The sequence below is a fragment of the Lycium barbarum genome, chromosome 4, assembly GCF_019175385.1.
Source record: "Lycium barbarum isolate Lr01 chromosome 4, ASM1917538v2, whole genome shotgun sequence".
Taxonomy (NCBI): domain Eukaryota; kingdom Viridiplantae; phylum Streptophyta; class Magnoliopsida; order Solanales; family Solanaceae; genus Lycium; species Lycium barbarum.
This window is the reverse complement of record NC_083340.1, coordinates 7,464,606-7,536,694: the sequence shown is the minus strand read 5'-3', so window position 1 is coordinate 7,536,694 and position 72,089 is coordinate 7,464,606. Positions and strand designations below refer to the sequence as shown.

The 72,089-nt window shown below is 36.9% G+C and overlaps 2 protein-coding genes and 3 pseudogenes across 3 annotated transcripts; all 5 read left to right on the top strand.

Annotated features, from left to right (window-relative positions):
- LOC132637114 (sugiol synthase-like) overlaps positions 1-5,700 on the top strand; it is a 5,897-nt pseudogene extending 197 nt beyond the window's left edge.
- Positions 5,701-14,971: 9,271 nt separating this feature from the next.
- On the top strand, positions 14,972-17,964 carry LOC132635055 (geraniol 8-hydroxylase-like). Its single transcript, XM_060351273.1, has 2 exons — positions 14,972-16,135; positions 17,177-17,964. The coding sequence occupies exons 1-2, from the start codon at positions 15,185-15,187 to the stop codon at positions 17,795-17,797; spliced, it is 1,572 nt and encodes a 523-aa protein (XP_060207256.1). The 5' UTR covers positions 14,972-15,184; the 3' UTR covers positions 17,798-17,964.
- Positions 17,965-22,832: 4,868 nt separating this feature from the next.
- LOC132635056 (ferruginol synthase-like) lies at positions 22,833-27,217 on the top strand (annotated as a pseudogene).
- A 5,785-nt stretch (positions 27,218-33,002) lies between these two features.
- LOC132635054 (uncharacterized) lies at positions 33,003-43,784 on the top strand. Of its 2 annotated transcripts, XM_060351271.1 has the most exons (6): positions 33,003-33,624; positions 34,651-34,701; positions 35,778-35,863; positions 36,509-38,725; positions 39,752-39,802; positions 40,879-43,784. In XM_060351271.1, exon 4 carries the CDS (start codon positions 36,511-36,513, stop codon positions 38,038-38,040), a length of 1,530 nt encoding a protein of 509 aa, XP_060207254.1. In that variant the 5' UTR covers positions 33,003-33,624; positions 34,651-34,701; positions 35,778-35,863; positions 36,509-36,510; the 3' UTR covers positions 38,041-38,725; positions 39,752-39,802; positions 40,879-43,784. The 2 variants fall into 2 exon arrangements, with proteins under 2 accessions (XP_060207254.1, XP_060207255.1); XM_060351272.1 differs by lacking the exons at positions 33,003-33,624; positions 34,651-34,701 and adding an exon at positions 34,780-35,594.
- Positions 43,785-45,715: 1,931 nt separating this feature from the next.
- On the top strand, positions 45,716-53,913 carry LOC132635053 (labd-13Z-ene-9,15,16-triol synthase, chloroplastic-like; annotated as a pseudogene).
- The last annotated feature ends 18,176 nt before the right edge of the window (positions 53,914-72,089 follow it).

Here is a 72,089-nt window from a genome sequence, read left to right as displayed (position 1 = left end):
ATTGTCACAAAAGTATGGTCCAATATACAAGTTGTGGCTAGGGAGTAGACTCTGCATTGTGTTGAATTCACCATCTTTAGCCAAACAAGTGGTTTGTGATCTTTAGCCAAACAAGTGGTTTGTGATCAAGACTCCGTTTTTGCAAACCATGACCCTCCAATTGCAGGATTGGCAGCCACTTATGGTGGACTAGACATTTTATTTTCTCCCTATGGCTCCTACTGGCGCGACATACGCAAATTGTTTGTGAGAGAGATGATGAGCAATAAGAACCTTGAGGCTTGCTATAGTCACAGGTAAGGGTGTCAAATGAGCGAGAAGGGCAAATTAAACGAGTCAAACTAGTTAAATTTAACAAATAGATGTGTCATTAACCCGCGAAAAGATTATTTGGGCTGAAATGAGTTGGGTCAATATGGGCTAAATAATGGGTCATAATCGGAGCGGAGCCAAACTTTAGAGTTTATGGGTTCTGGACTTGCCACCAAACCTATAGTCATCGTAGTTTTAAGGTTCACAGTTAAATATTGGATTTCCTCCAAATACAAAGTCTAAACAAAAGTTTCTAGGTTCGTTTGAACCCATAACTAATACTCTCCCTCTGATCCTATTATAGCCCAACCAATCCAACTTTTACCAAATCTTAATTTCTTTGTTTGGGTTCTTCTAATTTGTTGATTACCTAATTATTATTTTTTCATGAATATATACTCCCTCCGTCTTAATTTCTGTGGTTGTGATAGACTTTCGAGAGCCAACTCAGTTTTTCTTTGACCGCGGTTTTTTTATATGCTTTTAAAATATTTTGAATTATTAATTGTGACTTATAGTACTTTTTACATAGTTACCAAATATGTAAATTTATTTTTTGAAAAAAAAAACTGAAATTAGGAAGTTTGACTCTCGAAATTCGAATTTTGATACGTAAATTGAGACGAGGAAGTAAAACAAATCAAGCAAAAAAAGGTATTTTTTAAAATATAAAAAAATTCATGGGTCAGAATTGAATCCAAAATGAACTGAGTTAATAAATAGATGGGTAATTACCTATCCAAACTTGAGCAGGTCCTATTTTCATCGGCTGATTTTGCGACCTCTAATCACAGGAAACATGCGGTCAGAAAGGCAATCAGAAATGTGCATACGATGATTGGCAGCCCCATTGACATTGGTGAATTTGCATTCGTGACTGAAATAAATGTAATTATGAGTATGATCTTTGGCAGGAAATTTGTGGATGAGATGGAGAAGCATGGAAAAATTGGGGCAGAGTTTAGAGATTTGGTGACAAAAATTCCTCAACTGATAGGAGAGTTAAATATATCTGATTTTTTTCCTATGCTTGCAAGGTTTGATTTACAAGGAATACAACATGAGATGGAGGTTCTCTTGAAGTCATTTCAAAGTATATTGGAGCCTGTTGTAAATGAACGTATGAAGATGATTTTAAAGGGTAAAATACAAGGGAATGGAAAGAAGGATTTCATGCAGATTTTGTTAGAGCTAATGGAGCAAAAGGACACTGGGATATCAGTGGACCTGGTGAAAATAAAGGCCATATTGGCGGTAAGTTATAAGAGTCCATATATTTAGTTTATTTTATTTTTAGTATATCATTGCTTGTCTCTTTATTCCTTGAACTAATCAGCGGAGGATTTAATATGTTTACTGAATGCAGAATCAATGTGATAAAAACAACAAACAACAACAACCAGTGCAAAATAAATTGGAGTCGGCTACATGAATCTTCAATAATCATCGACCATGTTTCTCCCATTTAAGTTTAACTTATGTAATCATCATACGAAAAAAATAAAAGTAAATATAAATTACATAATAATAATAATAACAACAATAACAATGAGAATAAAAAGTTCTCTATATTTGACAACTTAACGGAAAAATTGCCCCTTTTATTTAGAGGAACTGAGTAAAGATAATATTTTTTAGCTTGCAAAAGGCTTGTTCTGTGCTTCTGAAAACTGAAGTTATTAGCCAAGATATTTAACACTAAAAAAACATTCACCTGTTTAAACTTCAGTTGGCATAATTAAATTAACAAAAATTTGCTGTTGATCCGAGGGGTATAGTTAGAGATAAACTTCCCTAAAAAAATAACTCAAAATTCTGAACTAATGAAAATAGTCTAAATTAACAAACTCTTTAAGACGTCGCTTCAAAATCTCCTGAACTCTAAATCCATTATCTCTAAACTACCCCGTAAGATTAATTACCTGAACTGAAGTAGTCTTAACTTAACTATGCCTATGAAAGGAAATAAAAATATGCTAGCAAGTCAAGAAATGTGTAAGAAATATATAAAGCGATTGACACGGGGATATCCGCTGTTTCTCCCCTCTCTTTTATATTTTGTTCGGATGCATTTTCGAGAGGATGAAAGGCGTTACTGGAGATGTAAGTGCAAGTCTTGGGCTTAGCGGCAGCCATGTTGGGTCTCAAAACGAGACTCTTTGTTGCTCTGGGTACATTACATGCAAAGATAAAAAAAAAGGTGAAGATTAACGAGACAACTTATGCAAAATATATTCACAATAAATTTCTAGATAGAAGGACTAGATAAAAAGAAAAATACATGAAGAAATACAACAATGAAATTGATGTACATCCAGTAGAGAAAGGTTTTCCATTTTGTATCCAAGTCTCATCTTAAATGATTATAAATTAATCAAAGTATGCATTCTACATTACAGTGAAGCAATGAAACCACAGTAATGCTCTTAATCGGGGTAACTAGCTGGGGGATTTTGGGTTGAAGATGCAAGGCCTTTTCCTTCTTACTCCAATTTCCTTGGGCTTCTACTTAGAATCAAGTACACCGTCTTTCACTATATAGTATATTAAGTAAAATATTACTATTACGTAGATATTAAGTCTTTCACTATTTCTCATTTTTGCATTGTTTTGATTTGCTTGTCCGTATCTGACTCTTTTCCTTTGTTTTCTTTTGAGCCGAGGGTCTTTCGGAAACAGCCTCTCTACCTTCCAAGGTGAAGGTAAGGTCTGCGTACACTTTACCCTCCCTGACCCCATATTGTGGGATTCAACTGGGTATGTTGTTGTTGTTGTATTAATATTATGTAGATAATTACAATATAATTAATAAACTCCGCCTGTGTGAGCTCGCTCACATTGCCGGTCCCAAGCCCGGATAAAGGAGGAGGGTTGCCGAGGGTCAATCGGAAACAGCCTCCCTACCCAGGTAGGGGTAAGGCTGCGTACATCTTACCCTCCCCAGACCCCACTATTGTGGGATTACACTGGGTAGTGACCAAGACCAAGACCAATTACAATATAATTAATAGTAGTAGCAGTAGTAATAATATTAATAGTAATTGTTGTACTGGTAACAAAGCAATAATAATTGTGAAAATAGTAGTGACGATGAAGAATTTGATTTATCAATAACTTAGAAGCTTGAGGGATAAATTCGAAGAGCAGAGGGTCAAAATTGGGTGTCAACAGGAGGCGCCGTCAAGTATAGAGTATAGACACTTCCGGACTAATGGAAACCCTATAACCCGGTTTTCTTAGGTTATAGTCGTTGCATCGAAGAAGTGGAGAGTAGCGATGATAGAGAATGAAGACGTGTTATATGTAGGCGATGATGAGAGCTCCAAAACTACTGGTAGAAAAATTCTCCATACTCATGGTTTCAAGTGAGTACTAAAGCACTATTGTCCAATTCAAAAGAAAGTTATATACATGCTTAATTTGTGGCTAGAAGTTTGTTACTGCTTCTCCGTGACCCGCCCGCCTCGCCCTTTGTGTCATGGGCATCACGTTTTTTTATTTTTTGGGCCGAAGTCAGATATCATTTTGGTTACAATTATCTCAACTTTTAAGCTCTGATTACAGTTTTAGTTAACACTAAGACATTATTATCACCATCAATACTAAAAAAGTCACGAAAACATTATCTTTGAAAATGTTTATCACTCTCCAACTAAACAACAAACATATCTTCCAGTTAAATATTTTTCATAAATGGAAAAATTTACCCAAGGGCGGTTCAATAAAATTGGTGGCCTAAAGCCAAATCTTAACAAGAGTTCTCAAGTATATTCAATAAAAATAGCTCACAAACATGCATCTCGTGCGCCACACGTGCATCTCGTGCAACTCTATGTGGAGAGCATTCAAGCATGGAGATTGGTCTATTCTACATCTCCATATACTAGCTAATATTAAAATATTCTGGCTTCAAAAAGAAGTGTTTATTTATCTTATCAATAATCAATCTATTTCATGTCTTCCACCAATGGTTTGTGAAAGCTTCTCATGAACTACAATTCCATTTCTGGTGTTATCCACTCCACCAAAGAGAGTGTGATAGTGAATGATAGCTGACCCAAATACCAAGCTAAAATTCAAGAAAATCCCTTTTTTTAACCATCTGGTATCTGGTACCCACTGATCGACTAATTTAAATTCACGCCGCTTGCTCGTTAAAGAGGAAAATGCTCTCTACTAGCAATTTTTCTAATTTCAGTATTCCAATCCAAAATCTTTGATTAAGAATTATGCAGGAATTTTATCCGTCCTACCACAGGTCTGTGGCAATATTCGTCTTTCTCTATAACCCTTTTGCCCATACTCCTAAAGTTTTTTTTTTTGTTCTTGTTTTTGTTTCTCTTTCACTTTTTTTTTCTTCCCATTTCAAACAATATCTTCTCACTGTGATTGCACGCTTACTCAACCATTTCTTCATCACCATGTTTACGAGACCTTTCAAACATGGGGAAGTAATCTCGTACTATGTTTACCATCATATCTTAATTGTCGGCTTAATTAATCCAATCGTTTGATTAGTTACTTTGATGAGTTTGCCAAATCATGGGTATTAAAATGTATGGCCATCTTATTTAAAAGGTTAAACTGTTAGATTAATTGATCAAACAATTTAACATATTATTAAAACAAAATAAATAGAAAAGGCCCTGGATTCATTTTATTTTGCTTCAATTAAAATAGTTTTCTAAACAAAATCACATCTTTGATTTATGAAAAATAATCAGATTCACATGTGAGAGTGTGAATTGAGATATAATATACTCAAATACGAGATGCATAGAGTTGCACGAGCATCTCATGCGCCACACGTGCATCTCGTGCAACTCTATGTGGAGAGCATTCAAGCATGGAGATCGATTAGTCTATCCTACATCTCCGTGTACTAGCTAATATTAAAATATTTATGGCTTCTGAAAGAATTGTTTATTTATCTTATCAATGATCAATATATTTCATGTCTTCTTAAATTGGACTTAAAATAGTTAAATTAGTAATTCTTTTTCCCTTATCTTGCTTGAGTTTGTCTCCATTTTGTTTTTCAAACTTTTTGTAACAATAATTGTATGGTAATATAGCATATTTATTAATTTATTTTAATCAAGTGGTCCAAGATTGTTGCAAGATTACCAGGAAGGACTGACATTGAGATAAAATCATTGGAACACACATATTAAGAAAAAGCTTCTTAAAATAGGTACTGATCCTGTTACACATGAACCACTCAACAAAGAAGAAAATCCAACTGATCAACCAATCCCAGAATCTGATCAAAACAAAAATAATGGTCATCAGCTAGTAGTGATTGTACCGGAGAGTACAAGTGTCACTGCAACTGCCACCTCGTCAGAATTAGATAACTCTTGTACCTCATCTTCTTTTGCTTCTTAGTCCGAAATTCTTGTTATGAATCCAAGCTTGTTCTCGACGTGTTTAATGAAAATTATCCATTGCTGAGCTGCCTACAGAACTAGCTTATTGAAGCTTGTGCGCATTCGTTTATAAGCTACTTTTGTCATGGTAAAAGTAGTAAATCGAGCCCTACGCATCATCTCCCTACTCGTCTTGTTGAACTACTGACTCTAATACTAGTTGTTGGACTATTCTAGTCAAAAGATACTTTTAACATGGGGTGAAGTTGTTCGTTCTGGGCCAATCTCTTACGACTATTCCCAAAAGACCTCATATCACTAAAAATATCCTTAGTTACCTAGTTACACCTTTTATGTAACTTTCTAATCTTTTCAACTATTAATATGAGATTTTGATTGCACACTCAATAATAGCTTTGGTTCTCAAAGACATTTATCTGGAATTTCTTGAAGTTCATCTAAATGCAGTCAATCTTTAATTCAATGACTTAAAAGTTATTCATATCCTTTCCTTACCAATGCCGTTTTAGAGTCCTTAGATTTTAATGGACAGTCATGCACTCATGCTTATTGCCGGTATCAATTTCATGGGTGAACGAATTATTTGATTTCTGCCATAAACCATTTAATTTTATATACATATATTCATCCTTTATGATGCAACTGATAATATGCTAAGGCCTCATTTGTTTGCACTTAATGAAGATTTGAATCTGAATGATTCAAACATTAGACCATTAAGTGAATTTGTTTACATTAAGATTTAAACACTTATTTAGGAGCCGTTTAGACATGATTTGAAACCATGAGATGAAACCATGTTTGGACATGCAATTTGAATTTCTTAAGTTGTATTTTTTCTTATAGACATAAAAATCCCATAAGTTGGTGAAAACTATCAAAACTTTCTCAATTCTTATACGATCTTACCAAATGAGCAAGTTATAGTTCATAGCAAAAATAATACGCTACTAGAAGACCTTCCTAAAAAAATACAATATTAATTAATCAAAGTTTAGTTCAATAGTCCAAATGTCTTTTACTGAGTAGGCATTTGGACATGCGATTTCATGTCATGAGATGAAATCAGCGTTTGGACATGTGATTTCATCTCATGGGATGAAATCCCAAATCATCCAAAAAGGCATTAGTTGGGATTTCCAATTATGATTTCAAAATTTTTAAATGTAAAACTTGACTCATAAGTTTATATTTTGTAAAAATAGATCCATAAGTTGGTAAATATATTTACCAATCAAGTTTACTAACCATTTATATCAAATATTAAAAGATCTACAAGTTGTTAGTATATTTATAACAAATTTAATTTTTTACCAACCATGTGGGAGAATCATATTAACGAGTAGTTACACTACATTCACGTTCAATTTTCCATTTTATTGAACTAGAGTTTGATCAATTGATATTGTATTTTTTAGAAAGGCCTTCTAGTAGCATATTAATTTTGTTATGAACTATAACTTGCTTATTTGGTAAGATTGTATAAGAATTGAGAAAGTTTTGATGGTTTTCACAACTTCTGGGGTACAACTTAAGAAATCCAAATTGCATGTCCAAACAAAACTTCAATTTCAAATTATCGTGATTTCATGTCATGATTTCAAATCATGAGATGAAATCTCATGTCCAAACGCCTACTTAGTTTGAATAGGTCTTTATCATTATGATTTTCAAAAAAAAAAAAATCCTAATATCATTAAGAGATATTTTTGTATGGATAATTTTTACCACCACTTTGTCCACAACAGCTCCACCCCACCCTACCTCACCACAAACCACCGGACTCCATCTCTACCTTCCACTACTCCAGCACTAACAACCACCGCCATCACAACTACCACTACTCCCATCCTGCCAACCATCACCACCCCACCACCATTAACCACCTCTGTCATCACAATCACCACCAGCACCCGCACCCTCCCAACCCCCACCGCACACCCACCAGCACCCCACCACTCACTTAGCTACCCCTACCCACGCACCGCCCACCCACTCTCCACCCCTGAGCCTGAGATAATGTTAGATTTTAACATGCCAATATAAGCTTGTTTCGAGGCATTCAAAATCACCAGCACGATTAATCCAAATTCCCATTTGCTTATGACCTATTTAAGGGAGAAACCTTCCCTACTGGTGATTTCTCCATTCTCAGAGCTCAAACCTGAGACCTCTGGTTAATATTTTGTTAATAACAACATAAGTAAATTACGAAATAAGGAAAAGATCTAACAACGACAAAGAGGAATGCCCTGATTGCCGGTACAAAGTACCACTGGTGATGAAATTAGCCTATGAAACTATGACCCATCTAACTCACTCAAGTCTCATTTATTCACTCAGCAACTGACCCGCACCATTCATCTCATCTAAATGTTGGATTGATTGGTGACCCAAATTAACTCATGAAAAATCTTATCAAAATATTTTAATTTTTAGTTTTGTTTTATATGTTAGATAGGGCCATAATAAAAGGCAAAAAAGTTTTATTTGGTGATTAAATAAATTATAAGAAAAGGAACAGTGAAATTACAAAAAAAAATTAGAAAACTTATATGATATAACAACTTAAGTCCCACTAATTACGTGTTTTTAGCAACACTTTTAAATTAGTACAAAAAATGGCTAGATTTTCATTTTCTAGCAAATTTTTTACTGTATGTATGACGGCGACATACATATGTATGCCTATATGTATGTATGACAGCTGATGTATATATGCATGTGCACGTATAACTATATGTATGTGTGCCGCTGGTGTATGTGTGCATGTATGATATGTTTTGAAAGAAAAAAAAAACTATGGCTATATTTTGGAAACTCAATAATATAATCATAACTTCTTATTAGAGACATAAATAGTGCTATTTATGAAATTTTTCCTATTGAATAAGTCAACTTTTTCAATTTCTTAATTAGTTTTTATTTTATAAAATTTAAAACCAAATTAAACATATTCAAAGTTCATTCATCCAAATCAAATCAAAGTCGAGATACAAAAGGAATTCGTATTCGATTTAATCCTAATAATGCTCGCCCCTATTAACTGTCTGTGGTGGATTATTATAACAAACAAGTGAAACAGGGAAAAAAAAAAAAAAGACAAATAGCAGGTTAAATAGAAAAATACAACTCACTTCTTGTTCAAGAAATCGTTGGCCTGCATCTTGTTCAATGGTGCACCCCTGGATCACGTACATCTCATATCTTTTATTTTTAGAGATTTTTTTTTAGAAAGATGTTTATTAAAATAATCAAACAAAATAGTGTATTAGAAAGAATAAATTAATCAAAGTATAATTTCCTACCTTAATGGTATAAGTTAAAAGAATTGTTATAAAGAAATCAAAACAATAGTATTTCATTCATCTATTTTTACTTGTCATGTATTGACTTAACACTATCTATATATAATATATAATATAAAACTAGACATAGGTAAAGTGACGTGACACCTCTCTATAACTAACATTCGTATTTATCTTTTATCTTTTTTTTTTTTTTTGTTGCATTTTTTTCTTTCTCCTTCAATCCATAATCCATACAAGACAAATGGAGTATTAAAAAAAAAATTGATCTATGTGCTTTGACTTATGCCCAAATGGCCAACAAAGACTGATAAAGTACCGTTTAAAAAGGTTATTAAACGGAGCCCACGTAGCTAAACCACTTAAATACCATTTGCAGTTATTTTTTTCTCCTTCATTTGTTTTTTTTTCCTCCTTTATGAGGTCATCAACGCCTAAACTGAGGGATAACCTTTTCGGACAAAGGCATGGCCTCAAATTAAATTTTTTTCATCGGCCCTAGTGTTGTATCATATTCAATCAGTGAGCCTTTATCAAGTGTAGCAATCTGTTCGTTTTTCAGCAAACTTTAAGCTGTTGTTTGCTGCTATATTCCGACTCATCTCTGCGGTATTTCGGGTCAACTCGTGGCCTCATATTGATGAAAATAGTGGCTGTCCTCTCAAAGTTTTAATGCTATCCTTGGTGCCACTTGTGACTGCCTACAGTTTCTTTTATTACCGCATTTTGCTGCTATCTAGCAGCTGCATGACTTGGGGAAAATTTCCCAATCCCAAATGATCATGAGTTGCTGTTGAACTGTAGACCACTGCTGCTACAAAGAGTTGCTTGTTTTAAGGCAAGCTGTTGATATAAATAGCTGCTGCTTTGGGAAGTGTTGCCACAAATTTTTGCTATTATGTTTCCCCCCTGAGCTGCCTAATTTGGGTAAAGTTGTTACTACCCATTGAGACTCTCAAAAGTGCTGCACATTGGCTGGCTGCTGTTGTGATTTTGAGCCAAGTTTTGGGTAGCTTTGGGGTCTAGTGCTACTGTTATTTAATGCAAATAGTTGCTATATTTTTTCCAAAGTTCGGAGTGCTGTATTTTGATGTAAGGAGCTGCTATAATTGGGGACAATTATCTACTGTTGTCGTTGCAAGTATTGAGGAAGATTGTCGTCATTTTCTTGAGCTAAAAGTGTCATATTCCATCACGAACAGTTGTTTCATTTGGCGAGAATGGCTGCTGTGTGTTTGCTGCATTTTATGAGGCAAAACAGATGCTATAATTGATGTCCCAATGCTACAGTTAAGATGAAACAACTGCTGCATATCAAGATGGTTGGGTAGTTGTTTATGAACCAATTTTCTGGTAAACATTTTGAGGGAATGTGCTGAACTTTAAGCTGTTGTTTGCTGCTATATTCCGACTCATCTCTGCGGTATTTCGGGTCAACTCGTGGCCTCATATTGATGAAAATAGTGGCTGTCCTCTCAAAGTTTTAATGCTATCCTTGGTGCCACTTGTGACTGCCTACAGTTTCTTTTATTACCGCATTTTGCTGCTATCTAGCAGCTGCTGTCTGTGGCTGCCTATTGTTACTGCTTTTTGCTGAAAAACGAACAGATTGCTACACTTGATAAAGGCTCACTGATTGAATATGATACTACACTAGGGCCGATGAAAAAAATTTAATTTGAGGCCATGCCTTTGTCCGAAAAGGTTATCCCTCAGTTTAGGCGTTGATGACCTCATAGTGGTATCACAAGGTAGGAACGAACATGCGTTTGGCGAGGCAACTAGAACGGCCACTAGTCTGCAGCCAAGACATGTTTCGGATTCCTTTGCCATATTCGGAACCGTGAGTCTGAGCCTCCGTAATCGAAGCTCTCAAAGTTTGATACGAGTCCGCGGGATATTATTTATGTTCCTAAACGTCACCCTACGGGGTGGCGTAGTCATTTTTTCTAACATTTTCCTTTCATATTTTTTGCGAGGTACAAATAACGCGAGGCAGTAGAACAAAGATGTACCAAAAGTTGAAACGAAGAAATTTGGATGCACGACATGTTTGGCCGAAGAACTAGAAACGGGGAAAATATGGCTTAAACCTTATTTATTTCTTAAACCTTATTTATTTCTATCTAAATTTTACGTATCCAAGTATTACATGTATATTTGGATCTATAACAAATTGCTAACTTATTTTAAAAAAAAAATAAAAAAATGTCCACCTTCATAACACATACCTATTCAACTCCTACTCTTAATAATATTATAACTCTCATGCTTTAGGTTTTTACATTCATAACCCCCGGCCATTAATTTAAAAGTTTAAGACACCTTATGGTATCTCTTCATTTCTGTCTATATACGTTCAATTTTTGTTCATGAAATTCATACCCAGGATTGTCCTTTTCATTTTATATATTAGTAGTGATGCCCTTATATCATTATTATAGTATTAGATTCATGCTTTAGTTTGGCTTGATGAAGAAGGCTCTTGAATGTTGATTAGTTTGTGAGATGGGGTGTCGGCAAGAGCTCGGAAAATTGTCCACTGATTCTGTACTTTTCCCCCGTTTATTTTCTTATGATTAAGGTCCTAAGGAGGATGTGTCTGTTATTTTTCTTCTTCTTTATTTACTTTTTCTTTTGTTTTAGCTATGAGATTACTGTACATATGGCATCTTTTTTACAAAAGGAAACGAGTAGCAGCACCGGTTAGAAGAGATTTTAATAAACTTAGATTTATTCGAGGAAAAATATTTTTATATGCCGATGTGAAGGTTACGGAAAAAGCTTCAAGTTGAACATTTGAACAAAAAATATCCAAATTCAAAGGACGTTTTGAAAATCTGATTCTACTTTATAATTACCTTTGCAGCACCTTCAAAGTTAGTTTACTCGAAAAAAGGTTTTGATTTTAAGAATGAACCAAGGCCAAGAAAAGAGATTGATTTTCAGCTTTCATTTTATGCGGGAAACAATTCTTTAACAACAACAACAACAACCAAAAAAAAAAAATTGCCGCAACATGCATGTTTTTTCAGATGAACAACTATATATTACTCTTTCAAAAGGGATATCAAGGTTGACAAAATCATGCCGAAGCATCAAAGCGTCAAAAGAAAACATATATAAAAAATATCGTCTACAATAAAGTCTTATGTAAGATATATCGCTTCCATAGGAAGAACCTTTTGCATTTAACTTAAATATTTGTTTATTTCTTCTACTTTCTCTCTTAATTTGAAAAATGATGTATTTATGTTCTTTAAAATCGGCGCAAGTTTCATGAATGAATAGCATCCTTATCTAATGTTAAGTATTATGGGTGTCGTCTCCATAAAATATGATAAAGTTCAAACGACATCCTTATCGAATAGCTCTAGAAAAAGTCTTTAAGGAATCTGCCAATCACTCAACAAAAGTACACTGCCAAACATAATTAAAACTTGATAGTTGATTTCCCCTAAGGGTGGTAACCGGTTTGGTCTTACCGGTTTTAACCGGTAACCGGACCGGTTAAACCGGAACCGGAACCGGAACCGGTAGCACCGGTTAACCGGTTCCGGTTAACCGTTTAATGGTTTACCGGTCCGGTTCCAATATTTTGGAAACCGGAACCGGTTAAACCGGTAAAATCGGAACCGGAACCGGTTAAACCGGTAAAAAATTTAAAAAAAAAAAAAAAACTAAAGTATATAAGTAAGTATATATTAAGTATATATAGTATATATATATAAGTATATAGAGTATATAGTACATATATATTAAGTATATATAGTAGATATGTATATATATATAGTATATATATTAAGTTATACATATATATAAGTATATAGAGTATATAGTACATATATATTAAGTATATATAGTATATATAGTAGATATATATATGTAAGTTATACATATATATGTATACGAAAAACACTATTCTGTATTGCTGACTTGCTGTTAGGCTGTTAGTCAGTAAATATTTAAACTTTAATTATAAAGTTGTATAACATATGAAAATATAGCTACAATATACAAATAAATACTATAGTATATATATATAATACAAAAAACAAAAAAAAAATAGATTTTAATCACTCCAAACCGGACCGGTTCCGGTTTGAGGTTTAAAACCGGTAAACCGGAACCGGCCGGTTTCCTAACCGGTTCCATAACCGGTTCCGGTTCCAACCGGTTAACACCTTTAATTTCCCCTAAAGGAAGTGATGAAAACAAGACAGTAAAAAAAGAAAACATGAAGGAATTCACATTTTGCGATATGTATAATTAGATTTTTCTTTTTTCTTTTTAGTTTTCACTCCTAAAGAAGATTAATACAAGTGACTCTAACAACCTGAATTTTTCCCTTTCTTGTATGGAATGTTTTCGTTTTTCAAGATAAAAATAACCAAGTGGGTGCAATCCTTTTTGTTTTATATTTTAATTTTACATTCTTATTTATGTAAACCTTCCAAAAAAATATTTAAAAAATAAAGTGCATATACTAAATTGGTATTTCTATTATATAGAGACGTGAAGTTGGGCAGCAGTTTCGACATGTCTGCTTGGTGTAATATAAATTCAAATGGGGATAATGAAAGAGACGGCGTGAAGCGTGGATACGTACACTAGTTATTAAAAAGTCTAAACTAAAATGACAATTTACTATATCAACCCTAATTATTGATAAGTCATCTAATGATTAAAATTAATAAAACATATTTTAAAAGTTGTGCAACCCAATAATTAATAATAACGGTAAAATAGATATAAAATGATAAATTATCTCTTGATTTTTTAAACTGAAAAAGTACAAAAAAAAAAAAAAAGTACAACTATTTTTAATAGGTTTAATATACAGAACCAGTAAAAACGGATTTTGTAATACTTTGAGTAAGGTGTGTGAAATTATCCCAAAAGCTACGATATCCTGAAATTTCCCCGAAAAGAAAGTAAATAAAAAGGACTTAAAAGAGCATATTTATGCTGGCATTGAAGACAATGCTTATAACCTAATTTAATAGTATTATCTGTCTTGAGCTGGATGGTATCAAAAGTTACGAAGATTCATGTGCGCTACCCAACAAAGGTCATTGACTTCTTCGGAATAGCTTGGTATTCCGTAGTTATCCATTTTTATCATCCCGATGTTTATACTCTAAGGAGTCGTTAGGTGCATGGTATAGGTTGGATATTCTAGTATTAATTTTTTGTATCGTGTTTGATAGAAGATATAAATTTATCTTGAGATGAATTTATACCTCCTAACAAACACGGTAAAAAATGAAGTCTTATCCTAAGGAGTTTCATTTGGATTCTCAAACTTATTCAAAACATGTATTTTAAATCCCTTCCACTGTGCGTGTTCCTCACTTGCTTGAGGTGGATGATACATCAGATCCATGCCATTGGCCACGTCCTTTTTTTAATTCATCCATAAACAAAATGACAAAGAGATTTTATTATTAGTATATAAAAATAGTATTATATGTAATACAATCATTGCCCTTGACAGCAGTGATGTATCTGTTTAAGTTAGTAATCACTATTAGAGCCTATTTGGATGAGCTTAAAAAAAACAGCTTATAAGATATTTTAAATGGATTTAATTATTTTAAGCATAAAATGACTTATAAGCTGGCCAGCCAAACACTCAAAAAAGCTGAAAATAGTTTATAAATTGTTTTTAGCAACTTATAAGCCAATCCAAACGGGCTCTTAGTAGAAGGAATAAAATCAATCACTTTAATTAATTAAAGGCTAAATGGGAGTCCGGAACCAAAATGACTCAATAAAAAAAGACATGAACCAAAATACCAAAAAAAAAAAGTGGCACAAAAGTACCTTTAACACAGTATTTTACTGTGTTAAAGATACTTTTGTGCCACTTTTTGTTTTTTGGGAGTATTTTGGTTTAACTCTATTTTTATTGGGTCATTTTGATTCCGGACTCGTTAAATGGGTGGAATCAAATATCACATGGACCAAAATCATAATAAAGCAATAACACAGGAACGAAAACAGTTATTTTCCCTATTTCCGGCATAAGAAACTAGTGTATCATGTAAGGTCTGCCGGATACTTTTTGTCCTGATCCAAGATATTTCATTCCTTCAGCACAAGTCTTTTTTTTTTAATTGGTGATAAAGCATTGTTTCTCTTCCAATCTCATTTCCCTCTAAGGCTAAAATCATGTCTCTCAAAGTCTTGAAACCTCTGTTTGATTGTTTCCCATGGCCCTGGAAAGAACCCAATATTGAGCAAACTGGTGTATTTTTCTCTTATGTTCTTGGTATTTTAGCTTTACTATGGTTTCTTTGGTTTTTCATCAGTAAGTCAGATAAGGGACTGCCACCAGGGCCTAAAGCTTTGCCCTTGATAGGTAATCTCCACTCTCTTGATCCTGAACTTCACACCTATTTTGCATCTCTTTCCCAAACTTATGGCCCCATTTGTAGACTCTGGCTTGGTAAAAAAATTGGTATTATTATTACTTCTCCTGCGTTAGCTCGCGAGGTGCTTAAGGATCAAGATACCATTTTTGCTAACAGAGATGTGCCTGCTGCTGGTAGAGAAGCTACATATGGTGGCAAAGACATAGTATGGACTCCTTATGGACCAAAATGGCGCATGTTAAGGAAGGTTTGTGTTCGCGATATGCTTAGTGGTTCGACTTTGGATTCTGTTTATGAACTAAGGCGACGGGAGCTTAGACAAACTATCAATTACTTTTATAGTCAGGCGGGATCGCCTGTGAATATTGGTGAGCAGATGTTCTTGACTGTGCTTAATGTGATTACAAGCATGTTATGGGGTGGCACTGTGAAGGGTGAGGAAAGGGCTAGTCTTGGAGCAGAGTTTAGGCATGTTGTGACTGAGATGACTGAGCTGTTAGGTACTCCTAATATTTCCGATTTTTATCCGGGCTTGGAAAGGTTTGATTTGCAGGGTGTCACAAAGAAAATGAAAGTGTTGGCAAAGAGATTTGATAGGATATTTGAGAGCATGATTGATCAAAGACAGAAGATGGATAGAAATGGTGGCCAGGAAAGCAAGGATTTTTTGCATGTTTTACTGAAGTTGAAAGATGATGCAGATGCCAAAATGCCTCTGACCATGACTGAACTCAAAGCTTTACTCATGGTATGCTTTCTCATTTTATACCTACTACAGGAAAAGTACTTTCATTAGATGTGATGTTTGTTGTTTCCTTCTAAATGTTTTTTTCCAAATAAAGCAAAAGGAGTTCTTCCTTTGTTGAGTTTTCCACATCGGTTGTGGATGGGGGACTGGTCTCTTTAGGTCTTGGACAGTCCTCACCTCGTGAGCTAGCTTTTGGGGTTAACTAAGGTCCAAGGTTCATTTCTTATCATGGTATTAGAGCCACACACATCCCAGTTCTTGATTTACCTGATGTTGGACCCCCATATTATATTGTTCATGCTCCAGTTGCAGACCTAGGTGTGTGAGGGGGTGTTGAGTTTCCCACATCGGTTGTGGATGGGGGACTGCGTCTTCTTATATGGTCTTGGATATTCCTCACCTCATAAGCTAGCTTTTGGGTTGAGTAAGGTCCAAGATCCATTATTTTCATCCTTTCCCATGTTCAAACTTGAGAATAGTCCTAGTCATCACTGCATTATTATTGTGTAGACAAGATTTCATTTGTCCTCAACCACCCATATCTCATCTATGTGGATGGATAATTGGCCCATAGTGGCAGCTCCGTTTTTATGTTTGCTATATTAAAAGGATCAAATCAAATTATGGAAGAACTATTGTGGCATCTCAAGTTCATAAATCCATGTCCTAAACTGTTGGTTGCATTCTTCTGCTACAGGAAAACTCACTTTCATTTCCAAGTTTGCATTTGCATTCAAACAGTACACCCTTACCTATTATGGAAGGACAATGATAAAAGTAACTGTTAGGAATGTAAATATTGACCAATTATTGTGGCAGGTGAGAAATAAATATAAGAAGAATCAGATTCATATATTCATGTCCTGAACTGCTGGTTGCCACCAAGTTATTGGACTGCATTAAGGAAAGAGTGAGCAAATTTAGCATAAGATAATATGTAAAGACTTAACTGAGGACCTTGAACTGAACTCCAATATACAGTTCAACAAGTCTAAATTTTGTTATACATGATGAAAATAACTTTACAAATACTGTGAACAGGATATGGTTGTCGGTGGAACTGACACAACCTCCAACTCGGTTGAGTTTGCCATGGCTGAAATTATGAACAAACCAGACGTCCTGAGGAAATTACAACAGGAACTGAAGAGAGTTGTGGGAAAAGATAACATAGTGGAAGAGTCTCATATTACACAGTTACCTTATTTCTATGCGGTTATGAAAGAAGCCTTGCGCATACATCCAGTGCTCCCACTCTTGGTTCCCCATTGTCCTAGTGAGACAGGCACTGTGGGAGGATACACTGTTCCTGAAGGATCTCGTGTTTTCATAAATGTATGGGCTATACACAGAGATCCTTCAATATGGGAAAATCCAGCTGAGTTCCAACCGGAAAGATTCTTGGACGATAAATGGGACTATAGTGGAAATGATTTCAACTACTTTCCGTTTGGTTCTGGCAGAAGAATCTGTGCGGGGATAGCCATGGCAGAGAGGATGTTCATGTATTCATTGGCTTCACTTGTTCATTCTTTCGACTGGAAATTGCCCGAAGGAAAGACATTAGACCTTACAGAGAAGTTTGGGATCGTGTTGAAAAAGAAAATGCCTCTGGTTGCTATACCAACTCCCAGGTTATCCAATCCAACATTGTATGAGTAAGATGGAATATGTTACTCTATCCTGGTGATCTTCTGAACAACTAAAAGTGCAAACATGAAAAGAAAAAGAAAAAAAAAAAACAGAAAGTTCCACTGTTCATGTGAAATGGCTGATTACCATGACTCCTTTATTATTGTATACTACCTTATGCACATTCCTGTTTTGTAAGACAAAAATTAGTTCCAATTTCATCCTTTAAATTCAAAACCTTATGAAGGACCTGAGCTTTGTTAAAGTCATTGTCAGCACTAATTATTTACTTATATGAAGTGGTGATGGAATAGCACGTAAAAAATAGATATTAGCCATGTACTTCGTATTTTCCTTGTTCTCTTGATAATGTTTGCTTCAAAGGATGATTAATGAACAATTTTTAGTGTTCTGGTACAAAAATCCTCGTGCTTCAGCTCCGTGATTTTTCTGTCAATGTCACCATATATCAGTCTCAACAAAGACGAGCTCGCTTGCAGCTAATTATTTTGGAAAGTATTAAGAAATTTTCAGTATGGGACCAACTCAAGTTCATCTATATACATCATCATTGTACCAGAAAAAACCTGCATTCCTGTCTGGACCTTTTAATATCTTTTCTTTGTTTTATTACATAACAACAATTGATGTCTGTCTGAATCCTTTCAAATGTCACACTATCTTCCCACAAAACATGATTTCAGCACCTCTAAAACGAACTCCTTATTTTGATTTCTTTGTAATAATTTGAAGCCGTGTCATACAAAGCTCGTAAAGTTTGTGGTTATCATTGAATTCTTTGATGCTTTAAGAATAAATGTTTTGCTAATCTAAAAAGATGTTTATGGAAATTTACTAAACAAGTGAGTATATTAGTACGGGCAAAATAATCAAATCATACTTTTTGCATTAAAAATAATGAGTTAAATCATTACAAAAAGAAACCAAAATAAGAAACACAAAAAGTAATATAGTAAACCACCAAGGGGTGGAGCGAGCGTAGTGCTCGTGGGTTCGGCCGAATCCAGTAACTCTAGTCCAGACCTTGTATTTTTCTTACTTAAGAAATTAATTAATTATGTACAAATTATTTAGTTTAGAATCCAGTAGCTTAAAAGAACAAGAATCCCGATCCATAAGCTTCAGATTCTGACTCTGTCTCTGAATCCACAACAAAGATTAGTGTTATGAAGCAAACATAGAGGGATGTTTCTAAAATTATCTCTAATATGATTAACTTATTTTGGAGTGTCATGTCATATTATCAGTATAAAATATAACAGGTGAAATTTATGTTTTAGTTAACTTGAACAAAGTTGGATGGCTTTAGTGTGACAACAAAAATAGAAAAAACAATTTTTATGTGATAAATTTTAAAGTTTGAATAATTTTTACATGATAAAAAATAGAAAAGTAATTTTTGGGTGATAAACTCAAAATTGAATAACTGTAATATCTATTCCAAAAATTTGAATTTTGACCTATCTATGCAAGATTATAAACTTAATTACTATTATTAGAAAGTTTACTATTAATTACCCAACACCAATTTTATACAAATTAAGAATTAGCCTTCAATCTTCCCCATTTTGTCACCCCCTCCCTCTTTTTCACACATCTATTTGACAGCACTAGACGATATGGCCTTCGGAAACACAAGGTTAGAAAGACAAATTAAATATTTTTGCCAACTTGCAATAGTGATCACAATTGACGTTGCGACTAGCTAGTGCACTTTTTGTTCGATGGTGGCTGTTTGGTGGGGTGTATCGAAAATGTATAATTTAAGTACTCCTAAATCTTGTTTTATTGTTTTGGCGATCATTTGAAAGGTTGTTGATCCTATATCAGGCATAAATTGGACTTTGAATTAAACTGGACTATATATCTGATATTAGTACTTGATAGCTTTAGGAATTAGGCCAAATTGGATTGTTCAAAGGGTATGTGAGATTTTGAAGTCCAGATCAGAGTGAGCCCCTAACCTAGCTTACTCGCATCCGATAATTACTATTCCCTCTGTCCTAATTTATGTGGTGCAGTTCAAATTTCGAGAGTCAAAAATTTAATTTTGACTGTAAATTTGGGCATTTTAAGTTTTTTGAAAGAAAATTTACATATTTGAAAACTACAGCGAGTTTACATGCTTTATTCCCTTTTCAAGTTGGAAAAAAAGAAGATCCGTGTGGAAAAAGTGACAAAGAGTGGAAGTTGCCTCTCCTAGGGGTCCCATTTTCGTTTTAGGATACATTTTGAGTCTCTTACTAGTGTATTTGGAAAACTACGTAATAAGTACTATAAATCGCAATAATTCATAATTCAAAATATATGAAAAATTGGGGTCAAAGAAAAATTTATTTCAATCTTGAAATCCGATAGGTGCCACTTAAATTGGGACCTAGGGAGTAATAGAAAAGAAAAGAAAGAAAAAAAAAAAAAAAAAAAGAAATATCCCCAATTTAGACAACAAATTGGAACCAACAGTTGTTTTATTGTTTTTGCTTTGAAACAGTAGGGTTGGGTAGGTTTGTTCATATTCATCTTGGGGTTCTGCAGACTTTCGAGAGTCACTGTTTTGTCTTATCCAATATATTTTTATTGAGAAAAGGACCAAAATCATCCATAATGTTTGGGTTTGGATCAAAATCATACATATTCTTTCACATGGTGCACTAATAGTACATTATGTTTGCATAAGTGGTGCACTTTTAGTCACAATCCCAAATAAATTTAACGGAAAAGAACAAAAATGCCCCTGAACTTTTAGAAAAGGTATAAAACTACCCTTTATTCATCTATTTTGCTAAAACTACCCCTCAATTCAACTTTTTGGCTCATTTATTCCCCTTGACTAACGGACAACACTAATTTTTTTTTTTTTAAAAAAAAATTAAATTGCACATGACATTTTATTACTGAAAAATTGATTTATTCTTTTAAAAAGAAATCTGAAACCTTGGAATTTTTTTAAATTTGGAAAACTTTTTTTTAACGAGTAAAACCTTGACTAACGGACAACACTAATTTTTTTTCTTTTCAAAATGTGAAAAATTGGATTTTTATAAAAATCTGAAAAAATTAAATTTTTTATGGAAAAACTGTGTTTAAAAAAACAATCAGTTTTTCAGATTTAAAAATTGAATTTTCTAAAAAAAAAATGGGGTTTCCACCCGTTAAATTTTTTTTTTCCAAACTTAAAAAAATTCCACATGTTTTAATGAAAATCCAATTCTGTTTTTATATATATATATATATATAAAAGGCTTACTACATTTGTTTTTTTAAAGAAATGAATGTTGAAAAATTATTTTTCCTTATTCTACAAATAACAATTTTTCAGATTTCTTTTTAAAAGAATAAATCAATTTTTCAGTAATAAAATGTCATGTGCAATTTAATTTTTTTTAAAAAATAAATAAATTAGTGTTGTCCGTTAGTCAAGGGGAATAAATGAGCCAAAAAGTTGAATTGAGGGGTAGTTTTAGCAAAATAGATGAATAAAGGGTATTTTTATACCTTTTCTAAAAGTTCAGGGGCATTTTTGTTCTTTTCCGTTAAATTTATTTGGGATTGTGACTAAAAGTGCACCACTTATGCAAACATAATGTACTATTAGTGCACCATGTGAAAGAATATGCATAATTTTGATCCAAACCCAAACATTATGGATGATTTTGGTCCTTTTCTCTATTTTTATTCTTGGCAAATGCCTCTTACGGTATGTTATGTCATATATGTGCATTTTCTATTGCTATACAGGAAAAGTCAAACTTCTAAGGTGTTCAAATATGACCAAGCAGCCTTTCCTTTTCCCCAGTTCAACAATTATGGTCAGTGGTCACTACTGCATTATTGTTGAGTAGATGAGATTGCATTTGACTTCAACCTTTCTTGACTTATCATATGTTGCTTGACTATTCAAATATGCCACTTGGTGCGTGTCGGATCCTTCAAAAGTGATGTATCGTTTTAGGATCCAACACGGTTGCGGCAATTTTTTGGAGAGCCCGAGCAACATAGATCTTATCTATATGGATGCAAACATTGCTTATATACTGATCATGGTGTCTGATCTTAATTAGTTATAATGAGAGATTTATATCTAATGATAGAGAGGGATTGTAAAGGCTTAATGCATATGCGGCCCCCTAAACTTGACCTTTTTTTCCATTTTGGCATCTCAACTAAGTGCTGTTCCTATTGAACCCCTGAACTCATCCTCAAGTGTGTCTTTCAAACCCCCTAAATTTGTTTTTTATTAGAAGCAGAAACTAAATTGGGAAAATGAAGATGGAGTAATATTTTAGACATGCGGTAAGCTATTCTTTAGGTCATGGATGTGTCGGTTTCTGCTGGTTCTGCTCTTTCACTACCAGCTTAATTAAGAGCTACTTTTTTTCCCCTATCAATTGCTGTTAATCTTAGCTAAAAGATGACATAATTAAATTAGAATATATATTAGCATGTTGCTACATTGAAGATGGAATACTATGTAAGTCGGATTATATTTGATAGACACACTTGAGGAGGAGTTCAGGGGTTCAATAGGAACAACACTTAGTTGAGGTACCAAAATGGAAAAGAGGGACAAGTTTAGGGGGCCATATATGCATTAAGCCGATTGTAAATTGCATAGTGATAAATGAAGTTGGAGGAGAACCATGAGATCTCGGGTTCAAATCCTAGGGGAGGCAAAAACATTAAGGGTTGTCTAGTTCAAATACAAGTTATGCAGGGATTAATTATATGAGAATTGTAAAACAATGCTATTTTACAGAACGCTTAATTACCTCTATAAGCTAACCAAACAATGTATAAAGCGATGTTGAATTTTATGCAATGGCTAACTCTTCATACTGCAACTTATACATGTTAAATATCGACGAAAGAACGCAACACTAACCAAACTGGCCTAAGTAATTTCTTTTCATCTGCCTAAACTTTGGTAGGCAGAGTTACTCGGTGCCTCTTGTGGGATTACACTAGGGTTGTTGTTGTTTTTGTTGCCTAAACCTTGTTAGGCAAAGTTACTTGGTACCTGCATTAGGAACCCCCTTTCTTGACCAGCAGCTTCATTCTTACTTTGCGAGCTTGAGACCATGATTCATCAAAGACTGCAAATGGATAGAAATTGTCGGATGGAAAAATGGATAGAAATTGTCGGATGGAAAAATGCCTCTTTCTATGACGAACTCACGGCCTTGCTTGTGGTATACTTACTATGTTATGTCATAAATGTGCATTTTCTACTATATAGGAAAATTCACTTCCTTTACATGTGATGTTGGTTAGTCCCTTCAAAGGTGTTTTTCGAAGTGAACAAGGAATCTTTCCTTTTTCTGGAGTTCAAGTCAATAATGGTCACTACTGCATTATTGTTGAGTAGCCAAGTTTGCATTTGCTTTCAGCCGTTCTTGTCTTACCTATATGGATGGAAAAATTGACTTAATATTGATAATGATAGCAGATCTTAATTAGTTAAAATACAAGATTCAAACCTATTGAAAGCGAAATAAGAAATTGTAAATCTATTGAAGAACTATTGTGGCAAATGAGTAGTAGATTTAAGAAGAATCAGATTCATATATTTAGTATCAGATTACAAGCGGAGAATTCTTCACTGTGAATAAAGATGTTGAACCTTGAACTGAACCACAATATACAGTTCTACAAATCTGAATTGTGTTGTACATGATAATCAATTTACAAATACTGAGAACATGATATGGTAATTGGTGCAACTGACTCCAACACTGATTTTACCATAGCTGAGATTATGTCGTAATTTCCTCAGTACCTCTAACATTGTTGTCCCGACCCCTTTGCTTTGAGAATATATAACTATTAGTGGCTGTCTGGTCTGCAGCCACAAATTGTTGTTCTACATTTTTCTCATCCAAGTATGCTCGGATTCGTGTCAAGTTGTCAACAACTCTGATAAAGACCTCTGAGGCACCAGGCATGTGGTGGGAAACCTCCCATTTAGTACTTTGCAAGCATGCCTCGGATGTTTGTTGCCTCCCTGCCCAGGCAAGTCATAATCAGAGGTCACAATATTCCAGAACATGCTTGTGTTAGTTAACAAAGACGGGATATATACCACGTGCTGAGGGGAGGATATATTGAGCTCATTAAAGATTGTAAGCCATCTCATTGTGAAGTTAACAATAATTGGCATCCTTTCAAAGATTGGTATTATAAGTGTTGAAACAATATTCCCTCGAAACATGGCTTCAGCACTTTCAGATGAGCTTAGTCTTGCAGCTCTAGCCATTTCAATGGTGCTACTGACAATTCTGTGGTACAAATGGACATCAAAGATACCACATATGGAAAAATCCTGGTTGCCACCAGGGCATTGTGGGATTCTTACCATTCCTCCACCCGAATTTGCGTCACCAACTCACAGAGTTGTCTCAACAATTGGTCCAATTTATAAGCTATGGCTTGGAAGTAAACTATGTGTTGTGTTGAATTCACCATCCTTAGCCAAAGAAGTGGTTCGTGATCAAGACTCCATTTTCGCCAACCGTGACCCTCCAATTGCAGGATTGGTGATATTTCATTTTCTCCTAATGGCTCTTACTGGCGTGATATGCGCAAACTGTTTGTAAGGGAGATGCTAAGCAACAGGAATCTTCAGGCGTGTTATAGTCTTCGGAGACACAAGGTCAGAAAGACAATCAGAAACGTGCGTACCGAGATTGGCAACCCCATGGACATTGGTGAATTGGCTTTTGTAACTGAAATGAATGTAATCATGAGTATGATTTTTAGCAGCAATTTTGTGGAGGAGAAGGAGAAGCATGGAAAAGATGGAGCTGACTTCGGGGAATTGGTGATAAAATTTCTTCAAGTGATGGGAAAGCCAAACATATCAGACTTCTTCCCTATACTTGCCAGTTTGATTTACAAGGAATACAGAAAGAGATGGAGGCTCTCTTGAAGTTGTTCGAAAGTATATTGGAGCCAGCCATAAATCAACGCATGAAGATGCTTTCAAACAAAAGAGAGGGTGAAATACAGGGAAATGGGAAAAAGGATTTTATGCAGATCCTGTTAGAGCTAATGGAGCAGAAAGACATTGGGCTATCAGTGGACTCGGTGAAAATAAAGGCCATCTTGGTGGTAAGTTATATGTTCCCTATATCTTTTCTATATCGTCGCTCCTCTCCTTAACTTTGTTTATCCTGTGAGTTCTGTCATATTACTTTATCAGTCTGAAGACTTAACAGTGTCATATAACCTTTTTAATCATGTTTACTGAATGCAGGATCAATGCGATAAATAGTGAAGAAAAGTGAGCATACATTGGAGTTCTTAATGAAGATGCTCGAATCACATAATTAGAAAAATAGTCTTAAATAGATGTACGTACTCGTACCTAAACATGAATGTCGTGCCCCCCTAAAGGGAGGGGCGGAGCCATAATAGAAGTTACGAGTTCGGCAGAACCAGTAGTTTTGGCCCAAACTTTGTATTTATAGTAAGAGATTTACCTAATATGTATAAATAATTTATCTAGAACCCAATAAACCAAAAGAGTTGTGGTTTAGAACCCATAAATTTAAATCCTGGACCCACCTGTACCAAGAGGTAGAATCAAAAATCACAAAATAGTTGGAGTGTGTCAGCATCTCATCTAAAAGGTTAAGCTGTTAGAGAGATGCAAAATTTTATTACTTAATTATTTTTTCAGCATGCCCCCACGTGTGGGCCTGGTTTTTTTCATGAGCCAAGCACGTGGAAATGCTTCAGGTCATTTGCACTTTTGCCTATATTTTGTGATGGTCTTTAACTTTTTCCCTCAATGAAAAAAAAACTTTTCCGCGGGAGCATAAGTTTATATTTTCGCATCATAATATCCCACAAGTTATGCCCACGCCCTTAAAGAACTTATGCCCCGCTAGACATAAGTTCGATTTTGAAGCGCAAAGATTAAAGACCAGCCCATTTGAAGGGCAAAAATTAAAGACCAGCCCATTTGAAGGGCAAGTCATGCAGTTTCTTCAAATTCGTTTTGACGCGGGTGACAGTGAAATTAGACAGGACATGGCGCAGTTTCAGCTTACCGAGGACATGACCTTAGATAGGAGGTTGTGGAGGACTCAGATTAGGATAGAAGGCTAGGTTGGTTATCCTTTCATCCTAGTAGTTGTAGTTTTGCTCATTCGTTTATTGCCATTTGATTTCTGCTTATATTTGTTGGGCCTTGTACTTTGATTATCTTATTTATCTATGGTAGCTAATGCGCCTTTCTTTCCAGATTGTTCTATCATGACTTTCTCGCTTTTGTTATTCCTCGTTTTCATATTGTTTTTGATATGCTTGTCCCTATCTGACTTTTTGTCTTGGTTTCTCTTTTGAGCCGAGGGTCTTTTGGAAACAGCCTCCCTACCTTTCAAGGTGAGGGTAAGGTCTGCGTACACTCTACCTTCCCAGACCCCACATTGTGGGATTCTACTGGGCTTGTTGTTGTTGTTGTTGTTGACCTTTGAGTGCTCTGATGCCATGTCGAAGTGTGTGACCATGTCATCTAAAAGCTTAAGTTGTTAGAGAGCAGCACACTTTTATTTCTTTGTTATATTCTCAACAAAAATTCCTATGATGACTAAGTTCCTTGCCCCTGTCTTCATATATGTTTCTGCATTGTAGAATATTGTGATTGGTGGGACTGACACTACAATCACAACGGTCGAGTGGGTAATGGTGGAGCTTCTGGATAATCCAGAGATAATGTCAAAGGTGCAGGAGGAATTGAAAGATGTTGTAGGGATAAATAACATTGTTGAAGAATCCCACTTACCGGAACTGCACTATCTTGACGCAGTCTTAAAGGAGACGTTACGTTTACACCCTGCATTACCACTTCTTCTCCCAAAGCGCCCGAGCCAATCTGCAATAGTAGGTGGATACACAATACCTGAGGGAACTAAAGTAATCTTGAATGTTTATGCAATTCATCGGGATCCTCAAGTGTGGGAGAGTCCATTGGAGTTCCAGCCTGAAAGATTCTTGAGTCGCTCTACAAATTTAGACTATGCTGGAAATAATATGAAGTACCTTCCATTTGGATCAGGGAGGAGAATTTGTGCTGGCCTTCCTTTAGCGGAGAAAATGCTCATGTTTATATTGGCTTCATTGCTGCATTCCTTTGATTGGAATCTCCCTGAGGGTGAAAACGTTGACCTTTCAGAGGGAGTTGGACTTGTCATCAAGAAAAGCGAGAGGCTATTTTCCATCCCTACTCCCAAGTTACCAAATTTCGAACTATATCAGTAAAACCAAGTTACTGTAAGGAAAATCAAATATAGATTCTGAATAAAGGGGCCTGACATGATTTTGCCTACTGGTTGTAGCATTTATAATATCAAAGTGTACTATTGTACAATAAGAGGTCAGCTAATGTACACTGTATTTTAAATAAAATATGTGTTTTTAGTGCAATAATCCTATCAAAGGAGGATTACTCCATAGCAGTATTTCAGTCGTTTTGAAATTGGTTATGCTACAAGGTTGTTTCGTTCTTAGTTGCAATTGCTTCTCTTTAATCTAGCTGTCCTTGAGATAGATACTCTGCCTGCAATGTGTCAACAGTATATGATTAGGCTAAAAGGTCAAAATTGAGTCTTCTGAAAGAATCCAAGAAGAAAAGGTTACAAAAAACAATTTTCTAGCTTTTGAAAGTGAGTTATTGAAGTATTGAGAAGAGTCATTGTTTATTCTGAAATTGCTGCATTGCTGTCATAAAAAAATGTTTGGAACTTATAGATTTCTTCCCGCTTAAACCTTTTGAAAAAAAAATAGAGTTCCTCTTTTCTTTTCTTTTTTTAATTTTGTTAAAGATCGCTCCATTTAAACACTTCTCATGAGCCTAAGATAGTAAAGGACCTTTAGTACACTGAAGCTCTTAGGCCTGGATTTCCAAATATGCCAAGACAAATACCTCTGGAAATATTATCACATTAAATAAAAAAAATTAACAGACTTCTACAGCTTCGATAGATATGCAAATAGGGCAAAATCAAAGTTCTTTTAATTATATATACACTGTTCAATCCCCTTGACGTAAAGGAAGGTTCAAGTGCAGTGGCGAAGAGGGTGTTAGGATTTGAATCCCAAATCCGACCTTAGTAAGCAGGTTCCCAGGAAAGATTGGAGGGTCACAGCTGGACCACTTAAATACCAACCTCCTTAGACAGAACCTACTTACGCCGTGATGTAAGCGAAGAATAAATAGCACACACAGATTTATAGTGGTTCACCCTCAATGTGAGAGCTACGTCCACGTTGCTGCTGCAGATCTTATTAAAGAAGAAATATTACAAGTGTTTACAACACTCAACCTCACAACCCCAATCCCAATTACACTCAAGAATTTTACCACAGAAAATTCTCTCAAAGACCTTCTCTTACTTAGGCCTTTCACTAAGAGTATTTCTCTTAGATTTTTCTCTCTCTTTGGGATGTGTTGTCTTCTTCAATTTGGTGTGTTTACAAATGAACCATAAGCTACCTATTTATAGGAATGAATTTCCTATGATGAGGTAAGCGCTTACATCACGACTATCATGAGGTAAGCGCTTACATCACGACTATGTGAACAAAAGAATTGACTTGTTTGGCCAATTCCACACCTAACAAATCTCCCACTTGAAGACTAATTTTAATTTGTCTTCACACTTTGATCGATGCAGCAGCTCTTTCCTACTTTCATACTTCGTGCAGGCCAACTGAAGTTGAGCATAGCTTCAGTTTGTCTATCGTCACTGCCTTTGTCAGCATGTCTGCTGGATTCTGACTCCCTGCGATCTTCTCAAGCACTAGCGCTCCATCTTCCAAAGCTGATCTAATGAAATGGTACCGGAGTTGTATGTGCTTCGTTCGAGCATGGTAAACCGGGTTCTTTGCCAAATGAATGGCGCTTTGGCTATCACAATATAGCACACTTCCCTCGTGGTCCTGATCCAATTCCCGCAGAAAAGATTGTAGCCACATCATTTCCTTTGTGGCCTCCGTCACAGCAACGTACTCAGCCTCACAACTAGAGAGAGCTACTATCTTTTGCAACTTGGAAACCCAAGAGATTGCAGTACCTCCGAAGGTGTAAACATACCCGGATGTGCTCTTTCTGCTATCAATATCACCACCGTTGTCAGCATCAACATACCCTTGCAATCTTGTTTTTGATTTTCGGAAATACAGAGCTGAACTCGAGCTGCCTTTCAGATATCTGAATATCCACTTCACAGCCTCCCAGTGTTGCTTTCCCGGATTGCTCATAAATCGGCTGACAACTCCCACTGCATGTGCAATGTCTGGCCTTGTACATATCATTGCATACATAAGACTACCGATTGCAGATGCATAAGGTATCTTGTCCATCTGCTTCTTCTCATCCTCGGTTGTCGGCGATTGATCCTTTGACAACCGAAAGTGTCCAGCCAAGGGAGTGCTGACTGGCTTGGCATCATGCATGTTAAACCTTTTGTTAACTTTCCTCACATATTCTTCTTGTGAGAGTTTGATGCCCTCCTTGCTTCGGTCGATTCTCATCCCAAGGATTTGCTTTGCAGCTCCCAAATCCTTCATTGCAAACTCTTCCGATAACCCTTTTTTCAACCGATCAATCTCCTGTAGGTTTGCTCCTACGATTAGCATGTCGTCGACATAGAGTAGCAGTATCATGTACGAGTCTTCAAATTTTTTGAAGTAACAGCAGTGATCTGCCTCGCACCTTGAAAAATCAGCTTTCTTCATAAAGCTGTCAAACTTTAAATACCACTGTCTTGGAGCCTGTTTTAGTCCGTACAGACTCTTTTGAAGTTTGCACACCAGATTCTCCTTTCCTTTGACTTTGAATCCCTCTGGCTGTCGCATGTAGATTTCCTCGTCTAGATCACCGTGAAGAAATGCAGTTTTCACGTCCATCTGTTGCAGATGTAGATTTTTCCTTTGCTACTAGTCCAAGAACAGTTCTGATAGTCACCATCTTGACTACGGGAGAGAAGATCTCCGTATAGTCGATACCTTCTTTCTGTTGAAATCCCTTTGCAACCAGCCTTGCTTTATAACGCTTGCTTCCATTGGGTTCTTCCTTTATTCGATAAACCCATTTGTTTTGCAATGCCTTCTTATCCTTTGGCAACTCGGCTAACTCCCATGTATGATTTGCCGATAGTGAATCCATCTCATCCTTCATTGCCAGCTCCCACTTAGTCGATTCATCGACTTGCATTGCTTCTTCATAACATTCCGGCTCCCCTCTGTCAGTGAGTAGAATGTAGTTGAGGGATGGAGAGTACCTGTGAAGCGGCTTCCTGATCCTGGATGATCTACGCAGTTCTGTGATTGGCGTCTGTTCATTTGTTTCAGAATCAGCATTTTCATCAGCACCTTCTCGGATTGTTTGTTCCTCTGCCTCGGTTGTACCTGGCTGCGGCTCAGGTGTCGGAAAGTCCCTCAAATCGACTATTTCCGATTCCTTGTCCTGACATTCTGAATTCTTTTGCAGCTTGTCTTTGTACAGTACCTATTCGTTGAAGACAACATTCCTGCTTCGGATGATCTTCCGATTTTGTTCATCCCAAAATCGGTACCCAAGCTCGGTGTCACCATAGCCAATAAAGTAACACTTCTTTGATTTTGGATCAAGCTTGCTTCTAGCCGTATCATCATTATGAACATATGATAAGCAACCGAACACTTTCAGAAATGAAAGATTTACCTTCTTGCCACTCCAGACTTCTTCTGGAATTCTGAAATCCAAGGGAACTGACGGTCCTCGGTTAATTAAGAAGGCCGCGGTATTGACTGCATCTGCCCAGAATGTCTTGGGCAATCCAGAGTGTATTCTCATACTCCGAGCACGCTCGTTCAACGTTCGGTTCATTCTTTCGGCTACTCCATTCTGTTGCGGCGTTCCAGGAATAGTCTTCATCATCTTGATCCCATTATCGACACAGTACCGTTTGAAATCACCTTCAGTGTATTCTCCGCCGTTGTCGGACCTCAAACACTTCAACTTGAGGTTTGTTTCATTCTCGACCATGGCTTTCCATCTTTTGAATACACTAAACACATCAGATTTATTTTTCATAAAATAAACCCATACTTTCCTGGTTGAATCATCAATGAAGGTCACGTAGTAGTGTGATCCTCCAAGGGAGGGTACAGTGGTAGGTCCCCACACGTCTGTGTGCACCAATTCCAGCTTCTCGACCTTCAACTCCCTGCCTGCATTTGAGAAGCTTACTCGCTTTTGTTTTCCGAGAATGCAGCTCTCACACGTATGAAGGTCCACCGTCTTCAGCTCCGGAATTAAGCCATTTGTCACCAACAGCTTCATCCCCTTCTGGCTGATATGCCCCAGCCGACAATGCCACAAATCTGTCTTCTTTGTGTTGTCAACCACAACAACAGTATCACGACAGCTAGTCGTCATGTAGAGAGTGCCAATCTTCTTTCCTCGGCCAACTACCATAGCACCTTTCGCCACCTTCCAAGACCCATTACCAAAGTTGAGATCATATCCCTCATCATCAAGCTGACCTACTGAAATCAGGTTTCGCATCAGCTTTGGAACATGTCTAACTTTTGTAATCTTCCACGAGGATCCATTTGACATGTTCAAATTAATGTCTCCCGTGCCAACAACGTCTAGCGGCTCTCCATCGGCTAAATAAACTTTGCCGAGATTCCCAGCCACGTAGTTTGTCATTATATCATGATGTGGGGTGGTATGAAAGGACGCTCCTGAGTCAAGCACCCAAGAGTCTATCGGGCTGTCAACCGATAGCAACAACGCATCGCCAATGTCTTCCGTAGCAGCGTTGATTCCAGCCCCCTTGTTGTCCTCCTTCTTTGGCGCCCTGCAGTTCTTCTTGAAGTGACCTGGTTTTCCACAGTTCCAACACTCAAATGTTCGTCCTGGTCTGGATTGACCCCTGCCATTCCTTGACTTCGATCTGCCCCTATTTCGGTTGTAGTTTCTGTCATAATTCTGCTTCTGTTTTCAACATTAAAAGCAGAACTCGTCGATGCCTCTCCAGAATCTGTCATGCGCACTTCCTCAGCAAGGATACGATCCCTAACATCGTTGAACTTTAGTTTTTCACTACCGACAGAATTACTAACCGCTGCTCTCATTGGCTCCCAGCTATTTGGTAGGGATGCCAACAAAATTAGAGCTTGCACTTCATCATCGAAGTCAATTTTTACCGATGACAATTGATTTACAATGGTATTGAATTCATTTACGTGTGCAGCAACATGAGCATTTTCCATCATCTTTAGATGAAATAGTTTCTTCATGAGAAATACCTTATTATTTGCTGAAGGTTTCTCATACATGTCAGACAATACCTTCATCATATCAGCGGTGGTCTTCTCCTTTGCCACGTTGTGAGCAACGTTCTTCGACAGCGTCAACCAAATGACTCCCAGAACTTGTCTGTCGAGGAGATTCCAATCTGCTTGCTTCATCTCCTCTGGTTTCGGACTCAGAGGTTCATGAAGCTTTCTGCCATATAAATAATCTTCAATTTGCATTCTCCAGAACGCAAAGTCTGTACCATCGAATTTACCGATGCCGTGTATCGTACCATCTTCGCCTCCCATCGTTTCTAAATCACAACACAACCTGTTGCTCTGATACCAGTTGTTAGGATTTGAATCCCAAATCCGACCTTAGTAAGCAGGTTCCCAGGAAAGATTGGAGGGTCACAGCTGGACCACTTAAATACCAACCTCCTTAGACAGAACCTACTTACGCCGTGATGTAAGCGAAGAATAAATAGCACACACAGATTTATAGTGGTTCACCCTCAATGTGAGAGCTACGTCCACGTTGCTGCTGCAGATCTTATTAAAGAAGAAATATTACAAGTGTTTACAACACTCAACCTCACAACCCCAATCCCAATTACACTCAAGAATTTTACCACAGAAAATTCTCTCAAAGACCTTCTCTTACTTAGGCCTTTCACTAAGAGTATTTCTCTTAGATTTTTCTCTCTCTTTGGGATGTGTTGTCTTCTTCAATTTGGTGTGTTTACAAATGAACCATAAGCTACCTATTTATAGGAATGAATTTCCTATGATGAGGTAAGCGCTTACATCACGACTATCATGAGGTAAGCGCTTACATCACGACTATGTGAACAAAAGAATTGACTTGTTTGGCCAATTCCACACCTAACAGAGGGTTCAACCAACATGTTACATCCCGTATTTTTGAACGTCGGATTAATTGTAAGTTGAGGTGGGGCCCACACGTCAAGATTTTTTTTGGGACATGTGACAAATTATATGAATCACATATGTGAAGTTAAACACAACTCAAGAAGGACCCTTGGGCCAAATCAAAGTGGAAGTCCTCCAAACGAATATTTTTAAGAAAACGTTTTCGGGTGACCTGACTTTGGGGGGCCAAAACGGTATTATATGTTTGGAATTTGGAAAAATACCAAGAAGTAAAAGTTGTAGATAATTGAATTATCTTTCCATCCATAGGTCGTGGGTTCCCAGGTGACGTCGGTACAAGGAGATATGAACGTTTTAAGGCAGAAAGGTCAGTGGGCTAGGCCCAATCCGAGCCCAACCGGGTTAGGCCCATTACCCATGTCCTTATAAGTGCCAATTTCGGCCTTCTTCATCATTTTAACACCAGGAACAACCAGAAAATTCTGGAAAAAGAGAGAGGAGCTTTGGAGAGAAAAAAAAACAATTTTGACCAAAATCCGAGCCCCGAATCCCGAAGCCCATGAAGGGAAAAGTGTTGTACGCTACGTTGTCTTCAATTTGAGCTAAAAATCAACCAAAGAGGAGAGTGATGACGTGGTGGCTGCCTACTTATGGTAATATGTAGGTTCTTTTTCATTGCTAACAAGTTTATTTAAAGTTTTAACGGATTAGAACGGGAAAAATAGCGATATAAATTCGTCAGTTGGTATTGTGAATTATGGAATGAGATTTGAAGAGAATTTTGGATGAAAATAAATGTAGTTAACTTGTAGAATGTGGAGGATGTTGCTATTGATGTTGTTAGTATTAATTTCGACTTCATTACGGAAATAAAAATTATGAAATAGCTATATGTGAATTGTTATGTTGGTTGGTGAATTTAGAAGGATGCTAGTCCATATTAGCATGGAAATTGGTTATAGGAAATTATGTGATTTTAATGTAGTTTTTATGAAATTATGGAAGTTGAATGAAAATTGGATGAAATTGGAAAGAAGCCATGTTGGCCGTGTGGTATATGTTGTTGAGATAATGTTGGATTTATTTTGTTTAACATGTTAGTTGTGTTATTGTGATCTTCACAATGCAAAGGAAGATTATATGAGTGAAGTTGACATGAAAATGGAATGTAGAGAATTATGACACATTAATGTGATTTTATGATATTAAGATAATGAAGTTGTTAAAGTGTAGATTGTTGTTGGAGATGAATTAGTAAGTAGAAAATGTGTTGGAATGGTTTTGTTGCATATATAAGAATTTTGGATTGAATATGGAAGTTGATGGAATTGTTGAATATTGAATATATAGCTTGGAATACTTTTGGTTTATGTTTGAATGGTCTTATATTAGTATGTGAATATGAAAATATTGATATCGGGTTGTAAGTGCAAAGTTGGATTTGGAATTGTCGCATTATTTGGAAAATAAGACTATTTACGCTAGAATGCGTTCCTAGTCGATTATTGATGTTGTATATATTGTTGTTGGTATGGTTGTTGTTGTTTTAGCCGAGTTTTAACCTCGGGGATGATATATATATAGGGGAGATGCTGCTCAAATTTTTATAGACAAGAATTGGTTAAGGTTGAAATTTTAAGTCTTATGAATAGTAAATTGGTAAATGTGACCATTTGTAGGTTTTGGACGAAACGGGATTTGAGTTTTGGCAAGCGTAAAGGGCAAGAAAGGTATGTAAAGCTATCCCGATTCTTCTCTTGGCATGTCCTAGATGTACTAGGCTTGGATTTACGCCTCGGGGAATATTCTGTCCATCAGAATCCGCGTTTGAAATCGTCGCTTTTTCATTCAATAGAATTGAATTCCTTAAGTATGCTTTGATGAAAAATTATGAATTTTTTTTCCAAATTGCTTACGAAGTTATGGAATGTCCTAGAACCTTTGTAGGTGACCCCATAAGCTTAAAAATATGTAATTTGAGCCCACCGCTTCATTGGTTCCGAGGTGGGCCCACTATTTCCAATTTTACCCTTTATGTGTCTATGACTTGTCTTCGAGCGTTTTCGTTAGAGATACTCTAACTACTCCTTTATCTACTAAATAAAAATTATTTTAAATATTTCATTAAGTCTTATAAATTGTTTTGAATCTTGAAAACGATCTCGGATAGATTATGCCTCCGTAACCCGTTATGACATCTAAATTTACTTACTATGTTTCCGTCCGATTTCATTGATTTGATTTGACATTCGATATGCCTCATTGAGTCTCTGGAAATATATATATGGTATTTTTAGTGCATTTAGTTTCTCACTACTCCGTTCGTGGATGCCTCAATGTTTCCCCCACTGAGCCCGGGCCAGGATATGTTGTCAAGCGTGATCCTTTGCATTGTTCGCCGTGCCTCGATGTGAGGGGGCAGGTATATGCGTACATGGGTTTGTGGAGTATGCTGTGCCATGTACGCTTGTTCTGATATGATTTGTTATGGCCATCTGATATGACATATTATGTTACGGGGTTATGCCCCTGTTCTGATTCTTCTGTGTTGTGGCACCAGCGTCGGGAGGGTGGCCACGTTCTGTCTGCCGAGTCCCTTGGCAGGGGCCGGATTTGATGTGACGTATGTTTCTGTACACACTCTGCATGTTTTGAAAATATATATCTGATACTTTGGGTTTTCTATTTACTTTCTGTACGTTCTGTACCAGTTATGATTTTGTTTCTGTAATTCAGGCTTTGCATATTCAGTACATATTTCGTACTGACCCCCTTTCTTCGGGGGCTGCGTTTTCATGCCGCGCAGGTACCGACGACAGGTTTGCTGATCCGTCCGCTTAGGATCTTATTCTCCTATTTTGGAGCGCTCTCTTATCCAGAGCCCATCTTTTGGTATAGTCTGTCACTACTGTATATATATATTCTCGTTCATGGGTACAGCGGGGCCCTGTCCCGTCATATGATTATGTCGGTCTGTTTAGAGGTCTGTGGACATGTTTGTGGGTTAGGGTCTTTCTGTATGGATGTATGTACATGTCGTTTGGGCGATCCCATACGCCGAGGCGGCCGGTCCGCGTATGTTTATATATTGCTTGGTTAGCCCTGTGTGGCTTTTGTTGGTATTTTCTGCGTGCAGGGTATATTGGATAGTCCGTAAAACAAAGGAAACTCTGTCGAAATTTTTCTGGAAATTACCTAAATTTGAAATAAAGCCTTGTCGGCTTCCGCCATATACTAGAATGAGTTGATAGAATTTGAGATAATATTTGATAGATGGGTTCGGGTGCCCAGATCGGGCACTAGTCACGGCCGACGGGGTTGGGTCGTGACAAAAGTGGTATCAGAGCGGTTTGGTTCTCGGAATGTCTACAGACCGTGTCTAGTAGAGTCTTGTTTATCTGTGTGTTGTGCACCACATCTATAAACAGGAAGCTACAGGACATTTAGGGTGTTTCTTTTTTTCGAAATCTTAGATCGTGCGATAGAGCTGTGCTATTAGGATGATTCTGTCCTGATCCGTTGTTGTTTTTCTTTCAGTGATGCCTCCGAAAAAGGCGACGGCTGCCCAGAAGAAAAAGGGCGTGGTAGGAGAGACCAGCCGGGCTCAGAAGGGTACTCGGACCCTTGCTCAGATGATGCGTGATATTGCGTCCCGGCCAGCAGACTCTGCTACGTCTTCATCATCAGAGGAGTCTGGGGCAGCTCCACCAGTAGCTCCAGAGGTTCCAGTACCTGAGCCTCCAGCTCCACAGCCAGGGGCTGAGGATCGGGCTATGAGAGATGCGGTCCAATTGTTGACCAGACTGGTAGCAGGGCAGGTTCATAGGCACGGACTTGGGGATGGTCGTGCAGACAGACGTGACAGTTCGAGAGCTCGTGAGTTCCTGACCTGTAATCCTCCAGAGTTCTTCGGGACAAAGCCCGAGGAGGATCCTGAGGAGTTTATCAGGAAGATGCGGCGCACTTTGCATTTGATTAATGCTTCCGCGACAGAGTCAGTCACGTTAGCTTCGTACCGGTTGTATGATGTAGCGGCTAATTGGTACGAGTCATGGGAGTTATCCAGAGGTGACGGCGCTCCCCCAGCAGTTTGGGATGATTTTTCTCAGGCCTTTCTTAGCCATTTTCTGCCTCCGGAGTTACGGCGGGCCAGGGCTGACAGATTCTTATTGCTGAGACAGAGGGGCTGCAGTGTTCGAGAGTACAGTATGGAGTTCGACTCATTGGCCCGATATGCACCTGCTGTGGTAGCTACTATGGCTGACAGGATGCACAGGTATATTATGGGGCTGGACCGTTATTTTGTCGACAGTTGCTTGGTATTGGCCGCTCAGCCCGATATGGATATTGCCCGGATTCAGGCGCACGCTCAGGGCATGGAGGACCGGCACAGGGGTCATCAGCCCGTTAGGAGTCAGGATCGGAGACAGCCCAAGAGGGCCAGATCATCTGGGTATTTTGAGGAATTTCGGAGTGGGCAGCCTCAGCAGCAGCAGCAGTCTAGCAGGCATTCTTCCCAGCCGGCACAGAGCACACCTCCGCAGTTCTCAGGCAGGAGATTTGATAGCCCAGGGTATTTAGGAGCAGGCCAGAGCTCCGGGGTTTCAGGTTCGCGGGTAGACAGGAGTTCCGGTCAGACGAGGCCACCCAGGCCTCAGTGTTCTTATTGTGGGAGATACCACCTTGGAGAGTGCTACCGTGCTACAGGTGCTTGTTATTCTTGTGGCCGTCAGGGCCATACTGTGAGAGAGTGTCCGTATAAGGGTAATTTGGGAGGTGCAGCGCAGCCTACCGGATTAGTCGCTGGGTCATCGTCTCCTTCGATAGCCATGCGCCCTGCGGGGCAGGGTACGTCGACATCAGCAAGCCGCGGCAGAGGTCGTGGCGGGGCTCCCAGTTCAAGCGGTCCTTCGAACCGCATCTATGCCTTGACTAGTCGACAGGACCCGGAGGCGCTACCAAACGCGGATACAGGTATACTAATGTCTTTTTCGAAATATAAGTGTATTAACAGATTTAGCCTCTACTATGTGATATATTTTCCCCAAAATGCTTACAAGACCCTATAAGATTAATTTAACATTCGAGGACGAATGTTCTAAAGGGGGGGAGGATGTTACATCCCGTATTTTTGAACGTCGGATTAATTGTAAGTTGAGGTGGGGCCCACACGTCAAGATTTTTTTTGGGACATGTGACAAATTATATGAATCACATATGTGAAGTTAAACACAACTCAAGAAGGACCCTTGGGCCAAATCAAAGTGGAAGTCCTCCAAACGAATATTTTTAAGAAAACGTTTTCGGGTGACCTGACTTTGGGGGGCCAAAACGGTATTATATGTTTGGAATTTGGAAAAATACCAAGAAGTAAAAGTTGTAGATAATTGAATTATCTTTCCATCCATAGGTCGTGGGTTCCCAGGTGACGTCGGTACAAGGAGATATGAACGTTTTAAGGCAGAAAGGTCAGTGGGCTAGGCCCAATCCGAGCCCAACCGGGTTAGGCCCATTACCCATGTCCTTATAAGTGCCAATTTCGGCCTTCTTCATCATTTTAACACCAGGAACAACCAGAAAATTCTGGAAAAAGAGAGAGGAGCTTTGGAGAGAAAAAAAAACAATTTTGACCAAAATCCGAGCCCCGAATCCCGAAGCCCATGAAGGGAAAAGTGTTGTACGCTACGTTGTCTTCAATTTGAGCTAAAAATCAACCAAAGAGGAGAGTGATGACGTGGTGGCTGCCTACTTATGGTAATATGTAGGTTCTTTTTCATTGCTAACAAGTTTATTTAAAGTTTTAACGGATTAGAACGGGAAAAATAGCGATATAAATTCGTCAGTTGGTATTGTGAATTATGGAATGAGATTTGAAGAGAATTTTGGATGAAAATAAATGTAGTTAACTTGTAGAATGTGGAGGATGTTGCTATTGATGTTGTTAGTATTAATTTCGACTTCATTACGGAAATAAAAATTATGAAATAGCTATATGTGAATTGTTATGTTGGTTGGTGAATTTAGAAGGATGCTAGTCCATATTAGCATGGAAATTGGTTATAGGAAATTATGTGATTTTAATGTAGTTTTTATGAAATTATGGAAGTTGAATGAAAATTGGATGAAATTGGAAAGAAGCCATGTTGGCCGTGTGGTATATGTTGTTGAGATAATGTTGGATTTATTTTGTTTAACATGTTAGTTGTGTTATTGTGATCTTCACAATGCAAAGGAAGATTATATGAGTGAAGTTGACATGAAAATGGAATGTAGAGAATTATGACACATTAATGTGATTTTATGATATTAAGATAATGAAGTTGTTAAAGTGTAGATTGTTGTTGGAGATGAATTAGTAAGTAGAAAATGTGTTGGAATGGTTTTGTTGCATATATAAGAATTTTGGATTGAATATGGAAGTTGATGGAATTGTTGAATATTGAATATATAGCTTGGAATACTTTTGGTTTATGTTTGAATGGTCTTATATTAGTATGTGAATATGAAAATATTGATATCGGGTTGTAAGTGCAAAGTTGGATTTGGAATTGTCGCATTATTTGGAAAATAAGACTATTTACGCTAGAATGCGTTCCTAGTCGATTATTGATGTTGTATATATTGTTGTTGGTATGGTTGTTGTTGTTTTAGCCGAGTTTTAACCTCGGGGATGATATATATATAGGGGAGATGCTGCTCAAATTTTTATAGACAAGAATTGGTTAAGGTTGAAATTTTAAGTCTTATGAATAGTAAATTGGTAAATGTGACCATTTGTAGGTTTTGGACGAAACGGGATTTGAGTTTTGGCAAGCGTAAAGGGCAAGAAAGGTATGTAAAGCTATCCCGATTCTTCTCTTGGCATGTCCTAGATGTACTAGGCTTGGATTTACGCCTCGGGGAATATTCTGTCCATCAGAATCCGCGTTTGAAATCGTCGCTTTTTCATTCAATAGAATTGAATTCCTTAAGTATGCTTTGATGAAAAATTATGAATTTTTTTTCCAAATTGCTTACGAAGTTATGGAATGTCCTAGAACCTTTGTAGGTGACCCCATAAGCTTAAAAATATGTAATTTGAGCCCACCGCTTCATTGGTTCCGAGGTGGGCCCACTATTTCCAATTTTACCCTTTATGTGTCTATGACTTGTCTTCGAGCGTTTTCGTTAGAGATACTCTAACTACTCCTTTATCTACTAAATAAAAATTATTTTAAATATTTCATTAAGTCTTATAAATTGTTTTGAATCTTGAAAACGATCTCGGATAGATTATGCCTCCGTAACCCGTTATGACATCTAAATTTACTTACTATGTTTCCGTCCGATTTCATTGATTTGATTTGACATTCGATATGCCTCATTGAGTCTCTGGAAATATATATATGGTATTTTTAGTGCATTTAGTTTCTCACTACTCCGTTCGTGGATGCCTCAATGTTTCCCCCACTGAGCCCGGGCCAGGATATGTTGTCAAGCGTGATCCTTTGCATTGTTCGCCGTGCCTCGATGTGAGGGGGCAGGTATATGCGTACATGGGTTTGTGGAGTATGCTGTGCCATGTACGCTTGTTCTGATATGATTTGTTATGGCCATCTGATATGACATATTATGTTACGGGGTTATGCCCCTGTTCTGATTCTTCTGTGTTGTGGCACCAGCGTCGGGAGGGTGGCCACGTTCTGTCTGCCGAGTCCCTTGGCAGGGGCCGGATTTGATGTGACGTATGTTTCTGTACACACTCTGCATGTTTTGAAAATATATATCTGATACTTTGGGTTTTCTATTTACTTTCTGTACGTTCTGTACCAGTTATGATTTTGTTTCTGTAATTCAGGCTTTGCATATTCAGTACATATTTCGTACTGACCCCCTTTCTTCGGGGGCTGCGTTTTCATGCCGCGCAGGTACCGACGACAGGTTTGCTGATCCGTCCGCTTAGGATCTTATTCTCCTATTTTGGAGCGCTCTCTTATCCAGAGCCCATCTTTTGGTATAGTCTGTCACTACTGTATATATATATTCTCGTTCATGGGTACAGCGGGGCCCTGTCCCGTCATATGATTATGTCGGTCTGTTTAGAGGTCTGTGGACATGTTTGTGGGTTAGGGTCTTTCTGTATGGATGTATGTACATGTCGTTTGGGCGATCCCATACGCCGAGGCGGCCGGTCCGCGTATGTTTATATATTGCTTGGTTAGCCCTGTGTGGCTTTTGTTGGTATTTTCTGCGTGCAGGGTATATTGGATAGTCCGTAAAACAAAGGAAACTCTGTCGAAATTTTTCTGGAAATTACCTAAATTTGAAATAAAGCCTTGTCGGCTTCCGCCATATACTAGAATGAGTTGATAGAATTTGAGATAATATTTGATAGATGGGTTCGGGTGCCCAGATCGGGCACTAGTCACGGCCGACGGGGTTGGGTCGTGACACAACATCCCCTTGACATAAACTGTTTTAGTTATAGCATATTTGTAATCTCCTTGTATATGTTTCTAGCTCCGCCACTAATCACTGACACAAGTTCGAACTCTATAGAATTTTCCATGGTTGACTTGTTGAATAAACCAGGAGCAATATAGAAAGCAAAGAGATCTGATGGGTGGGATATTTGAGGCCATGATTGATCAAGGACTGCAAATTTTGCTGGTTACAATCCCAAAGAAAGAAAGGATTTTTGGCAAGTTTTGCTGAAGTTGAAATGAATGATGAAGAAGATGCCAAAATGCCTCTTTCCTGCCTTGCTTATGGTATGTTATGTGCATTTTCTACTATATAGTAAAAGTCACTTTCTTTCGATGTCATGTTGCTTGGTCCTGTCTAACTTCTAAGGTGTTCTATGTAAGCAACTGTCAACTTTTTTTCCAATTTAAAGTGAAGATGCATCCTGGCCTTCTTGTCAATATCAATATATATCAGTATCAATGAAGAAGAAGCCGGTTGCAATTTAAATTGTAATTATTTTATAAAATAATACAGTTGATAGTGTCGGCCAAAGATCCTTTATATACATGTTGTCTGCATTCCAGGCCTTTAACATTGTTATCTTGATCTCTTTTGTTTGCTTCACTACAAAATAAATATTGATGGTTGATAGCAACCACAATTTGTTATTATTGTTTGGCTATTTGTTATTCAACATTATTTGTCACCCTTGGACCATCCTAGTGTGATACATTATCTGTCATCCTAGGATCGCCCTAGTGTGCTGGGATTCTTGTCTGAAACTCTGGAAAGGACCCATGAGGATGGCACCAGGCTCGTGGGGCTTGCCTCTGTTGGGAAACCTCCCCTTTCTTGACCGACAACTTCATTCTTACTTTTCGAGCTTGACTCAGACACAACTTCATTCTTACTTTTCGAGCTTGGCTCAGACATTCTTTGATGGACTAATAATATTTCATTAACAAAGGGCAAAAAAATGTTGTTCTGTTCTTAGTTGCAATTGCTTCTTTTTAAAAAAATAATAATAAAAAAAAATTCTATACTCTTCCTCCAACGTATGTTAGTACTTGACATACAAATGCTAAAATAAATGTTGTGAGACTGTACTCAATGGGGAGATGGAGTTCCAAGAATGGGGTTGCACTCACAGAAATTGACAGCGTTTAGCTCAAAGCTTGATGATATAGTTGGCATGATTGGGAAGTCATCTTAGCGCGGAAACAAAGTTGTATATCCAATATAAGTGTAAGTTTTTGGTATTTATAGTTTTTTGGTACTTGTAGTTCTTTTCGTTTGGAGGTTTTTGCTTGAATTTTCATTCTTGATTTCTTTGTTGTAATCATTTTCTTCTAATTTATGGATTTCAATGTATTTTGCATTGTGGGTACATCCGTTCGATGGTTAATATTTGAAACGAATTTTTCTTCACTTAATTTAAAGGAAAAGGGGGAGGGTGTGGGCTGCTGAAAAAGAGGGGGTTTAATTAATGGCTGGCGAAAAAGAGGGGGTTCAATTAATTTGCTAAGTGGCATTTTGTGGTTTTAATAGGCATAAATGGAGGTTCAAAAGCAGTTAGTGAAAAAGGGCAATATTAAGTCAGATTATTAAGTGAAGGGCAGAAGTAACCATTTCACTACCCACAAGGTCATTGTTAGACCTTTTTAATGCTTCCACTAGCTGAGTTGGAAAATGAGGGCAAGTATGTGTCAGTTTGTTAATGGCAAGGGCAAGGTTGAGCCAAATTTTAAGCAGAGGGCAAAGGTAGACATTTTCGCAAATCACAAGGGCAATCTATAAATTGTGTGCTTCGCTTCAAGAAGCATGCATGATACTTCTTGCTTTTCGCTTCAAGCCTCATGGACCTTGTTACCTTTTTATGCTTTCGCTTTTAAAAACATTGGGTCTTCCATTTTTCAACACCACTTTCTTCCATCCCATTTTTCCCTCTTAAGCTCAAGTCTCTCAATTCCTTCCAACCTCTGTTTAATTCTTTACTGGTTTGGGCAACAAAGAAGATGAAGGGGTTGGCAAAGAGATTTGATAGGATCTTTGAGACCGTGATTGATCACAGACTGCAAATGGACACTCAGAAATGGTGGGATGGCAAAATGCCTATTTGCGTAACTGAACTCACAGCCTTGCTTGTGGTATATTTACTATGTTATGTCATATAGCATTCTACTATATAGGAAAAGTCACTTTCTTTACATGTGATGTCGATTGGTCCCTACAAAGGTGTTTTTCTAAGTGAGCAAGCAATCTTTCCCTTTCTACAGTTCAAATCAATAATGGTCACAACTGCATTATTGTTGAGTAGCCAAGTTTACGTTTGTGTTACAACCATTCATACCTTATCTAAATGGATGAATAATTAGCGTACACTGATCATGATCGAAGATCTTAATTAGTTACAAAAAGAGATTCATATCTATTGAAAGTGAATTATGAAATTGGTAATTTATTAAAGAATGAAAAATAGATTTAAGAAGAATCAGATTCATGTGTTCATGTCCTGAAAGTTTGTTGCTATCTAGTTATTGGAATACACTAAGGGAAGAGTCAAAAAATTGTGTCAGACTACAAGTACAGAATTCTTGGATGTGAATAAGACATTGAACCTTGAGCTGAACCACAATATACAGTTCTACAAATCTGAATTTGTTGTACGTGATAATATTTTATACCGCGAACAGGATTTGATTGTTGGTGTTACTGACACACCTCCAACACAGATTTTACCATAGCTGAGATTATGAACAAACCTGAGGTCCTGAGGAAATTGCGACATAAACTAGAGACGGTTGTGGGCAAAGATAAGATAGTAGGACATGCATTGTGGGAAGATACGTTGTTTCCTAAAGGATCTCATGGTTTTTATAACAATGCAGAGAGATCCTGCTATTGTATGACAATGTGTTTGTAGAGAATGATGTTTCGGGTAACGGTTATTCGTACAATGACTATGGAAATATGTCCCCTGAAAATGGGATCTATCGGAAATTGATTCAAAGGTTTCTATACAGTTGGTCAAAATCAAGAATATAATAGAAACCTGCAATTTAGTGTGCCTGAATTACCAGTACTTCAGTAGATCCATTCCAGAATTTTCTCAACTCAAGTAAAAATATCTAATTAGCTTTTCTTTGGTTAGCAGATTTCTCTTTAACTCCTGCAACAGTACTATCTTCTGCACATTATGATTAGTTCCAATTTCATTAATTAAAGGGAAAAGGGTCAAAAATAACCCTCTACTTTGGGAAAAGGGCTAAAAATATCCTCCATTACAAATTTGGGTCAAGAATACCCCTCCGTCATTAAAGTTTTCAAATATACCCCTGTCTTAACAGAAATCCCCAACATAACCCGATTTCATTTTTAAACCTACTCCATTTAAATTCAACCCAACTAAATAAAAAACCCATATGGGTTACCCGCTACTGTGCCTAGTGGCTCCAAATGTAGTACTTGGGAACAAGTTGGTTGCATATGAGTTTTTTTTATGTAGTTGGGTCGGGTTTAAAAATGAAATTGAGTTATGTTGGGTATTTCTGTAAGACGGGTATATTTGAAAACTTTAATGACGAGAGGGGTATTTTTGACCCAAATCTGTAATGGAGACCTTTTTCCAAAGTAGAGGGGCATTTTTGACCCTTTTCCCTTAATTAAATTCAAAATTATATGAAGGGCCTGAGCTTGGTTAAAGTCATAATCAGCAAGATATTCATCTACTTTCCTTGTTCCCTCGATAATGGTTGGTTCAAGAGGATAATTGATGAACAATTCTTGAACTGTTGTTGTACTGGCACAATTTACATCGACTCTGGAGGCCTTTTTTTGTCTATGTCATCATTGTAAAGAAATGAATCTTGGACCTAACTAAACTCCAGAAGCTAGCTCATGAGTTGAGGATTGCCCAAGACCATATAAGGAGATCTATTCCACAACCGATGTGGGACAACCTAACGACCATATATCAGTATCAACGGAGAAGAACTCGGTAGCATTTAATTATTTTAGACTCCCTCCGTCCCAATTTATGTAATATAGTTTGACTGGACACGGAGTTTAAAAAATAAAAGAAGGCTTTTGAATCTTGTGGCCTAAAATAAGCCAAAGATATATATGTGGTTATAGATCATCTCGTTAAGCGTAAAGGATAAAGTTTAAAGTTAAATTGTTATCAAATAAGGAAATGTATCATTCTTTTTGCGACGGACTAAAAAGGAAAGTGTATCACATAAATTGAGACAGAGGGAGTAATAAATTAATTGAACACTGTGAAACCAACTAAAGATCCTCTTTATACATCATTGTATTTGTACCACAAAATCTGTATTCCATTCTGGACCTCTAACATTGTTGTCCTGATCCCTTTTGTTTGCTTTGAGAAAAAATTAACTATTACTGGCTGTCTGCAACCACAAATTATTATTCTACATTTTCTCATCCTTGGACCATCCAAGTATGCTCGGATTCCTGGCAACAACTCTGATAAAGGCCCCTGAGGCATCAGGCATGTAGGGGTTGCCTGTGGTGGGAAACCTCCTATTTCTTGACCCTGAACGTCGTTCGTACTTTGCAAGCCTCACTGTTCAGGCAAGTCATTATCAGAGGTCAGAATATTCCAGAACATGGTTGTGTTAGTTAAGAAAGACGGGATATATCCCACGTTGCTGACTGGGAGGATATATTGAGCTCATTAAAGATTTTAAGCCATCTCATTGTGAAGTTAAAAATAATTGGCATCCTTTCAAACATTGGTATTGTAAGCGCTGAAACTATATTCCCACTAAACATGGCTTCAGCACTTTTAGACGAGCTTGGTCTTGCAGCTCTCACCCTTTCAATTGTGTTCCTGGCAATTCTATGGTACAAATGGACATCAAAGATACCACACAAGGAAGAATCCAGGTTGCCACCAGGGCCTCGTGGCCTTCCTATTTTGGGATTCTTACCATTTCTCCGCCCCAATTTACATCACCAGGTCACAGAGTTGTCTCAACAGTATGGTCCAATTTACAAGCTGTGGCTAGGAAGTAAACTATGTGTTGTGTTGAATTCACCATCCTTGGCCAAAGAAGTGGTCCGTGATCAAGATTCCATCTTCGCCAACCGTGACCCTTCAATTGCAACATTGGTGGGCACATATGGTGGACTAGATATTGGATTTTCTCCCTATGGCCCCTACTGGCGTGATATGCGCAAACTTTTCGTAAGGGAGATGCTAAACAGCAGGAACCTTGAGGCCTGTTACAGCCTTCGGAGACACGAGGTCAGAAAGACAATCAGAAACGTGCATACGAAGATTGGCAGCCTCATCGATATTGGCGAATTGGCTTTTGTAACTGAAATGAATGTAGTCATGAGTATGATCTTTGGAAGCAATATTGTGGAGGAGAAGGAGAAGCATAAAAAGGATGGAGCTGAGTTCAGGGAATTGGTGATAAAATTTCTTCAAGTGATGGGAAAGCCAAACATATCAGATTTCTTCCCTATGCTTGCCAGGTTTGATTTACAAGGAATACAGAAAGAGATGGAGGCTCTTTTGGAGTCAGCTGAAAGTATATTGGACCCTGCCATAAACGACCGCATGAAGATGCTTTCAGATAAAAGAGAGGGTGAAATCCCGGGGAATGGGAACAAAGATTTTATACAGATCCTGTTAGAGCTAATGGAGCAGAAAGCTATTGGGATATCAGTGGACTTGGTGAAAATAAAGGCCATCTTGGTGGTAAGTTATATGGTCCCTATATCTTCTCCATATCTTCCTTCCTCTCCTTAACCTTGTTTATCCTGTGAATTCCATCATATTACGTTATCGGTCTGAAGACTTAACAGTGTCATACAAACTTCTTAATCAGGCTTACTGAATGCCGGATCAATGCGATAAATTGTGAAGAAAAATGAGAATGCAATTTGAGTTCTTAATTAAGATGCTCGAATTACATAAGTAGCTAAAATAGTCTTAAAAAGATGTACACATACTCATACCTAAACATTGATATTGTGTCCCTTAAAGGCCGGGGCGAAGCCGCAATAGAAGTTACGGGTTCGGCAGAACCCAATAGCTTTGACCCAAACTTTGTATTTATAGTTAAAAATTCACCTACAACAACAACAACAACATATTTAGTGTGATCCCACAAGTGAGGTCTGAGGAGGGTAGAGTGTACGCAGACCTTACCCCTACCTTGTGTGAGGTAGAGAAGTTGTCTCCGATAGACCCTTGGCTCAAGAAAAGCGTTTTCAAAACAGGTTTGAAAAATAGTTAGAAACTCACCTAATATGTATAAATAATGTATCCATAACCCAATAAACAAGAAGATTTTGGTTTAGAACTATAAACTTAAAGTCCTGGATCCGCCTTTGCCTGCAGGTAGAATCAAGTATTACAAAAGTTCCTACGATGACTAAGTTCCTTTCCCCCTGAATTTATGTATGTTTCTGCATTCTAGGACATTGTGATTGGCGGGACAGACACTACAATCACGACGGTCGAGTGGGTAATGGCAGAGCTACTTAATAACTCCGAGATAATGTCAAAGGTGCAACAAGAATTGAAAGATGTTGTAGGGATGAATAACATTGTTGAAGAATCCCACTTACCGGGACTACACTATCTTGATGCAGTTTTAAAGGAGACACTACGTTTACACCCTGCATTACCGCTGCTTCTCCCAAAGCGCCCGAGCCAATCTGCAGTGATAGGTGGATACACAATACCTGAGGGAACTACTGTATTCTTGAATGTTTATGCAATTCAAAGGGATCCTCAAGTGTGGGAAAGTCCACTTGTTTTCCAGCCTGAAAGGTTCTTGAGTCGCTCGACAAATTTAGACTATGCTGGAAATAATATGAAGTACCTTCCATTTGGATCAGGCAGGAGAATTTGTGCTGGCCTTCCCTTAGCAGAGAAAATGCTTATGTTTCTTTTGGCTTCATTGCTGCATTCCTTTGATTGGAAACTCCCTGAGGGCGAAAATGTTGACCTTTCAGATGGACATGGGATTGTCATTAAGAAAAAGACGCCACTATTCGCCATCCCTACTCCCAGGTTACCAAATTTCGAACTATATCAGTAAAACCAAGAAACTGTAAGGAAGATGAAATATAGATTTTGAATAAAGGGGCTTGGCATGATTTTGCCCACTGGTTGTAATATGTATAATATCAAAGTGTACTCTTGCACAATAAGAGAGTCAGCTAATATATGTTGTATTGCAAATAAAAATATGTACTTTTATTTTAAATAAAAATATGTACTTTTATTTAAGGATTTGTTTCAGCAGTTCTGAAATTGGTTATGGCTACAACCTTGTTCTGTTCTTAGTTGCAATTGCTTCTTTTCTAATCTTTCGATGTCATTGATATACTCTTCCTGCAATGTATCTTAGTACTTGACATACAAAAATGCTAAAAATTATGTTGTGAGACAATGGAAAACCAAGAATGGGTGACACTCAAAGAAATTGACAGCTTTTAGCTCAAAGCATGATGATATAGTTGGCACGATTGGTAAGTCATCTTAGCATGGAACCAAAGTTTGTATATCCAATATAACTGTCTGTTTTTTTGGTATTTATAGTTCCTTTTGTGGAGGCTTTTGCTTGAATTTCATTCTTGTATCTTTGTTTCAATCATTTTTTTTTCTAATTCATGGATTTCAATGTATTTTGCATTGTGGGTACATCTGTTTGATGGTTAATATTTGAAATTGAATCTTTTTCACTTAATTTAAAGGAAAAGAGGGGAGGCGATTGGGGACTGGTAAAATAGAGGGGGTTTAATTAATTGCTAAGTGGCATTTTGTGGTTTTAATAGGCATCAATTCAGGTTCAAAATGGGGTAGTAGGGGGAAAGGGCAATATTAACCCAAATTATTAAACGAAGGGCAAATGTAACCATTTCGCAAATCACATGTTTTTTTTTTTTTTTAACTTTTAAAGTAATTGTGTTAGCTGAGTTGGAAAATAAGGGCAAATGTGTGTCAGTTTTAATGGCAAGGGGAGGTAGACCCAAACTTTAAACGGAGGGCAAATGTAGACCTTTCCCCAATCACAAGGCCTTGCTGTAAAATTGTGTGATTCACTTTAAAGAAGCATGCACGATACTTCTTGCTTTTCACTTCAAGCCTCATGGACCTTGTTGCTTTTTTGTAGCTTTTCGCTTTTAAAAACACTGGTTCTTCCACTTTTCAACACCACTTTCTTCCCCACCATGTTTCCCTATTAAGCTCAGGCCTCTCAATTCCTTCCAACTGCTGTTTATTCTTTACAGGCTTGGGCAACAAAGAAGATGAAGGTGTTGGCAAAGAGACTTGATAGGATATTTGAGACCATGATTGATCAAAGACTGCAGATAGAAATTGTGATGGGCAGAGTGCCTCTTTCCGTGACCGAACTCACAGCCTTGCTTGTGGTATGTTTACTGTGTTATGTCATATTGCATTCTACTATGTATGAAAAGTCACTTTCTTTACATGTGATGTTGGTTAGTCCCTAAGAAGGTGTTTTTCTAAGTGAACAAGCAATCTTTCCTTTTCTACATTTCAAATCAATAATGGTCAGTATTGCATTATTATTGAGTAGCCAAGTTTTTATTTGCCTTCAGCTGTTCTTTTCTTGTCTATATGGACTGAAAAATTGTACTGATAAGTGATAATGATAGCAGATCTTAATTAGTTAGTACAATAAGAGATTCAAATCTATTTAAAGCGAATTATGGAATTATAAATTTATTGAAGAATGAGAAATAGATTTAGAAGAATCAGATCATGTCCTGAACAGTTTGTTGCTACCTAGTTATAGAATACACTCTCAGACTACAAGTAGAGAATTCTTGACTGAATAAAAACATTGAACCTTGAACTGAACCACAATTTACAGTTCTACAAATCCGAATGTTGTGTACATGATAATCATTTTACAGATACCGTGAACAGGACTTGGTTATTGGTGCAACTGACACACCTTCAAAACATGTTTTACCATATCTGAGATCATGAACAAAGGACACCCAATCTTCCATACCAACAGGAACCTCGTGGGTGCACCAAAAATAAATAAGGGAAAAGTTGCTATTCCACAACTGTACAAAATCCTTCTCTATTTCATAAAAACTCTCCTAGTTTTCTCTCTATCCATGTAATCCACATAAGTTCTAGAGGAGCAACATCCCACGTCCTGCGTCCTCTATTCCATCTTATAAACATATGTTGTCTCACTATCCAAGAAAGTCATTAATTATCAGAGGTCACAGTATTCCAGGAGGTGCTCATATTTTAGTTAAAACATGGTTATTTCATAGACATCCCTCAGTTTGGGAAAATGGAGTTAATTAATCCCAGAAAGATTTCGGACGGAAAAAAAAGAAGGGTATTTCTCTAGTTGAAAGAATGGTTGGTGTAATTATCATGGATGAGAAAATGTTGAAGCATCCACTTGCTTCTCTCTATTTTCTTTCAACTGGGAACTTCCTGAGGCGGACACGTCTGTTTGTAACGTGGCAAGATTATCAGATTCGATGCAGTGTGATTAGACTGAAAAGTCAAAAGACTCAAAACTGAGTCTTGTGGAAAACTTAGCTAGGGGTGAAAACAAAAAAAAAAAACTACTTTCTATGTTCTGAAAGAGAGATATTGAAGTTCAATCCAGCTATCATTTCAGTTCAATCCAGCTATCATTTCTTACTGCTGAAATGCTGCCATGCCCTTTCCTTAAATGGATACAGTGTCACTGTAAATGCCATTAATTATAATAAAGGATCTTTCCCTCTAGAGACTTTGTGAAAAGAAAACAAAACCTAATCTTTTACTTTAGACACTATACTTGTCAACTTGGATTTCCAAATCTACCAAAGACACAGACTCCTTGGAATCACTAGTTAAAATGATGTGTTCATCGCATTGGATAAGAACAAGTGATATATAACACGTGCTGACGAGGAGGATATATTGAGCTAAAGATTTAGAGCCTTTTCATTGTGAGCCATTTCATTTAGAGCCAATAATTGGTTCCCTTCCAGAGATTACTGTTAGAAGCGCTGAAACTATCTTCCCACTGAATATGGCTTCAGCACCTTTAAAGGTGCTTTGTCTTGCAGGTCTCACCTTTTCAATTGTGTTCCTGACAATTCTGTGGTAAAAATTGACCTCAAATATACCACATGAGAAAAAATCCAGGTTGCCACCCGGGCCTTGTGGCCTTCCAATTGTGGGATTCTTGCCATTCATCCACCCCAATTTGCATCACCAGCTGACAGAGTTGTCTCAACAGTACGGTCCAATTTACAAGCTGTGGCTAGGAAGTAAACTATGCGTTGTGTTGAACTCACCATCCTTGGCCAAAGAAGTGGTTCGTGATCAAGATTCCATTTTCGCCAATCGTGACCCTCCAATTGCAGGATTGGTGGGCACATATGGTGGACTAGATAATGGATTTTCTCCCTATGGCTCCCACTGGCGTGATATGTGCAAACTGTTTGTGAGCGAAATGCTAAGCAACAGGAACCTTGATGCGTGTTATAGCCTTCGGAGACAAGAGGTCAGAAAGACAATCAGAAATGTGCATACCAAGATTGGCAGCCTCATTGACATTGGTGAATTGGCTTTTGTAACCGAAATGAATGTAGTCATGACTCATGAGTATGATCTTTGGCAGCAATTATATTGAGGAGAAGAAGAAGCATAGAAAAGATGGAGCTGAGTTCAGGGAATTGGTGACCAAATTTCTTCAAGTGATGGGAAAGCCAAACATATCAGACTTCTTCCCTATGCTTGCCAGGTTTGATTTACAAGGAATACAGAAAGAGATGGAGGCTCTATTGAAGTCGTTTGAAAGTATATTGGAGCCAGCCATAAATGAACGCATGAAGATGCTTTCAAACAAAAGTGGGGGTGAAATCCAGGGCAGTGGGAAAAAGGATTTTATGCAGATCCTGTTAGGGCTAATGGAGCAGAGAGATATTGGTAAATCAGTGGACCTGGTGCAAATAAAGGCCATCCTGGGGGTAAGTTATATGGTCCCTAATCCCTATAGCTTTTTTATATCATTGCGTGTTTCTTAAAATTGGTGATCCTGAGAACTACATCATATTACTTTACGAGAAATTAGTCTGAAAAATAAGAGTCTAATACAAACTTATTAATCATGTTTACTGAAACACCCAAGGGCATGGTCTAGTCAATAAAATGGGTGCAAACCTTGAAAGCTGGGGTTCAAATCCAAGCATAGACAAAAAATGTTAGGTTTCTCTTTCCACTTACCTAATCCTTGGTGGGCGAAGTTATTTGGCACCTGTAATAGTGGGAGGTACCAAGGTTGAGGTGCATGCAAGGTGGACTAAACACCACGACTGTAAAAAATCAAAATCATGTTTACTTAATGTGGGATAATGTGATAAATGGTGAAGAAAAATGGAACACTTTTTAGTTCTTAATCAAGATGCTTGAATAGCATATTTAGCAAAAAGTCTTAAAAAGATGCACATACACATACTTAACCATGAATAACGCGTCCCCCTACAGGAAGAATTAGCATTATCAAATTCAGGCAACAACTAATCTCCTTTTCCTGACTTCATATATGTTTCTGCATTATAGGACATTGTGATAGATGGGACTGATACTACAATCACGATGGTCGAGTGGGTAATGGCAGAGCTTCTTAATAACCTTGAGATAATGGCAAAGGTGCAACGAGAATTGAAAGATGTTGTAGGGATGAATAACATTGTTGAAGAATCCCATTTATCGGAACTGCACTATCTTAACGCAGTTTTAAAGGAGTCGTTACGCTTACACCCTGCATTACCATTGCTTCTCCCAAAGCGCCTGAGCCAATCTGCTGTAGTAGGTGGATACACAATACCTGAGGGAACTAAAGTATTCTTGAATGTTTATGCAATTCATAGGGATCCTCTAGTGTGGGAGAGTCCATTGGAATTTCAGCCTGAAAGGTTCTTGAGTCGCTCGACAAATTTAGACTATGCTGGAAATAATATGAAGTACCTTCCATTTGGATCAGGGAGGAGAATTTGTGCTAGCATTCCTTTGGCAGAAAAAATGCTTGGTTTATATTGGCTTCATTGCTGCATTCCTTTGGTTGGAAACTCCCTGAGGGCGAAAACGTTGACCTTTCAGAGGGATTTGGACTCGTGATCAAGAAAAGCAAAAGGCTTTTCGCCATCCCTACTCCCAGGTTACCGGAGTTAGAGCTGTATCAGTAAAAACAAGAAATAATAGGGAACATGAATAAAGATTTTGGCTTGACATGATCTTGCCCTATGGTTGTAATAATTTTAGTACCAATGTGTAATATCGTACGATAACTAAAGAGGTAGCTAATGTACATTGTATTTTAAATAAAAATATGTGCTCTTAATGTAATGATCATATCAAAGGAGGATAGCTCCATAGTACTTATTTCAGCCGTTCTGAAATTGGTTATGGCTATAATGTTGTTCTTTTCTTAGTTGCAATATGAGTTGGAATTGCAATAGCTGAGAGAATGGTGATATAGCTTTACTTCTACATATATTCTTTCAACAATATATGATTAGGTTAAAAGTTATGGTTTAGCTAAAGAAGGAGACACCTCGGATTGCAAAATTATCAACACCAACAGCATATGATTAGGCTAAATGTGAAAATTGAGTCTTCTGAAAACTTTCAAGGGGAAAAAAGTCTAAAAAGAAAGAAACTTACTAAAGATAATTTTCTAGTTTCTAGCTTCTGAAAGTGAGATATTGAAGTTCTAAGCAGAATCATTTGTTTATTTTGAAATTACAGCATTGCCTTGCTTTAATTGTATACAAGTATCACAAAAACTGTTTGAAACTTAAAAATATCTTCCCTCTTAAACTTTTAGAAACTAAATTTCCTTTTTTGGTAAAAAAAATTGGGTAAAGATCGCTCCATATAGAATATATTCTCTCCGTCTCAATTTATGTGGCACAATTTCCTTTTTAGTCCATCCAAAATGAATGTCACATTTCTTTATTTGACAACTATTTAATGGAACAATCCCCATTATTGGGTCCCACTTACTTTTAAAGTTATACTTATTGTGAAGAAAAGTCAACAAAAGTTAAAGTAAGGTCAACTTGGTAAACATTACAAAGTCTTTCCTTATTTCTTAAACATCGTGTCTGGTCAAATAATGTCACATAAATTGAGACGGATGGAGTAATAAATACTTGTCGTGACATTAAGATAGTATAGGACATTTTGTGCGCTAAATTTCTTCGCCTAGATTTCCAAATCTACCGAGACAAATAATAAAACAAGGGGGAAATAGCGTTTTTGGTCCCTGAGTTACTACCTTATTCTTATTTTGATCCCTGTATTATTTTATTAAACACATTAAACCTTCAATTAATCTAAACGTGTTATTTTGATCCTTTAAGCTAGCGGATGTTAAATAGTTAACAGAATTCAAATTTTAAAAAATATATTCAAAGAAGAATTAAAAATACGGAAAGAGATATTTGAAACCATTTTCTTTCAATATCTATGTCATCATGCACCATGGTTGATCGTTGGTTTTTCTTCCAACTTTTTTTGTTTAGCTATAAAAACAGTTATTAGGTTAATTATTAATTACAAGATTAAGGTTTCTTAAGAAAAACAGTTATTTTCTTTCTTCATTTCTCTCATCTTCAAAGAAAGTGCATAACAGAAGCGAATTAGATGAATTTTTCTTCTTTAGTTTATGCTTCTCAATGTCAGTCATGGTGGTGACTGGTGACCGGTGACGCGACGGTTAAAAAAATGGATCCGAATCTCCCTTTCTGTTCTCTTTTTTTTTCTTTTTTATTTATTTTTTTACTTTTTTTAAAAAGGTAATATATTTTTTAAAAACTCGTTCTATTAACTATTTAACATTTGTTAGGTTAAAGGATCAAAATCACACTTTTTGATTAATTGAAGGTCAAATATGCTTAGTTAAATAGCACAGAGATCAAAATCAATAGATATGTTTGTTGGTGTGTGGGCGTAGCTAGGTGTTGGCAAGGGGATTGAATTAAATCTCTTTAAATTCTACTACGTAAATTATAGGGTAAAATTAATTTTTTGGCTTATATATAAATTGTTGAATGCCTTTAACATAAAGGAAAGTTCCAATATAGTGGTGAAGGAAGTTGAAAATTGCTTTAAGATCATAAATTGAAATCCTAGCTAGGTTTGACTCTTTAGTTTATTAATCCCGTTATTTATATTTCTGGATTTGCCCACCAGTCACTTACACAGCTTCAAAGTTTATAGAATTAGTTGGATTTTGTGTGGTGTGAATGGGAAATTAGTGATTTTTCCGAAAAGACACCAGTAGCAAAGGGTGTGACTTTTTTGTAAAGCCATCACACCTTTTCATAACACCCATTAGATGGCCATATAAGTTGAAGTTTTGCTTCAGATTTTTTAATTTACTGAAGCATAAAAACACCGAAAATAAGAATTTTCTCTCCCCTTAAAACTTGTTCTCTGCATTTGTTTTCAAAACAAAAATATTATAGAGTCGTGTGATTTGCTGCCACCATTTGAGTTCGCTGATGTTCTGCAATTTGCATTGCCGCTATCGCAGAATAGTTTTCCGTTCTATCCTGGGAGGAATTAATTCATTAACCTTGGCAATTGTGAGGGGATTAGATTTCTTAAGAACACAAAAAACTTGTGGGCTCGAAAATTTTCTGTTTCATCTAATTTCTGTCTTTAATGTTTTTGGTTTCTTTTTACAAAACAGAAACTGGTTTTAGAAAATTACTGGAAAGTTGCTGATTTTCGTAAATTACTGGTAAATTACTAGTTTCAGTAGTAAATTACTGCTTTGAACACTTATAGATGACAAGCTTAAGAAATCTACTTTTTCTTGTATTAGTTTTCTGTGTTCTGCTTTGTTGGAGACAAAACAAGAAACAAAAATATTTATCACCACAGTCGTGGAACGTGGCGTGGAAAAATGAAAGACAATTCTGGATTTGAAAGTTTTAACTAGGGGTGTACATGGACCGGGTTGGTTCGGATTTTTTAAACATCAAACCAAACCAATTGCGTCGGGTTTTTAAATTTATACACCAAACCAAACCAATAAAATTCAGGTTTTCAACCTCGGATTTTCTCGGATTTTTCGGGTTTTTTTTTTCGGAATAGTCTTGATACAAAACATATAACTTTTACTTCAAATATTTCTTTAGTCCCAGTAAGGCATAACTATATAATTAATGTGTTTCTTAAGAAAATAACACAAAATGTGAAAAGAGTGATGACATTGTATTAAAATATTTAACAAAAGCTAATAAAATCGGTTAAAATAAATATTGCTAATTAACAAGCCATAAAGAAAATGACCATAATTTAAAAATATTAAGTCATGCTAAAATAAGTACGACAAATAAGTATTAATTACATGACAGAGAAAAAAAAACTTAAGTTATGTATTTTCACTCTCTAAATCAATTATGCAAAACTAAAGAATAGATATCCAACATTATTGTCATTCCTAATGGTAAATTGAATTTCTTTTGTTAGCATTAGTGTTGAGTTGGTTTTGGTTTGAACTTTATTTGAGTTACCAACATCCATAAGATATAAAACTTATTGACGTTCAAAATTATAAGTTCAAGCTTGAATAATATGATAATAGATAAAAAACTACGAAAAAAATTTAAGAAATATTTATAAATTACATTACAAATAAATATTTTTATGTATAAAATATTTTAAAAATTGAATACATGTAATGTCGGGTTGGTTTGGTTCGGTTTGATTTTTTTTAGTTAAAACCAAACCAAACCAATTATGATCGGGTTTTTTTTTTCAACACCAAACTAAGTCAAACCAAACCACTAGTCGGGTTTTTTTCTCGGTTTGACTCGGTTTATCGGTTTGGTGCGGTTTGTCGGTTTACTTTGTACACCCCTAGTTTTAACATCTGTTTGGTGGAGATCAGACGAGAAAGAGAGATTAAAATATTTGGAATTGTGCAATGTTACTGCAGATTTTGGTATGGATGAGACCACAGTAGATTTTGTATGATATATTCCATCAGTTGCGGTATGAGCACGGAAACGGAAAAGAAAAACAAATCCTTCACATCTTCCCATATAATGTGAAAGGGTACAATGTAAAGATGTCTTATCAGAAAATCATAAAGTGTTTTCTTTACAAGGAAACAATTTTGATAACGGTGATCAAATCAAAGAAATGCATCAACAAGGAAGTGGCGAAAATTCTGCTCTACTTTCTCTACTTTAATTTTCTACTCTTTATGATTTAAGAAATTCAGTTTTATAAATGTTAGGGTAGATGTTCATTATGTTATGATCTCAAAGTATATCCTATTTGCTTGCCATAAAATTGTTTGTACTGTTATGGTGGTGAATAGAGGAAAAACAGTGTTAGAAGCTCTCGGTTGTTCTATTGGATGCTAAACTGGTTTTAGCGCAAGCCAAGCTTCACGCTGCTAATTCAGTTATACGCGAAGAGAATTTTAACGCTGCAATTATGGGCGTCATCACTGAGTAAGTAATTATGTCCTTGGGGCGTTGAACAATATGCAGTAGGCATTAGCCAAGCACTTTACTGCTTGAAATTTATTTTCACCAATTTATGAGTCTATGCAGTAAGAAAAGCAATTGTAATAATTGCTACTCAAGTATAGATGTGATACGTTTTAAAATTGACATTTTCCCGTGAATGCTTCATGTCTTTCAACTTGTTGCCTTCTTTGATATAACAATTAAGGCACATCTAATCTTGAGTTTGCAATTGTGTCATTGATCCAAGTTTGATAAAGGTTATTCTAATTGGTTCCAATTGGAGGCAGCGACTTTGATTTTGATCATCAAAGCAATGGGTCATGAAAGGAAGATAACTTTCTTAAAATTTAAAATTGAAATTATTTTCGGACAACTGTTTGAGAAAATTGTGAAAAAACAAGTTGTTGGATGAAAATATTAGTACTTTGTAATCCTGTGACAGTGGGTTAGTCCAGGCGAATCAATCTTGTTTGAATCGCCATGGAGATTGTTTTGAGAAATTCAATCATTTCCACATGAACCCTTTTTAAAGAGAAAACAAAAATGATCATGATTACATTTTCATCTATAGTATCCGGTAAAAGATCATTGATGAATTCCTTCAAGATGCAATCAGTGAAGGATTTGAACATAATGGCATATATTTAAATGATGCTTTGGGGAAAAAAAAAATTGGACTGGTGAAGAATGATTGATTAGCATGAATTTTGGCTAATAAGATTCTAACGTTCTAAGTGCGTGAGAATTTTTTGTTTTTATGTACATGTGGACTTGGGACCGTTAATGTGCATTTTTATTTGATGTTATGAAAAGAAGTTTTTAATCTGCACTTTAATTTTGAGTTGCCCATGAATATGCATGGTACTTGAATATTTAAAATGTGGGGGTTTTGGCTTATGATAAAGTCAATGTTAGACGTGGTGTCTAATTTAATTTGGAAAAATAAGAGTTTTGAAAATTAGAGAAGAAAGTTACTCTTTTCAGAGAGAAGAAAGTTACTTTTTTGAGAGAGAAGAAAAGTACTCTTTTTGGAGACTAAAACATTTGTGGTTTTCTACTCCGTTGTTTGAAGATTAAAATCTGCGTGATTTTCTACTTCAAGTTACTACTCGATTTAAAGAATATAAAAACTTTATCAATTTAGTAACGTTCATTGGTTTGAAGATATAAAATCTTCGCTGGTTGTTTATTCGGTTTGAAGAGATAAAAACTTCACCAATTCATTAAATTTATTTTTGTTAGAACTTATTCGGTTTGAAGATATAAAAAAATCGTTTTATTCTCTGGTTAAGAGAAGAGAAAGACTATGGCCGTAAGGATGTTCATTGCATTCTGTGGTACGAATGGCTTATAGTTATAGAGATGGAAATTAAAGGAACATTCTAATTGGAGTTTTTAAAGTGCATGTGAACAGACACATTTTTTCTATAACTCCCTGTGATTCTCCTTCTGATTACAAATTTCAGTGGCTAAGAATTTGTATGAAAAGAGTCATACTAATTGCTTGACATTAAATTTGTCTGTGTTATCTATGTTCACGGCAAAGCCTTCGTCATCAGTTCCGTTTCTTATTTTTCTAACAGTCTAAAAGAGTTTCAGGCCAACAATCTTTTATTGATAAATTAAGTGTTGATAAAGTGGTTATGATGCGAGCAGCAGCAGTAAATGATATACATATATTTTTGTATATGTTATACGGAAATTATAGTGACAATTGTCACTTATGTTAATGATTTCTTGTAAAACTTTATTGCGGGCTAGTTCTTTAGTTCTCCGTTCACTAATGGGTGACTAGTACGTACTAGTAACGGTTCACGGGAACTAAGTGCATACGTGTTTATGATGATGTTGCACTGTGAAGGAACGATTTAACATAGATGGTGAATGTCGTGTTAATAAGTTCTGGTTTATTCCAAAAATGTGGGGGAACGCTATCCTTACGATTAGGCGAATACTCAATTGAGTACCTCATAGGAAAAACACATTCTATTTCATATGAGAAATAGAAAGGAAGAAAGTCCAACTTGAATTACTTCAAAATGTGGGGGTGTATGACTAAAGTGCAAATTCCTAAACTCAAAAAGGTTAAAATAGGATCGAATAATGTTGATTGTGTTTTTATAGAATATGCCACCAATAGTAAAGGATATTGACTTGATACTGCGATAGAATCAGAAAATGTTGATTTATTGACATTATTGTATTATGTCAAACCCACGATATATGTCCTTGGTGGATATGGATATGGTAGTTAGTGAAATTTTCACATAATTTATTCTATCTTGGTGAGGACTAGTTGATCGAACTACTCATTTGAGTTGATCAGATGTCTTTTCATTAAAGGTTGTGTTCTTTAATTTCGTGAAGGGATGTCACTTGAAATATAATGTTATGTTCTTTCATGAACGAATGTCACTTGAAAGGTTGTGACTTTTCATGATAAAAGTGTTTGTTGAAAGATAACTCTTTGAAAAGACGAGATGGTTCATTGAACGCATAAGTTCATTGGTTTATAAATCAAAGAACCAATTGACGATAATGATAAAAATCACCAATAGCTTGGATTTTCACATCAGTTAATGTGCTATTATTGTTGAGCTTTTAAGATTTCCATCAATTCATTCAATCCCTGATGTCCAATTATTTCAGGATCAAGCGCTCTTCCAAGTAGCACCTTTTGTCCCTTCAGATTCTTGATTCTCAACATTTCTTCGTTTTTCTTGGGTGCTCCCTATAGTGAAGGACCAGGTCCCTTCCTGACTTCCACCTTTTTCTTTTTGGATGGACCTGTTTCCTCAATTTCAACGTCCTTCCTTTTCTTAGGAGATTTAGAGATTTTCTGAGACTTGTGCAATTCAGCAGTATCTTTCTCACTTCTCAAATTCACCTTCCTTTTCGAGCTTTTTCGTTCTCGGCGAGACTCTTCTTTTTCCTTTCTTTGGTTATCAACCACATTCACTGCCTCTTCTTTGTCTCTTGGCCTCACCACTCTTTTCCTACTCTTTGGACTCTTCTCTTTGTCAGACTTAGAAGTGGAGTCCGGTTGTGTTTAAGTTCTGAGTTTGATAGTGAAGGGTTTCTTGCTAGGCTGTGAGACCACTTTCTTTTTGGCAATAAGTTTACTTTTGGTAATATTTCCTTTCCCAGATGATTTTGAAGCACCAGATTCCATTCCTGAGCATCCTTCAAGAGGTACACAAATGAAGGATAGGGGTACAACGTCCAAACAATTTTCCTCGGGACCGGGTCCCTTATTCCCATACTCTGTTTCACCACTGTTCCTTTGTTCCACTTCATTTTCTACCAACTTTTTCTCAATCTCTCCAAGTTTCTCTTGTGCTTCCATACTTACTTTTTCATATTCCCTTTCAACCACTTCTTTCTCAGCAATATCACTTATGATATTTCGTAAGATGTCAGCAAGGTTATCACTAGCATTATCTAAACAGACATCCACATTTTCACTTCTCACTTTAGAAATATCACTATCCTCATTGACTGCAACATCTTCTGTACTTTTACTAGATTTTTTCATTATCTAACTATCATTTGTTGCATCACCTGATCCAGCCCTTCCTATTTCAAACTCGGTAACCAAGGTAACATCCCTTACAGACAACTTCACCTTTTTTTCACAACTACCAATCATAGTATCCGTTGACACCTAATTTTGGCTCGACGTGCTTAAAATTAACGTTTTGGGGGGCCCTGATTCGTTAAAGAGCGCGAAATACATTTTTTACACATTTTTACATTTTTCGACAATTTATTGATGATTATCCTTATTTTAGGAAGTTTTTCAATTTATTGTCATTTTCCAAGAATCATTATTTTGCACATGTACAACGTAATACTACTATTTTTGTGCAATTAATAATTGTTTCTTAATTTTATAGCAATACATGTTCATATTTATATTTTATACTTACGTTATTATTTATACATGTATTAATTAACTATATTTTAGTATAGTCCGACAGTGCAGAGAAAATCAGAGCAAGTAATTTTTAAACACAGAGCAAGAATTCGATCAAGTCAAGGTCTCGTCACCTTTTAAAAAGTTGACATTTGAGGTGATGGGTTGGGTTCTTGATCCATTGGTTAATGTATCTTTACACATTAGTTAAAAGAGGTAAATGGGACAAAAGGGTGCATTATTTTATTCTTCGAACAAAATAAGGGGTCATTTTTATTATAAAGGAAAAGGGTGGGGTTAATTTCATTGGTCATCTTTTTCACACACAACACAAATAATTTTTCAGGTCTCATTTTTTCTCTCTTAGCCTTCACAATTTCAGAAAAAAGCCCAAAGTTATTCTCTTCTCAAAGCTTCCAACAGCCCCGCCGAGCACCACCTCGCTGCCGCTCTTCTCCGGCGAAGTATTTCGCTGGACGGTGAAGTGAGCAACCACCAGCCACTACTCCCTCATCTCCCTCTCCCCCGCTTCTCCCCACTGCCATCCCGTCGCGCCCTCACGCCCCTCATTTCTCCAATCAACTGCTCCGGCGAGGAGCTTCAAGCTCCGGTGAACCGGAGCAGCGAACAACAACTCCGCCAGCAACCATCATGAAACAGCCAACCACACCACCGCCCTTCATCTTCCTCACCACACCCCTCCGGCGACGCCCCGCCCACCTTCACCAAACTACCACAAACACCGCCACACCGCCACCCTCCTTCTCGTTCCCCTTTTTCTCCTTCACGCTGGAACTCCCACCATATCCGACACCCCCACGGCTTCCCCTTCACCGTGCACACCAGCAGCCTCCACCACTCCACGACCCCACTGCCCCACTTCGCTGCTCTCTCTCCTCTCCCTACTGATTCTTTTGTTAATAACTACAATAAAGACCAACAGATTTGGTTGATTTTCAGTTGTTGTCGGGCTGGTTGGAAAATGTAGAACTTCATTGTTGCTGCTCAATATTCGCTATTTTTAGCTGTTGAAGTAGGCTGTTTCTATCTTGTACTGCTCCTGTTTTTACTCCTATTTTATTGTTAATTGCAAACGGATCTATTTGTCATGAGTCTGAATTTTTCCGATGAAACTCCATCTTGCTTGTTGATTTTGCTATCGTTCTAAGTTGTTTTGACATCGTTTGATTAGATTTTGTTAGTATTGCTGTTTTGGGGCTGTTTTAACATCACTTTTTTCTAATAATATGATTTTGTGCCCGGAAAACACTATTCCGACGACAAATGGTACTGTATTTAATTTATTTTTATTTTTTGACCGATTCGCTTCAATCGTGCTGCCCGAGACTGTTGTTGACACTTTTACCTTTTTAAAATATTATTTAAACTAATTTGGGAAAATACTACACACCAAATGGCCGATGAAGAAATTCCCGTCGATTTCCAAGGCCTCCCATGTACAAACGACGGGTTTTTTTATTTAATTTTATTTATCATTTCTTTAATTCATTAGATAGTTATTTATTTTCTTACTAACATTTTTACCAAGTGCTTATATAAGTTCGGGAAAATACATCTCGAAGACGATACTCGGAAGGAACCCGAATCACTTTTTGTATTTACTGTCTGCGTTCTTTATAAATGTACAAAACATGAACTCATAGTATAGTGGAAACTTTATTTTTGGAATGACATGCTGATATATGTATTTACTTGTCGCCGTGTTTGTTTAATTTAAAATTTGTCATTCGCTTTAGGCAAGATTTAGGCCGTCAATACTTTCATAAATAGATTAAATTGACTTGGTATAAATGCTTCGTTAATTAAATTCACACTTTTGGTATTTAGGCAAAAAATACTAGTCCATCCTTTATTTTATATTCTTTATACACTTTTAATACAACGTACATTTTATATTATTTCGTATACACCAATACATATTTTAGTTAAGTTAAATTCACATTTTTGACGCTAGGTAAATACTAGGCCGTCCATTTACAAATTTTTCATTTTTTAAAGGCATTATATATTTTTCACTCATTTTTTTTATACACAATTCCTTATACTTATTTTTTACCAAAATTTTTTACTATCCTTTTGTTCCTTATTCTTTTGATAGGATATTCATTAAATGAACACTCTTTTTAATTAAACGGTAGAAACAAGTCAAATCAAATTCACTTTTCTTAATAATTTTATTATATAAACTCTTTACACCAATGAATATTCGTAGATTATTTTTGCATTCTTTATACACTAATATACCTAGTTATACAATTCTTTAGACATTTTATGTTTGATATACACTCTTTTATACTTGAAATACCTTCTTTATATGTTTCATATACATGCATTCTTTTTTTTTTTTTACATAGATACACATTTTTTATATACTTGATATATCTATACTCTTATATTTTTTATACATTTTTAATATAGTTGTATATATTATTTACACCAACTGATATACCTTTTGTGGCAATAGATATATACTTATTTTACTAACAAATATACTACTATCGAACGAGGTATGTTTTATTTACAATCCTTTATACATTCCTATCGATATACACTCTTTATAAATACTTGATACTTGATATACATATATTTTTCATACACTGTATACACTTAGTATATTATCACCCAATGTAGTTTTTCATGAAGTCATAACATTTTGAAAACATGCAATAATAATGATAAACAGATAGATAACCTCCCTCTAGTGTTCAGTTAAACTAAGTTTAAGGACTGTCTTCGGACTGGCTCTGAGGGATGCTTAATACCTTCCCCTCAGGGTAAATAAAACCCTTATCTAGAATCTCATAGGTTTCGTGGACTAAAAATGAAGTAGACACACAAATACATATAGGTTTCCTGATTTTCCTAAAAAATAAGGTGGCGACTTTAACCCTTTTTAAACCAGTTAGAAGAACCGGGAAGTTGCAAACTATCTTTGACCCGTTCAAAATAGGGCGTAACAGTATCGACATTTACAGAACTTTCTACTTCTTCTGTACTGGTTAAAGGGTTGGAATTTTTTGAATTTTGAGGTTGTTCTTCTACTTCTTCTGTACTGGTTAAAGGGTTGGAATTTTCTGAATTTTGAGGTTGTTCTTCTAAAATCCTTTCCTCATTCTCATTCATCACCTCTGCTAATCTATAGATTTTCGCAACTTTGTTTTGACTTGACTACTCTATCCCATCATCATTATCAACTGTTTCTTTTACGTAAGACCAAAGAGTTGGGAGGTAGTAACGGTTTTGGCACTGATGTCAGAGTCAGGGTTGTCAGACAAACAGGGTTTTGTAGATTCAGAGACAAAAACTTTTGATTTTTGTTTCTCTTAAGTTTTAGAGGGACCAGGAACAACTGATTTAGGTGAAGGCACATTGATTTTTTGGATGGTAGAAATGTGACCTTTTTTAGAAAGGGAGAATGATAGTGGATCTGTTGGAGTGGGTTCTTTTGGAGATGAGAGAGTGGGGTTGATTTCTGTTCCAACAGAAAATAAGGACTCAAGGTTAGACATGGTCTATTTTGAGCGAATAGATGGAGTGTAAGGGTTTGAGAGATTATGTGAGAGAGGAAAGAAGAGTGTAAAAAGGCCTATATGGGAGGAAGGAACCGATTTCTATTGGTTTGATCAAAAAAGTACTTTTACAACCGGGTCGGTTCAGAGAAAAGAGACGTTTGGCTTAAAAAGAAGCATGAACTAATGATGACATGGCACTTAGGCAAAATTAAAAGTATGTAAATGCTTGAAAGAACTACTAACCTGAGTCATAGGGACCTGATCCTTTGACCTTTATGAGGACTGCTTAGACAAGAACTCCGAAGAGTGTAATGTCTCCAATGTTAGGTTGTCCTGAAATTTCCATGTGAGCAAACCTGTAACGTATAAGGATGAGTTAGATATCTCCAAAAAATACTTCAGCATTGTACCTCTTTTCTCAACAAGCTATTTAAAGGAGCCATTTGATGATTTTGAACACCCACAGCATACTGACACAATCTACGTAGCTTCAAACATCGTTTCAAGGATTTAGATGACATCACTGATTCTATATTCAAATCCTCTCCGTGAGTGCTCTTTAAATTCATGCAGAACTTAGTTCAAGGGACTTCAGTATATCCAACAGGCATGTGATGTCTTCTGACAAGAAATGGTCTCTATCCTTTGGATACAATAAAAATTTTCTTGACACTTCAAGGATTTTAACATCTTCCCTCCTAAACCATTGTGCAAACCCTTGATTGTACTGAAGTAGGGTGCTTTTTGATGGTTTACAAGTTTGCAAACACAGAAGACAATTTTCCTTATGTGTCATCCCTTGTTCAGAACTTTTGTCCATGAGCTGGACATCTCTCTCTTCTTTCCACTCAAGTCATTTTTAAGAGGAACTTTTGATGTTCCACGTGCTTGCCTTGAGTAGTGAGCAACCTTATCAAGCTAAAGTGATAGCTTAGGAACCTCAGGTCCTATAAACTAAAGGGACCAGGTTCTTTTGTATCCTTTGGACACCTGGTTGTACCTTCTTCCTTTGTTATCCTCTGCTTGAATTATTATCTCAGCCTTACGCCCTGTTCTCCTCTTGCTTTTGCAATCTTCGTTCCTTTTCAGAGGACTTTATAAAAAAGTCCAAGGAGGAGTTCTTCATACCCTTATAGTTGAGCTCTTTTTAGGTCTTTCTCATGATTATTGAGATAGAAGGATTTGCACTCATATCTCTTCAGACAATTCAGCTTGGACCCTTTTGTACTAACTAGCTCACAGTGAATCCTTAGGAACAGGATCTCAAACACACATTCATTTAGCATAAGCCTAATGAAAATACAACCTATCATCGGCACTGCCTTGATAGATCTTTATGAGTCTTGTCTTTCTTTTCCCAAAAGAGATAGTGAGGAGTTCTAGAGACAGAGCACACACAGATTACCCTTGTCTTATCTTTAGCAGACCACTTGTTGTCATTTGCTGTTGATCTCATATGAACCTAGTCCTCCAGAATTTGTACCATTTCATTTATCATTGATAGGGACCAAGCATATATCTGTTGACAATATAAGATTAGACATATTGAACTCCTCATAGATGACCCATCTTAGTATACTTGCAATTTAATCCTTCAGCATGGTACGCACATTTAAATCCATGAGAAAGTGTCTTGCTGACTTTTGTTCACATAAAGAGTGCATTATCTCTTCATGTTACTGCTCGACACACTCCCACCTTCAAAGCCTTGAGTAAGAGAAGATTAACCATTTCTTCAATTTTGCACTCAAAGCAGTCATTCACCAACACCTTGTTGATTGCTCCTTTCTCACTCCAGACCATTCCTCCAATTAGTTACAGAACTTAGGAACCCAAACTAGGTTGGGTCCCAAGTAATGATAGAATGGATGAACTAGATGTTGTCACGCCCCAAAACCCACCCTAGACGTGACCGGCATCCGACGTCATGAACAACATCGGAAGAACCTAAACAACACAATAACAATACTTGAACCCGCCAGGTTCAACATTCGCCTCCAACAGTTTATAAAATAAAGGTAAATAAATCATGCATATAAGAATTAAATCAGCGGAAGTCTTTAGTTATCTATACTTGTCAAACATGACAACGTGCCCAAGAGTTAATCAATAACTCAATAACTACCTACAAATGTATACTAGGGAGCTTCTAAGATAAAGGAATGATAGTCTGACTCATCGGGACGCAGCCCGGACAACTAATGTAATAAATAAGCAAATCAATAGGGTGTCCCACGAATGAATGTGTGGGCTCACCAAATTAGCCGCAACAGCAAGTCCTTCCTAAGCACCGGGAGTATCAAGAACCTGCTCTTCTCCGTTACCTAACATACCATAAAAAACAACAATGGTATGCCTGAGTACTTCATACTCAGTGAGTTCCTCGGGGACAATGAATAATACGAAAATAAAGTAAAATAATACATGAAGAAATCAGTCTTGAAAATCATATGAAACCAACGTAAGAACAGTTATTCAGTCTATGTGTCTCAATAGTAAACATCAAAACCCATTTATAAAGCCTCTTGTCAACTTACAACTTCAAACATGCCCTTTTAATCAATTAAGATAGTCATCAACAATTCCATAAAAAAATAAGAATGTCACACATGCCAATACAGGACCAAAAATCAAGCATATCGCGCATAGCGCACCACACCGGAGCATATAATTCTCGGTGGCTATCCTTCCTCCCGAATAGCTAGGCATAAATCACACCGGACTATGTAGTACGCGGTGGCTATCCTTCCTCCCGAATAGTTAGGCATAAATCACACCCCGGGTAGCGAACCCAGCGGTGGCCACTCTTCCTCCCGAATGGCTAGGCAATGACACACTAGGATCCATAGTGGCTACCCTTCCTCCCGAGTAGCTAGGCCAAACACAACAATAAAGTTCATAGCATAGAAGTCGATTCACAAATTGTCTCACAGCAGTCACCCCATATATAACATTAAAGTTCATTATGCCATATCGAAAGAATAAGTCATTCCAATCAATGTTTTGAAAACGTACAACTTCTTTACAAAGATTTCCATGTCCCAATTCACCAATGAGAATGTCATTACCAACTCTTAACTAGCATTACTAAGCATCTCCCATAGAGGAAAACATTCATAATATCTAATACATATATAGGGTTTGTTACAATCTAGGTTTAATGTGGGTTTGTCCCTTCACACACATTAACCTACACTATCCCTCCGAGTAGGCGAACCACATTACTAATAACAAGTTAAATAAGCGGAAGATAAAATAAGAATAAATTATCCAATCTTAAATACTTATCACAACTAGAAATGTCACGACAACCCAAAAATCTGGTCAAAGGGTACAAGAGCGCTAACATAGTACGAAATATAAGTCTGAAAATACCCGAAGGCTACATATTGTCTGTCGAATATAAAAACAGAAATAAATAGAGGAGGTCCTTCAGGGGCCACGGATGACCAAGTAACTCACCCTGAATGACTAAAAGATGTCACCCTCGCGTATCAGCCACGGGGTGTAGAACTGGAACCTAGATTGTACTATTCACTCAACAAAAAGTGCAGCAAGAGTAGTATCAGTACAACAATAGTACCGGTAAGCATCACAGGACGACAATGATTAGATAACGCATGAAGAAGTGGAAACTAACACGTAGTACATAGAGCAAACAGGTATGGTCACATATCATATACAAGTAAAGTGTAAAGGAATCATGAAATCAACCAAGACAGATATAGTTCAGCAATGATCAGTCAAATATATGAGTGGATGAATGCAATGCAATGCAACCTTCACCTCTTTCACTCCACTCTCGTACACACATGCTAAGGGCAGTGCCTCAAAGCCATGACCCATGGGGACCCGCGAAGTCTATGTACCACTCGTGCTCTCCGGCAGAAACCTCGGAGGCCATCAATCACTCTCGATCTCCGACAAAGACCTCAGAGTCTCTCTGACGCTCTCAATCTCCAGCAAAGACCTCAGAGTCTCTCTGTCACTCTCAATCTCCGGTAAAGACCTCGGAGTCTCTCAATCACTCACCTCACCAATCATCACAACAATAATATGGAAAGCATGCCATGCATGATATCAGTCTCAACAATCTCACCAATATAAATCAACAAGTACAAGTCATATTACTGTCCACTGTTCAATTATCAATATTACCATTCCTTTTCATGTGATGAGTGAATTAGTATGTGACGGAGATCCAAACAAGTGATAATCACAGAAATAACACATTTGGCAACAAGCCCACATAACAACTAACAAAACCAACCTAATTGGAATTCACCTCCACTTCATGCCCGAAGGCCTATCATGCTATCCACGTCACTTTCTACAACTACATACGATTCTCTAATCAGAGTCTAACTAAAGTAGACCGTAACCTACCTCAATGTCGAACGGGTGCCACGAACAATCAAACCAAAGGCTTTCCTTTGCGTAGAGCCTCTGAACGATCGAAATCTATCAATTATGTGATTTACGTTAGAACACGAATCTAAGGACACCCATATTGCTATATTTATATTCGAAACCCAAAAACACACCCGAAAAGTGACCTCGGGCCCACAGGGGAAAAATTGGAATTTTATTGAAAAATAATTTCACCCATAATCCAAGGGTCATATATTTTAAAAAATTTCAATTTCATCCATAAATGGACTCTCAAATCATTAATTCTCATTTCTTAGAACTATGACTCGAAACCTTTAATTACTCCAAAATCTTAACTTCGGACAAAAATCTAACTTTCCACAATTCAAATACAATGAATTTGAAGGTATTCATATATCCCAATACTCCTAATATTCAATCATATAGACTCAACATATCAAAATTGAAACTTTAACGTGATGAACATACGAGAATTTCAAAACCAAAAGAAAATAAAATAAAATACGGACACAGTGCTTCCAAATTTAATAAGAAACGTATTGGGGCCATTATCCAACAACCATTCTATCATAATTTCTCAAAGATTAGCTCATGATTGCATCATCATTAGCCCTCATATTATATTGTAATCATTATGCCAATATAACTTGACCCAATCAATAGCCTAATCATAAGTATAGGAGTGAATATACATTATACATACATGGTCTCTGATTAGTGGAATAATATGATATTACTGACCCGAAATCCGAACATTCCCCTTCCATTAGTGGTGAATTAGTTGTTCAAATATATAAAAGAAATTACACGAGGCCTAACCAATCTAAAATATAAAGTTTTGACTAACACACACACAGTTGTTGATAGAAAAGTACCTGAAGCTAGAATTTGATGGAAAACAGCACTGCCTATTATTCTCACGGTGAGCAGCCCTTTTTTTTCGTGCAATTGATTAATCCCAAAAAGCCAATAATTCTTTCACCCTAATATATCTCATATTCTAGTATGTGGGCTAGGAATAAATGGGCCTAGCCCCCCTCTCTTATAAATTACCTAAATTACTTAGTCATCCAACTAACACATAATAGTGTAAATTAGGCTCACTAGCCACTTAATTAATTGTCCAACTCATACCTTATATGAGCAAATAAAATTCCTATGAGAAAACTATTCACACACATTAAGTAAATATAGTTCAAAAGTACCCGCCAATTAAATCACCGTGCCACTAATTCCCGCAAGTCAAGAGTACCCTTTAAGACTACGAAAAGGGTATTTTAGCGAAAACGAGTTCAAAAGTGCTAAACGACCAAACGGGTCGTTACATCAGATACCAATCGAACAATCGCTCGTCCTTGAGCGATAAGGGAAAGGTGGAGAAAAGGGTACCTGAACTGTCGAACAACTGAGGATATCTACTTCGCATATTTGCCTCAGTCTCCCAAGTGGCCTCCTCAATCGGACGGTGCTTCCACTGCACCTTGACCGAAGCAATATCCTTGGACCTTAACTTTCTCACTTGCCTATCTAGGATTGCTACTGGCTCTTCCTCGAAGGATAGATTCTGATCTAGTAGTACCGAATCCCACTGAATGATATAAGACCCGTCTGAATGGTACTTCTTTAGCATGGAAACATGGATTACCGGATGAACACCTGCCAAACCTGGTGGCAAAGACAACTCATAAGCCACCTCGCCAACACGACAAAGAATCTTAAAAGGGCCAATAAACCTCGGGCTCAACTTGCCCTTCTTCCCAAATCGCATCACACCCTTCATGGGTGAAACCTTCAATAGGACCTGCTCCCCAACCATGAACTCCATATCACGAACCTTCCGGTCAGCATACTCCTTCTGCCTACTCTGAGCAGCCAGAAACTTTTCCTGAATAAGCTTCGCCTTGTCCAAAGACTCCCTCAGCAAATCTGTACCCCAAGGTCGAACCTCAAAAGCATCAAACTACCCAATAGGAGAACGACACCTCCTATCTTATAAAGCCTCGAATGACGTCATATCAATACTGGAATGGTAGCTATTGTTGTACGCGAACTCTGCCAATGGTAAGAATTTGTCCCAATGACCACCAAAATCAATAACACAAGCCCTCAACATATCCTCAAGCACCTGAATAGTCCTCTCGGACTATCATCTGTCTGCGGGTGGAACTCGGTGCTAAGATCTAACTGAGTTACCAATTCCTTCTACAAAATCCTCCAGAAATGGGAAGTAAACTGAGTGCCTCTGTCGGAAATGATGGAAATAGGAACCCCGTGCAATCACACTATCTCTCGAATGTAA

Coding starts and splice junctions, on each gene's coding strand:
- LOC132635055 (XM_060351273.1), top strand. CDS start 15,185: ATGTCTCTCAAAGTCTTGAAACCTCTGTTTGATTGTTTCCCATGGCCC. Junction 16,136..17,176: donor AACTCAAAGCTTTACTCATG/GTATGCTTTCTC, acceptor TACTGTGAACAG/GATATGGTTGTCGGTGGAAC.
- LOC132635054 (XM_060351271.1), top strand. CDS start 36,511: ATGCCTCCGAAAAAGGCGACGGCTGCCCAGAAGAAAAAGGGCGTGGTA.